General features: G+C 28.1%; 3 protein-coding genes across 3 annotated transcripts in view; 1 reads left to right on the top strand and 2 right to left on the bottom strand.

The window, feature by feature from the left end:
* The window catches only part of LOC136071812 (G-protein coupled receptor 157-like), a 31,309-nt gene extending 12,691 nt beyond the window's left edge, over positions 1-18,618 (bottom strand). Inside the window, exons 1-3 of the mRNA XM_065797213.1 lie at positions 18,095-18,618; positions 17,785-17,897; positions 2,826-3,041 (exon numbers count right to left, since the gene is read on the bottom strand). Coding sequence (XP_065653285.1) covers positions 2,826-3,041; positions 17,785-17,897; positions 18,095-18,587 — 822 coding nt within the window. The 5' untranslated portion in view covers positions 18,588-18,618. The remainder of the gene's footprint in view (positions 1-2,825; positions 3,042-17,784; positions 17,898-18,094) is intronic.
* Positions 18,619-29,619: 11,001 nt separating this feature from the next.
* On the bottom strand, positions 29,620-29,991 carry LOC136071784 (ubiquitin-like protein ATG12). Its single transcript, XM_065796748.1, has one exon. The coding sequence runs from the start codon at positions 29,989-29,991 to the stop codon at positions 29,620-29,622; it is 372 nt and encodes a 123-aa protein (XP_065652820.1).
* A 21,162-nt stretch (positions 29,992-51,153) lies between these two features.
* Positions 51,154-64,437, top strand: LOC136071811 (golgin subfamily A member 6-like protein 22). The gene is made up of 8 exons (XM_065797212.1): positions 51,154-51,260; positions 51,805-51,963; positions 61,021-61,350; positions 61,535-62,761; positions 62,885-63,100; positions 63,291-63,506; positions 63,592-63,709; positions 63,824-64,437. Exons 2-8 carry the CDS (start codon positions 51,826-51,828, stop codon positions 64,003-64,005), a joined length of 2,427 nt encoding a protein of 808 aa, XP_065653284.1. The 5' UTR covers positions 51,154-51,260; positions 51,805-51,825; the 3' UTR covers positions 64,006-64,437.
* Positions 64,438-72,089: the final 7,652 nt, after the last annotated feature.

Here is a 72,089-nt window from a genome sequence, read left to right as displayed (position 1 = left end):
TTGATTCAATTAGTCGCGTTCTACCTGATATAGCAAACAGGTTATTCTGTTGCCTGACCTTCATATCACTCCAGGTTCTCTATCTAAAGTGATTTCCTTCTTAGACTCTTCTTCGACCTGTGATCCGGTAAAAATACCTGTTATAGTCTTGCAGAAGTGTTCTCCGGAGTTGTTGTCTATACTTTCAAAACTACTTAACAAATGATATTCAGAGTCTTGTTTTCCAGCCTGCTGGAAAGCGGCATCTGTTATCCCTATTTTTATAAATTCTTGAGAGCAATCTGACTCATCTAACTACCGTCCCATTAGTCTTCTTACTATCATAAGCAAGGTTTTTGAGTCTTTAATTAATAAACACTTAATCTTGAATCTTGAATCTAAGAACTTACTTTCTGATCATCAAAATGGATTTTGATCAGGTTGTTATACAGCTGATTTGTTAACAGTAATAGCTGATAAGTTTTATTGTGCATTAGATAGATGTGGAGAGGCTAAGGCTATTGCTTTCAACATTTCAAAAACCTTTGATTAATTTTGGCACGCTCGTCTTCTTCATAAGCTCTCTTCTTATGGTATATCAGGTTACATCTTCAAGATTAGTGTAAAAGTTGTCCTTGATGGACACCACTCTTCTTAATATCATGTAACTTTAGAGGTTCTTCAAGGTTCTATCTTTGGCCTTATACTTTTTTAAATTTGCATTAACGATCTCTTAGAAATTCTCACATCTAAGATGGCATTGCTTGCTGATCACGCTACTATTTATTCTTGTCTTGATAAGAAGCCAACACTCTCTGATTGCTTGGAAGGGGCATTTGAACTTTTGAAAAAATCTCACTTCTGCTACAGCACAAGGCTCTCAGTGGCTGGTGGACTTTAACTCAGATAAAACTCTTCTTTTTTTTTGGCTAATTATTATCACAATATTCTAGATCTTTCTATATTTATAAACAGTAATGTACTCAATGAGTCATCTACCTTTTATCTTTTAGGATTACCTGATACTTCTGATCTTTTTTGGAAACCATATATCAAATTGATTGCAAAACTAGAATCTGCTAAGGTTGCATCTTTTTATCGTGCTTGTCACTTTCTTACTCAGGATTCTAATCTTAATCTTTATTAATCTCAAATCCCTCCTTGTATGGAATACTGTTGCCATATCTGGGGCAGATCTTCCGATGATGCCCTTACTTTTTAGACAAGGTGCAAAAATGCATTGTAAACATTATTGGGCCTGCTCTTGCAGCAAACCTTTAACTATTATCACATCGTTGTAATGTTGCTTCTCTTTCTTTTTTCTATAAAAACTATAATTGGAACTGCTCTAAAGAGCTAGCGTTTCTTGTGCCATTTACTAAAGTTCATTCAATAAAGTGTCATCTATTTACTGTGACTGTTCCTAAGTACTTCAAAAACTTTTATTCATCTAGTTTTTTTCTTCGAACATCAGCTTCCTTTATCTTGTTTTCCTGATACATATAATTTGCAATCTTTCAAGTCATCTGTTAATCGTTATCTTGCTCTATAAATTTCATCTTTCTCTTCCAGTAACCTCCAACTCCAACAAATAGTGGTTGCTTGCAGCCATTTTTTGGAAGTAAAAAAAATATATATTATTTCTTGCTAACTTTTTATTATTTAAGTCTCAAACTGTGTGGTTTTGTGTTCCGAGTAATACAAAAAAAAAAATTGAGAATTCTGAGAAATGCAACAAAGATATAAATTTATATGGTATAAGTACAAGGGGCAAGAATATATGGTATAAGTACAATTAACAAGAAGCCAAATTTGGGACAAATATAAAAAAATACGATTACAAAAAAATTTCCAGAAATAGTGACATTTAACTTGTGCTCAAGCAGCACAATACCCCGAAAAATGCCCCAAATTGTTCCTTAACTATATGGCTTTGAGTGAAAGGTAAATCACAATATTTTGAGCGCAAGGTAAATCTCAATAAAAAAAAATTTTTCTAATGTGATTATAATGGTTATAAGTTTTATTTTAAATTGTTGTGTATCCTAGTCTTTTCATAATTATTGTACAGTACAGTGGACATACTAATTATATAATCAATTAATGTACATCACACAGTGTATTAAAAATCTAAGTACAAACCATAAAATTGCCTTGCTAAAGAGGTAGGTAAGCACCGGCGCTGCTAAAAAAATTTTATTTCCATTTTCATTTTAATTATTCTGTTGATCAAAAAGATTTTTACTAATGGTGTTTTTGTCTATTCAACTTAGATTGTCATGGTAATTTTGTTTATTTAACTTAGATTGTTTTTGTATTTTTATTTATTCAACTTAAATTGTTCATAGTATTTTTGTTTATTCAACTTAAGTTGTCATGGTATTTTTTTAATTCAACTTAGTATAACTTTTTTTAACTTTCTATTTTTTAAATGTATTTATATCTATTACAATAAAAGTTTGATTTTATTGCACTGACAACAAGAATTGATTTTGGTTGATCAAAATACCACTTTTTTAAAAGTAACCAATTATTGATGGACTATATTCTGAGCACATATTTGAGCTTTGACAACAATTTAATTTCTTACTTTACCCATCTAATCATTTTTATCAAGTTATAATCAGTTTTTATTATTTCAGAGTTATATAAAAATATATCAAACAAAACAAAAAGAAAATATATCAAACAATAAAATATAGAAATATATCAAACAAAGCAAAAAAGGTTTTCATTACAATACATTATTTTATGTTTATTATCAAACTTTTAAAATTATTTATTATTTATCTTTAATACTAACTACTTACAATGTTACATCAATTACTGAGAATTTTTTAACCAACCTGCATCAATATGAGAAACTTTTGAAAATCTGGTAGGGTTAATTCCTCCATTTTGTTATGTTTGATGTTATAAACAAAAATTATAAATCTTAAAGTCCCCCAGACTCTGACAAAAACAAACAACAAAGGAATAACCATCAGCTTCCTCTCTAATGAGTGAGCAACTACCACTGTTTGAGATTGCAAAATAGGTGTTATTTCTCTCTCTTGTTCTACCTAAAAAAATTTATAAAAATTTGCGTAATTGTTGATAAAAAAGTCTCTTTTAACAACAATTACGCAACCTTAACAAATAAGCTACATCTTTATTTTCTCACCAAAATATTTCAAGTGTATTTTTTAAATTGCAGCAAATCTTTTTTCTAAATAAAATTCTAATTAAAGAGGTACAAAAAACAAATATTTTTTAAAATTGCGCACGCTAGACAAATAATTACTGTCCGGCCAGCCCTTTTTTGTGCGCTGGCAGTAAATTTCAAATAAAGAAGACTAATATATACATATATATATATATATATATATATATATATGTATATATATATATATATATATATATATATATATATATATATATATATATATATATATATATATATATATATATATATATATATATATATATATATATATATATATATATATATATATATATATATATATATATATATATATATATATATATAGATCTATAGTTTGTTGTCTTTGGGAAGAGCGGAAGGTAAAAAGTGATTCTTAAGCCAACACATATGTCACTTTTAATTACTTTTGACTTTCGTCCAACATTTTCGTGTTGGACGAAAGTCAAAACCATTAATTTAATTACAAATTAATTGTTATATAAAAAAACCACAAAAACGCAAATTTAATTGACCAGAATGTTTTTAAAAACATTCTGAATGTTCTTAAAATATTCTAAATGTTTTAAACAATATATACAAAGTTTTTATTTTTATTTTTTTTAATAAAATGTTTTTATTTTTGTTTTTTTTAATAAAATGTTTTTTATTTTATTTTTTCTACTGTAAATCATGCGCGGAGTGTTGCTACATCGACTATCTCATAGCCTGACTCGCAAGGGAGTGCTGCTACATCGACTGACAAATAGCCTGACTCGCAAGGGAGTGCTGCTACATCGACTGACAAATAGCCTGACCCGCAAGGGAGTGCTGCTACATCGACTGAGGGTTTGGTTGGGGCAGGCAGTCTATCATTATTAAAAAAAAAAAATTCCGGTCTTGCATTTTAATTTTTACTTTTTGTCAACAAAATATGGAAAAAACTTTCGGACAACATCTAAGGGTTCTATATATATATATATATATATATATATATATATATATATATATATATATATATATATATATATATATATATATATATATATATAATATATATATATATATATATATATATATATATATAACTCTTATATGTTGTCAGAAAGTTTTTTCCGTATTTTGTTGACAAAAAGTAAAAATTATATATACAAAAAACAGAGTGACCGGAAACTTTTGCTGGGCAGTGTGTGTGTGTATATATATATATATATAAATATATATATATATATATAAATATATATATATATATATATAAATATATATATATATATATATATATATATATATATATATATATATATATATATATATATATATATATATATATATATGGGTAGAGTTCAATAAATACGGCTGCGTATAAACTTTTTTTTAAATATATATATATATTTTATAATAATATGTAATTATTTCGATATTTTGCTGATCTATCGTGATCAGCGTCATCAGGTATAATAAATAAAATAGTTACAAAGAAATCGTTATAGTAAAAACAAACCGTTAAAAAGATAACACTAAAAAGCCAAAATATAATACAAAAAATTTTCTCAAATAACTGACGTCAGCAGATTTTATTAAAAAATGGCATCCAGGTTTTAGTTGTCACGTTATCACCGTCATCCCAATTGAGAACCACATCACCATTTCTTAACTCCTGTCGAACCCTAGCTTTGCTTATTTCGAGTGACTCTCTGATTTTCCGAGTTCGATATTCTGGGGCTCCAGATAATGTTTTGGGGTGCAACCAATCAAACTTACCATGGCATGTTTTGGAATGTTCAGTTGCACCCGAACTGGACCATTTTTCTTTTAAGCTGTTTTTTCTGGTGTTCAATACATCTCAATATCACCTTCTTTTTAGTTTTACAAATGTATATCGAACCGCATGAACATTTTAGCTGGTATACGCCAGGGTTTGTGTTTAGTGGTAGTTAAGTTTTATTGTTGCAAAAAATATTTTTTAAATTGGGAGTTGATGTGAAAATAACCTTTATGTTTTGTTTTCGAAATTCTTTACGAAGTTTTGGACCAACAATTGGTATCCAAGGTAGTTTTATAAAGGGTTGGGTATCTAATGGTTGACATGTAGTGTTTTTTGAACTGTCTTTTAAATAGTCTATAGTAATATTATTTAGAATGTTCTTGTCGTGGCCATTTTTAACAAATATGTCTATTAGAAAATCAATTTCTTTTTGAAGGTGTTTTTGAGAGCAAATTCTTTTTGCACAACATAAAAATCCTTTGAAAACACCAAAAATAATGTTAGGATTAATGTTCGAGTTAGGTTTAAGTTGAACATTTGTATTAGCCTCCTTTCGATGTATTTGAAATTCATAAGCTCCAGAGCCTGTGTTTGTAATATTATTATCTAGGAAATTGAGTTGTTTGAGGTTGTTTTCAAGTTCCACTGTGTATTTTATGGCAGGATGTTGTTCATTAAGGATGTTCAGGAACATTTGTTGTTGTTTTATTGAAGCGAAGCGAGCGTGACAATCATCTACATATCTCTTGTAAGTTTTTGGTTCGGATGCATAAACAATTGCTATGTTAAGGGCCTTTCTTTCTATATTTTGTAAAAACGGTTCCGCCATAACAACCATTAAAGATAAACCTATAGGACCTGAATTAGGTATTACTCGGATATTGTTATATTAAGAAAAAAACGGAAATGAAAGAAAAATATTATAAATTACAAATTACACCGATTATAAAAAAAAATTTTGATCCTCTCAATGAAGTTATTAAACCTGCTATACTCAATTTAACTAATGTTACTCTGAATAAATTAACAACTGAGCTACTCAATTTAGGTCCACATTTTGTACCACTGCAGAAAAAAATTCCTTATATGGATATTATAACTAATATCGAAACTTGCGCTTTACAACTTGAAAAACTTAAAAAACCAACACAGGCAGAAACTCTATGACAAAACTGCTCAAAAATTTTAACAAATTCACTAAAATTAAAATTAAAAGATAATATAACTAAGCAACAACGTCTTTCCATAAACAAATTAAAAAAATATTCTAATATTAAGATATACCCTTTCGATATAGGCACAGGTTTCGCATTATTAAACCAAAATGATGCATCTCTCAAATTAGAAGAACAAATAAAAAATAGCAAAATTATTGATTATGATCCAACATCCACATTGACTACTAAATTTCAAAGACAATTGTGCAAATTAAGAAAAGAAGGTAAGCTAGACACAAATACATACTTTAAAATGTATCCATCAGATTGTAACCCACCAAGGATTTACGGAATGATTAAAGCTCACAAACCAGAAAAAGATTACCCAATGCACCCCGTTGTATCAACAATTAACACACCACCTTATGGAACATCTGATTATCTTGTTAAAATTATTCAACCGTCTCTGAACAAAAAAAAAGTAGACTTATGAATTCGAATAGTTTTGTAAATGAAGCTAAGCAATAGATAATAGATCCTAACAAAGTTAGGATCTATTATCCATTGCAATTAATTGAACTTTCATTAAGTATATGCTATTTTTTATATGAAAACAATATCCGAGTAATACCTAATTCAGGTCCTATAGGTTTATTTTTTGCAGCAATAAAACTAAACTACCACTAAACACAAACCCTGGCCTATACCACCTGAAATGTTCATGCGGTTCGATATACATTGGTGAAACTCTAAAGAAGGTGATATCGAGATGTATTGAACACCAGAAAAAACAGCTTAAAAGAAAAATGGTCCAGTTCGGGTGCAACTGAACAGTCCAAAACATGCCATGGTAAGTTTGATTAATTGCACCCCAAAACATTATCTGTAGCCCCAGAATATCAAACTCGGAAAATCAGAGAGTCACTCGAAATAAGCAAAGCTAGGGTTCGACAGGAGTTAAGAAATGGTGATGTGGTTTTCAATCGGGATGACGGTGATAACGTGACAACTAAAACCTAGGGGCCATTTTTTAATAAAATCTGCTGACGTCAGTTATTTGAGAAAATTTTTTGTATTATATTTTGGCTTTTTAGTGTTATCTTTTTAACGGTTTGTTTTTACTATAACGATTTCTTTGTAACTATTTTATTTATTATACCTGATGATGCTGATCACGATAGATCAGCGAAATATCGAAATAATTATATATTATTAAAAAATATATATATATTTAAAAAAATAGTTTATACGCAGCCGTATTTATTGAATTCTACCCATATTTTAACGTATAACAAGGAAATGACTTTCAAAGATTATATATATATATATATATATATATATATATATATATATATATATATATATATATATATATATATATATATATATATATAGAACCCTTAGATGTTGTCCTAAAGTTTTTTCCATATTTTGTTGACAAAAAGTAAAAATTAAAATGCAAGACCGGAATTATTTTTTTTTATTAATGATAGACTGCCTGCCCCAACCAAACCCTCAGTCGATGTAGCAGCACTCCCTTGCGGGTCAGGCTATTTGTCAGTCGATGTAGCAGCACTCCCTTGCGAGTCAGGCTATTTGTCAGTCGATGTAGCAGCACTCCCTTGCGAGTCAGGCTATTTGTCAGTCGATGTAGCAGCACTTCCTTGCGAGTCAGGCTATAAGATAGTCGATGTAGCAACACTCCGCGCATGATTTACAGTAAAAAAAATAAAAATAAAAACATTTTATTAAAAAAAATAAAAATAAAAACATTTTATTAAAAAAAATAAAAATAAAAACATTGTTTATGTTGTTAAAAACATTCAGAATGTTTTTAAAAACATTCTGGTCAATTAAATTTGCGTTTTTGTGGTTTTTTTATATAACGATTAATTTGTAATTAAATTAATGGTTTTGACTTTCGTCCAACACGAAAATGTTGGACAAAAGTCAAAAGTAATTAAAAGTGACGTATGTGTTGGCGTAAGAATCACTTTTTTCCTTCCACTCTTCCCAAAGACAACAAACTATAGATCTATATATATATATATATATATATATATATATATATATATATATTGCATGTATTTATGTGTGTATATGTGTTAAAGCATTACGCATGGAGCAATTTTTGTAATAAGTAATTATGGTTAAGCAATTTAGCAATAAGCAATTATGGTTAAGCGACTTTTTATCACTATTAACTTTTTATCACTATTTATCACTTTTTTTTATCACTTTTTTTTATCACTTTTTATCACTATTAACTTTTAAATTATTCAATAAGCAGTAAGATAATAGAAGTAATTTTAAAAATTTTTACATCAACTTTTGAATGACATTTATGTAAAAATATTTGTTACAAAAGTTTGAACAACGATTATGTTTGATATAAGCTCTATTTGCTAATGCAAAAACTCAATTAAAATTAAAAGTTTTATTTTATTTGGTTTTTATTTTATTGTAATGATAGATTTTTTAAGCTTGAAGCAAAGATCATAATAATATAATTCAATTCTAATATAAAATATACGACTTAATTTAAACTGATTTAATAAAAATATATAATTTTATTCTGATAAAAAAAATATATTTTTTAATTTAGATTTTAAAAGTATATAATTTAATTTTTATTTAAAAAGTATATTTAAGTTTATTAAAATTAAAGTAATGCTTGGGTTTAACTTAACTGTCAAATTTAAAATCTAAAAATATTACTAAATATTATTCAATATTCAAATTTTATTTGCTCTTAAAATAAAATTAGCTCATATTTATCACAATTGCTTTTTTGGTTTTCCTTCCAAAACATTTTTTTTTACTCAAAATTATAATTTAAATAAACAGCTGCATCAAAAATATGCACAAAATGTAAGTTTAACTTTCTTCTTTTTTTAGATTACAAGTTAAATCGCAGCAATTATTTTTGAATAAACAATATATACAGCTATATAACTTTAATAATAAAATAATAAACTTTTAATAAAAAAAGTAAATAAATTAACGTAATATTTTTACGTTACTCTCTAATTTTTTTAAAATAAAAAGTCATTTGTAGTTGCAAAGCTGCAATTAAAACTTTAAAAAACAATCATTTTAAAAACTCAAAAACTTCACATTTAATTCATTTATGCAAATGTCGAGAAAAGAAAGAAATTTGTTAATATCGAACATTTTTAAAAATCCAATAATAAATTTAATTATTTAATATTAAAAATAAAATAAAAATTCCCAAATAGTAATAATAAAAAAGCCATTAAATAAATTTAACTCGTTTTGGGGTAATTAATATTATTGCAATAATTTAAAAAAGTCTTGAATTTAAGTTCGTGTCTTTAAAAAATAAAAAAATAAAGAGAACTTTATGACATCAAATATTGCATTATGCTAATACATTAAGCCTTTTTTATTTAAAATATGGTCTGATATATATAATTATTTACGTATAATGATAGAGAAGACTGTTGCCCCACACCAAACCCTAAGTCAATGTAGCAGCAATCCTTTGCAGCAGTAGGCTATAAGATAGTTGAAGAATATAATGAAGCCCCAAACATAGACTTTAAATAACATTTGATGTAACATTTCTATGTTACATCAAATGTGATTTAAACTTGCATTCATACATTTTCACAATTTCAAGATCCGAGAAAAAAGTTTTTTTTAAAAAAAAAAAAACAATAGGCCAGTACTTTTCCTTATATGCAATAGTAATTTTTAACTCACTATGAATTAATCCAAGACTACTACATGTTTTAAAAGATTTTAAAATATGTTCTCATATCAATAATGATTACTGTGTTATTGAACAAATTGTAAAAATAAATTGTTTGGTAAACGTTTTAATTCTTAGGTGCTTACATTTATCAAGAATATATATTTATGGAAGTTCATGAAATTCTTCAATGAAAATTCAATCTGCAAACCCTTTATTTCTTTTATAAAATCTGACAAAAATAATATTTCATGCCATACTTCGAGAATGTCTACTCATGCATTAAACCACAAAAGAAACAAAAATAAAGTGCGCATTCTGCACTTTGAGAAAAAAAAAAAATTTTATTTATACCTTTTTTATACTTTTACCTTATTTATATCCTAGCTTTCCGGACCCATAAAATATGGGTCTTTACCAAACCTGTCATTTCTATACTTTGGTAAAATAATTCATTCTTAAAAATTGATTTAAGAGCAAAAAAATTACCATGCTGACCTTTTTCGAATACATAGAGCCTATAAGATATTTATAATTAGGTTTGTTTTTCTCCTAAATGCATATCATTGATAGCTCAGTTGTTTAGTGTGCTGGTATCAGTGTCGTTTCTGGGGGCTTAAGATTTTAGTGTAACAAACTTTAAAATTTTTTTTAATCATATATATATATATATATATATATATATATATATATATATATATATATATATATATATATATATATATATATACATATATATATATATATATATATCAAATTTTCTACTTGGATGAGACTATATGTTTTGTGTTCTTTTAGTCTTGTCAATTTTTTTAAATGCAATAACATAAATACAGAAATTTAAAACATAACTGCTTGAGCATAAAAGACTTGTAATTATTAGAAAAGTTTTTTTATATTACACACGATCTTGTATAAAACGTTATAAAAGTGGATTTTCTACATTTGCATATAACATTTGTTTATTGTTATATTAGGTGCTATGCAATAAAGTTGCGCTTATCTGGAAAACCCACTTGAAAAGTGTTGATTAATTCCAATCGGTATTAGGATTTATAAAATGGTTTTTCAATTACATACATAAATTCGATAGAATAGTGGTTTAATGTGCTGTTATCAAAGCCATTTTGTAAGGGTTTAAATCTGCCCCTTAACGCAATACATTTTTAATTTTTTCCAATCTAGCCATATAAATTTATAACAAAAAAATTAAGGATATGTTGCCGCATGCAAGTTTCAAGTGAAAGTATAACTGTAAAACTTGATATATGTTTTAGTATGTTTTAACATTACATAATTTAAAGTTTACATAAGTTAAATATTTTCATACACTTTTGTACCTATAAAATAAAATGCTAGTTATATCGATTTCTTTTCATAATTTTTAACTAATAAATTAAGTGTTGTTAGGTTAGAGGAACAATCATTTTTTGAGCCCAAAGTCCTTAAATATAATGGGGCAAGGACTCCGGGCATAAAAACAACAAGTTTCAAGTCATTAAATCTCATGAATTTTTTTCTTATAGCAGATCATAAGTCAACAAACATTTGCAGATCATAAGTCAACAAACATTTGAGCTTATGGACACTACAGACTTGGAGAAAGTAGAGATATAAAGCCGGAGTCGTTTTGGGACTTCGCATCCCTAGTATATATAACAAATATGTTACTGTTACCCACAGTAACAGAAATTAACTAAATGCTAATGTTTGTAATATAATTTAATATTGCAACTCTGAGTTTCATGTGTTACCATAATTATCAGGCAAGTAGTAAAAATTTAATTTTACTAATTATAAACATTAGCATTTAGCTAATTCCTGGTACTGCAAGTAGCAGTAACATATATACTATATGGCTCTAGTTTATCTATTGAGCACTCTTTTAAGTATACAATATTGTAAATTATAATATATAGATATTTTCTTTATTCATATATATACACTTACGTATGTGTGTGTATATATATATATATATATATATATATATATATATATATATATATATATATATATATATATATATATATATATACACACATACGTAATATATATATATATATATATATATATATATATATATATATATATATATATATATATATATATATATATATATAAATGTATATATGTATATATGTATATATGTATATATATATATATGTATATATATATATATGTATATATATATGTATATATATATATATATATATATATATATATATATATATGTATATATGTATATATATATATATGTATATATGTATATATATATATATATGTATATATATATATGTATATATATGTATATATATATATGTTTATATATATGTATATATGTCGTTCTATAAATTGTTATATTTGAGAGTACGTTAAGGTAAAAAATTATTCTTTTGTTAACAAAAACATCACTTTTAATTACTTTTGACTTTCATCCAACATTTCCGTGTTGTCAGAATGTTTAAACCATTAATTTAATTAGAAATTATTCGTTTTTTAAAAAAACCGTAAAAATGCAAATTTAATTGACCAGAATGTTTTTTAAAACATCCTGAATGTTTTAAAAAATGCTTTTATTTTTATTTTTTTTACTGTAAATCATGCGCGGAGTGTTGCTACATCGACTATCTTATAGCCTCCTGCAACAAGGGAGTGTTGCTACCTCAACTATCTTATAGCCTGACTCGCAAGGGAGTGCTGCTACATCGACTGAGGGTTTGGTTGGGGCAGGCAGTCTATCAAGTAATAAAACATATATATATATTTATATATATATATATATATTCATATATATATTTATATATATATTTATATATATATATATATATATATATATATATATATATATATATATATATATATATATATATATTATATATATGCATATATATATATTTTATATATATATATACAAAAACAATGGGCGTTGGCAGATGGTTACCAAGACCAATGCATCAGCAAAATGGTTGATGCATTGGCAGGTCAATGCTGATGCACCACTAATATATATATATATATATATATATATATATATATATATATATATATATATATATATATATATAAATATATATATGTACAGTAGAGTGTCCCAAAAAAAAAAAAGACTATACCCTCAAGTGTTTGGGATTAGGTCTGAAGAAAATACTCATATGTTATGGTTCATTTAGCTGACAATTGCAAGATGTATTTTTTGAAAACATGTATATAACAATTTTTTCCGTATTTTTGTTACTTTCGCTTTTGTAATAAATGTCATGAAAAAAGAATTGCTGTTTAAATCATACAGAAAGATTTATTAGATAAGCTTAAGAATATTTTTAAATTTTTCTAATAGATTTACTTTTTAAATAATTTTAACTAGTGCAGAAGTGTTCAGAAAATCAACTTTTATTTTTTTAAACATAAAATGTTCAAAAATGAAAATAAAGCAAGGTGCAAAGAGAAAATACAACTGCTCTATTAGTCCTAGAAAAAACTGTTTACCTTCTTAATTATCCTATAAAAAAATTGTCAACAAACCAATGAATTGGACAAAATACTTATAAAGAAAAAAAAAAGGCAATTGTGAACTACTACGTTATTAAAAATAATTTTTATTTATAATCAAGTATTGATTTTATGTCCAGAACAACTTTATAATTAATAGAGGCATATTAACTAAACAACAAATTTAAATAAAAAATTTATTTATTAAACACTTTTAGATAAAAGAAAATGACTAAAATAATCATTGAGCTTACACCTGAAGAGCTAATTGAAGCAATATCAATTGTGGCAACAAGATATAGTATTGGAACCTCAGATATGGAACAAGATATAGTATTGGACCTCAGACCGCAATTATGTCTGCCATTCTTTCGAAATCTAATGTTAATTTTAAAGAAATAAACATCTCTAGGTCTTCAAAAAACGGTTTCAGATAATTCAGTCAACAGAGAACCTTCTAAGAAAGCAAATAGTTGATTTACTTAAAGGTAAAAGACGATATATTGCTTGGGATTGTCCAATTAAAAAATGGTACTGGAGCATGTCAGGCAATTAGACTAATAAAATTATTAGAATACTGCAAGTGTGTCAATCAACTGTTTACTTGCTGTTGCGATACAACCAGAAGTAACACAGGGAAATATGCTGGTGCAATTCAATTGATGAGCGTAAAACTTAAAAATCCCTTCAAGATGGTTGTTATGTAGGCTTCACATATATGAGCTGCATATGTCTCACTTCATGGAAGTACTCACAGGAAAGACAAAAGGTCCCCACAGAGCATTATATTTAAAGTTAAAAAAAAAGTGAAACGAAGTTTGTACAGAAGTGAACACTCTAAATAATATTGTAAAAGTGTGTTGGGATAACCTAGAAGTTGATTCGGTGTTGCACAGTCTTGCAAAAGATGCCCTTACTTTATGTTCAAAAGCTTTGCTCGAAAATACTTTTGCAAGAGGTGATTATAGAAACCTTTGTTAGCTTGTTGTTTTTTATCTTGGTGGAAATGTAACTAATTCTAAATTCCATCAACATAGCGCTTGTCATTAGGCACATTTTATGGCATATGGACTTTACCTCCTTACATTGGAAATGACAAAAAATGTTGTTAAAATAATGACAGAAAAGGAAAAAAATGAGGTACAGAAGGGAAGTTTTTTTACCACCATTCTTTATGCACCATGGACTTTTTAAAGCACCCAAGAATGACCTTGATTCTTTTATGGCAAGTCTTAAAATACAAGAGCAATATGATGACCAGTTAAGACAGTCTTTAACAAAGAGTATAAAACGACATTCTTGGTACTTAACTCCTCAGCTTGCTGTGTTAGCGATTGGAGTTAATGTAAATGTTACATTGAAGACTATGAAAAAATAAAAATGAATAATAACCTACTTAAATTTCCTATGCCTACATTCCATAATGGGTATCCTCAAATTGTTCCAATTCTTGATTCCAAAACAACTTTAAAAAGCGAAGTTGAACAATGGGTTTACGGTGGAGTAAAATCTTGGGATAATATCTCTCTACTACTTATATTTGCTTAGAAAGAAACATCAAACTTATACAAGACATAAAGGCATCTACAAATGATGATCAAAGGCAAAATATAAGGCTTGTTGCAAAAGATCATAGAAAAAATTACAAGCAAAAATGCCAAAAGATCAACTCACAAAAGTATATACTTTATAACTGTTTTTCAATGCATTCAATTTAATAAAAAAAGGTTTTTAATATTGTGATTCATTTTTTCTTGCTGTAACGGTTGTTTATTTCATTATTTAATTCTGCTTACAAATTTATAAAATAAATTTGTAAGTTGGGGTTTTTCATATTTATTGAAGGAAAATTATCTCAGTAATATGCACATAAAACCGTAAAAAAATATGAACCTCTCTAAATATATAATTACACATCTAACTTTGGATCAACACTTTTTTTATATTCTATCTTTATAGACCAAATTACATAGCTTGGAGGGTATAGTTTCTTGATTTTCAAATTTTCATCATTTTTTGGGACACCCTAATGTACAGGCTTGTTAAGAAGGAAGGCGTGCAATTGCACGCCGTATTATTATATTATAAATTTTAAATAATGACAATTATTTCTAAAATCTTTGTAAGACTCCAATATCTATTAATTTATTATTAAAAATAAATAATAAAAAAAATAATTATTAAAAATAAAACACTGACCATGCTTAAGATTTTTTTTCTTTACAATTTGACCACGGCTGTTTTAATGTTTTAACAATTTAAATGCAATTAAAAAAATCGTTATGCTATGAATTACTTTTAATCGTTGATCTTTTTTAAAGTTTTTATTTTACGTGAAGGGTTTAAATAAATGAAAAATAATTATAATAATCATAATTAGATATAATAAATTATAATACATTTAAAATAAACGCATTTTGTTTGAACTTTTTAAGGTCTTTCTAAAAATCTTGCAAAAGATTATTTTTTTAAGTTACTTTAAATTATGACTAAGTTAAATTAAAATCTTCCTGTTGCAATGCAATGATTTAATTGGTTTGTTTTATTTGTTTTTTTACTTTTACAAAGAATTGTTTAAAAGCTTTTTTTAAAGTTGACTTACTAATGAAATGATTAAAAATTACTATTTTAAAAAGACTAACTTATTATTTTCTTTAAAAATTAGCACAAAAAAATTTTTTTGTGCTAATTTTTAAATAAAATGTTTTTCAATAATTTAATTTCACTTTACAGTAATTTAAATAAAATTTGTTCATTTATTAAACAATCATTAGAGGTAATTTATTAAAGTGTTTTGTGTAACTTTAATAAAACATGTTGAAAGATAAATTTTAAAGAAATTTATTTCAAGCGCAATTGAAAAGATATATATATATATATATATATATATTATATATATATATATATATATATATATATATATATATATATATATATATATATATATATATATATATGTATGTATATATATATATATATTTAAACAACTTTAAAAAGTATTCTACACAATAGGGTGCTCAATGTTCTTAAAAGAACAGAGCAATTATATTAGTAGTAGAAAATCACTTAACAAAAATTTTTTTCATTTAACACTGTGTTTCATCAACAAAGAACCATCAGAAATGGATGATCAAATTAATAAAACTTCAATTTATACCAAAAATTAAATTACAGGAAGTTGCAAATGTCTTAACTACTGTAAATTTTCACACACTTGTGGAATTTGCTGACACTATTATAAAAAGAATTCTTTAGAAATAATTACTTATGCTATTATAATATTATAATATTATTTGAACTCATTTATTTTTATAGTTTTTTAGGAGAAACTTATTTTCGTGCCTACATTTAGAAATTAATTCTGATCTTTTGTTTAATAAGCATTCTTGATTTGCATGAGTAATTATTTCAAATTTTTCTTGTAGGCATAGTATGCATTTTTTGGAAATATTGTTATATGCAGGCGCTGTTTTAAGGATAGACCAATTCAGTATAAAATCATCAATATTTTTTTCTTTTAATTCCCATATATATTTTGACAGCATGGTGTCTTTTGAATACTTTTTATTCTTGAAAGATTGTTTATGATTGGCAAAACATTTTTTCTTTGTTGATGAAACACAGTATTAAATGGAAAAAATTTTTGTTAAGTGATTTTCTACTACTAATATATATATATCTATATTTCTCTTTCTCTCTCTCTCTCTCTCTCTCTCTCTCTCTCTCTCTCTCTCTCTCTCTCTCTCTCTCTCTCTCTCTCTCTCTCTCTCTCTCTCTCTCTCTCTCTCTCTCTCTCTCTATATATATATATATATATATATATATATATATATATATATATATATATATATATATATATATATATATATATATATACATATATATACATATATATATATATATATATATATATATATATATATATATATATATATATATATATATATATATATACATATATATACATATATATATATATATATATATATATATATATATATATATATATATATATATATATATATATACATATACAAATATAATGAAAAAAATGTCTTATGTAACCATAAGACTTCAAGTCTCATGGTTACATAAGCCATGTAATTTTTTTTAAATCTTTTTTTTAACAACCTTAAAGTCTTATGTAACCATAAAACTTTAAGGATATTAGTTAGATAAAATAAAATTATTAGATACCTAAAAATAAATTTGGTAAACATTTATATCTTATTATTAAATTTGATAAACTTATATACCTTAATATCTCATTGATTAATCAGCTAAAAACATTTTGAGATTTATAATTTATATATACAAATAACTAAGCTCAAAACCAAAGAATTTACAGCAAGTAATATTAAAGTTGCCTTAAAGCATACAAAAATGTCAAGAAATCACTCAGGTAGCTCACATATCACCACCTTCTATTATAGCTGTGTTATAAATGTATCTGATTTATTTTCTATAAAAATACTAACACTAAAAAAATATATTATACCATTTTATTTAAATGCAGTTTGATCCAAACATATAACACAGTGAGAAATATATAGGAGAAGATTTCAATTCCTTTGCTATCCAAAATCATCCACAAAATAACATCATTTGTATCTAAATAATACTATAATAATATCAATAATTTAATAATAATATCAATAATAATATTATTATTGTAGGAATTATAGGAATTTCAAATAAATGTTTAAAACAACAAACTTCTGTATGATTTAGACATTTACTAGTTTGAAAATTTTGGCAGAGATAAAAAAAAATTGTTTAAAAATTAACAAATAATTTAAAACGTGTACCTGTTGTAGAGATCCAACACCAGCCAGCTGATACTGCATCTTTACTGTTACCCAGTTTATTAAACGCATATGCAATACAGTTAATTATAACAGGAACCCCCCAGCACACAACATGAAACAAAGGAAAGAGTTTATTTGCAAGTAAATGTTTTTCTTTTACAAAAGTTATAAACAAAAACACAGCTAAAATCATTGTCCACAACAAAGAGCACAATAGAGATGCTGAGCTAATAAAACTTTGGACAAGGCAGAAAACATCTTTACTTTTGGGCTTAAAATATAATGCTGTAAAATTGACTACAGCTGTAAACAAATCTGCAAAACTTTTGTAAACAATAATTTTCCTAATACTAGTACGAATGTCTTTGTAAGAAATATACGTTATGATAATGCATAAAGATCCAATTATTGATAATGTTGATGCAAACCCCACCATTGTTTTATTTAAAATACTCATCGCAAACTGTTGATATAATGTCTGGTTTATTTCCATTGTTGCTAAAATGTATATATAAACATAAATGTACAATTATTGCTTTAAAAAATTATCAATTGAACTATGCATAAGATAAAATAAAAAAGTGTTAAGATAATTAAAAAAATTTTATGCAGCTGATGTATAATTCATAAAAAAATCATCACATTGTTTTAATTTCCTATCATTTTATGATTAATTATGATAAAGAATTTTATTTGATTCTATTTTATTTATGATTTTGGAATAGTGGGAGAAGTGTGGAGACTTAAGAAACAAGTGAATATAATAGAAAAGAAAACACAAAATATAAAAATTCGATAAATAGTTATAGTAGTATGGTAGAAATATTTTAATAGTTTTTGAAATCTGGATAGAAAAGTTTAGTTTCTCTTTGTTCTTCAAAGTTTTTTCATTACCTTTGGAAACAAGTAACTTTTGTTGAACACTGGGAAATAATGTTTATTCTGTTATTAAAGATAAAACTAAAGTAAGCTTCTTTTCGAAAAAGAAACTAAACATGCAGAGTTAAGTGATCATAGTATGATCACTTAATTTTGCATATTTAGTTCTTTTTCGAAAAAAAAACTTCTTATTCATACTAATGATTTTATTGATTTTAATTATGATTCATACTACCGATTAAATTAAAAACATTTTTTTAATTGCAATGCTTGACATTGTTTAGCATGAAAAAGCTACACAATATGAGTTGGAAATGCAAGTTTTTGCCATGAATAGAGCTGCTAAACTCGTAGCCGAAAAAAAACAACCTTTTGCAATTTATATTCTGTTTCATTAAATATCACATTTTCTGAACATGAGTTATTTAGTTGTTATTATTAACTTTGGCGAATATATTAATTAATAATTATAAAATAATATATATATATATATATATATATATATATATATATATATATATATATATATATATATATATATATATATATATATATATATATATATATTATATATATATATATATATCCACGGCGATATATATATATATATATATAATAAATATATATATATATATATATATATATATATATATAATAATAATAAAATAAAATCCCCTGTTTCCGGCATGAAAAATTGATAGACATCGGAGTTTTATAAAGATTTCAGAAATAATTATCATTATTTAAAATTTATAATATAATAACTATTCAAAAAATTTTATTTAAGACCCTTATAACGGTTTTGAAAAAAACTCAACTAAATACAAAAAAAGCAAACGGCATATTTGCAGTGGCGTCGCTAGGAGGGGGGGAGGGGTGCAGTGGGCCGCACCGGGTTACACCATAACGACTTGACACAAAGGGGTGACACCAAATGAATAAAAAGGAAATATGCCAGAATGTCAACAAATTATTAACTAGTGTCATAATTTTTATCTAGAAAAAAACAAATATTCTTGCTATCCAAAAATTTTTTTGTGTTGCGACGATACAATCAGTGATCAAAATAAAAATTGAAATATCTTTTTCAATATTTATTAACAGTGATGCTGAATTAAACCATCAACAATAAAATCTGTTTAAGGATGATTAAATTTTATTTAACTAAAAAATCACTGTCACAAGTAATAATATTGCTGGATTTAAACATACTATAGTCTATTTGATTATTAAAAAATATATAAATGTTTTGCAGATGGAACGGCAGTATAAAAGGTGGTTCTAGAAACAAAAAGTTAACTGACAAAACCAAGATAGTAATGAAAATTGGATTAATGATGATTATGGAATAACTCTTGATGAAATAAAACTTTTTGAACAAAAATCCGTTTTAGTGAATCGTTTTACTATAGTAAGATGCATTGAAAGTTTTTGTTATACTTTAAAATGTGTTCACAACATCAAAAAAAAAAATTCTAAAAACTTTATCGATGAAAGAGCTACTTATGCAAAAAGATTCATTACAGTTTTATGAATGATAATGTAAAATTCTTTGTTAATGAAAAAGGCTTTGTGCATTCGATGGGAACTAGAAGAGGATGTTCTTTATCTGGAAAGAAGGTCACGCAAACAGTGACCAATATACAGTCAAAAAATATTTCTGTCTGTTATACAATGAACTAAGATGGAATTTTAAAGTATAAAGCACATACAAGAGCATTTAATACAGAAATTCATTTATATTTTATGTGTCTAAAGTTAGTACAATTAGGTGTTAATAAGTTGTTGGCGCTATTTAATTATAGATAACGCCCTTTTCCAGAAAGCTGCTCTTGTTCAAGATAAAGATTGTTCAAATCTCTTATTCGCTACTGTATGGAATATTATTTTAATATTCGGGTTAATTCTTCTAATGATGCTCTTTCTCTTCTAAATAGGGTCCAAAAACGCATTGTAAATGTAGTTGGATCTGTTCAATCTGCCAAACTTGAGCCTCTCATCCATCGTCTTAAGAACGCGTCTTTTTTTCTTTTCTACAAATACTATCATGGTCACTGGTCAAATGAGGTATCATCTCTAGTTCTGGCAACCAAAGCATATTCTCCTTTGACTCGTCATTAAGCAAAGTCTCATTATTTTACTGTACTTGCCACTGCATGTTCTAAAAACTTTTATTTGTCTAATTTTTTCCCAACATTTCAGTATTTTGAAACTCTCTACCATCTTCATGTTTTCCTGACTCATACAACCTAAAAGTTTTCTGTCAAACGTTTCCTTGTTTGTTTCCTTAATAGTGGTTGCTTGCAGCCTTGTAGGGAGCATTGACGGATCCAGCAATTTTTGGTGGGGTTATGTTGAAATATTTTTGTATTTTGTCCCACATTTGCGTCTCCTAAAAAAAAAAAGTCTTCAATTTCTAATATATTTTATGACTTTCGGATTCTTGTGGTGGGGTAGGGGGGATACATGTCCCAATCCCCCCTCCCCGGATCCGATACTGGTTCGGAGTGAAACAGAATTTAAAACTACATTTTACCTACATATTTACCTACATTTTTTCCCTTTTTAAATCCTATTGAAAATATGCTTTCTGAATGGAAACTGTTTATCAAAAAAATTTGTCGAAAACTGAAGAGGAACTACTTTAAATTATTCAAAATTGTGCTTTAATTATTACTTGCATAAAATGCAATAATTATTTTGGGCACATGCTTAAGTTTACGACTTTCGTGTTCAAAAAAAGAGAATTAGTTATTGATGAATAATTTTACATTTGTTTTGTTGTTTTTTAGTCAACAAAAACTTGCAATTATAATACTTTTACTTACAACATTTGGAAAAGTTTCTACTAAACCATCATTGGTTTAGTAGAAACTAGTAGAAACAAGCAAAATGCGTTACATCAACAACTCCTTGTTTGTTTTTTGTATCATCTTAATTCATTTGTGTGACTTCATAAGACCGAAATTGAACCATTTCCTTTCCTAAGCTAACTTAGATATCATTGGAGTAATCTGATGCTAAAGTCTCACATTGTTTTATCATTTCTATAAGAGTTAATGTTTGCAAATTGTTCATGAACCCAAATCTGACTGAACCCAAATCATGGATCTGCATCTGAATATGCGGCAGATCTGTAAGCCAATGCTGCTTTTAATTGATTGACAATAGCAATCAGTACATTAACTAAAAATTCATCTTTTTCTAGCAGGAGAACTTCTCCAGAAGTACCTTTATCAACCTGTTACCTTTTCTGAATCTTTTGACTTTTTTTTTATATACTTCACTCTTTTCCATAATTCTCAAATTTATCCATACTCAAACAATGAATTCAACAAACCAAAAGCTATATTTAAATCTAAAGTGGCACCTTGTAAAGCTAGTTTTGTTTTATTAAGTCTTTGCAGTATTGAATCCCAAAAGACAGTCAAAGTATCAGTTTTCAATTCACCAAGACGTTTTGCTAGCCCAAGCAAAATGATATCTAGAGCAAATTGAATATTTTGTAACCCTTCCACAAAGCACTTGTTGCCTCCGTAAGTACTGACCAACGTGTGTCTGGTAGTTTTTTAGCCACTGGTGTCTTGTCTTTGGCTAGCGCTTTTTTCAGGATTGTTTATCGATGAATGGAGGCACTAAGGAATGTTTTTATTTTAACTATAATATGAAAATTGGTGAGATTTACACACTTATAGGAAAAAACAAGCTAGTTCCTAAATAGATATTAAATTAAAGAGTTGTGAGTGTAAAAACTTTATAAAAGTATATTGTAAAAAGTTCTGCAAACAATCATATTAATATTTTTAAAAAAAGTAATGAAAATTGGCTAGTTCAAGATTTTCAGTTTACGGTCATAGCACTTAATTCTAATGTTAATGTCCGTGTTACTCTTTTGAAAACTCATGCAACAGTACAAAAAAAAAGAAAGCATAGCAATGTTATTAACAGTTTATCTGGCGCTGAATTACTTCATGCAACAAAATTGAAACTTAGGAATGAGTTTAAATACGAGACTGCTGAAACAATTGCCAAAATTTTAAATGAAAAATCCTTTGAAACTTCTAAAAAGTACCATATGAAGGTCTAGCATTGATTGTTGATGGAGTTATATCAAAATCAGCATACCAGCTTTTACAAAATGGCGCTGAAGAAAAAGATTGCTACATCTATTCTTTATATAATGGTATACAATTTTCAAAACCTAAATGCTATCCCAAAAACATTTAGGTAGATGAGTATACAGCAAATATACCGCTAAAGGACCTTCTAATGCACCCTCTAGAAAGAATGTGTGACGTACAGGCTCCTTTGCTAATCACAATGTTAAAGAAACTAGCAAAACTGACATTTAGATGCAAGTCTGGGTTTGATGGTGCTACAGGGCAAATTGTTTACAAGCAAGTCAGCCATAAAAAACATTGGAATCTAAATAATAAAGAGTGTTTATTTATTACTTGCATAGTACCATTAGAACTCAATGGATTTTATAATAATAAAAACATAGTAGTGTGGAGAAACGAAAAGCCATCACCGACTGTACGTTGTCAACCAGTTAGATTTTCGTTTCAAAAGGAAACCAAGAATGTTGTGGAAGAACAAAATAAAACTATCGACTCTGAAATTGAAAAATGTGATTATCATTAATTAACACTATTTTTGCCAGGAAAGAAATAACTGTCAAATATTTTATTGAGCTGACAATAGATATATGGCAAAATTTAATTAATTTTATCAACAATGACCAGTTTGTGGTTTATCTCCCAAAAACATGAATAACTTTTAGAAGGTGTTGAATTTAGATACTGATAATTTAAAGTTTAAATATGGTTTATTCAGTTTACACGCTTAGATAAACTTTTTTGAGCTAATACTGCATATTGGATATAAAAAAGGGACTGGAAAATAGCAAACTAGAACCTTAGCTGATAAAATAGCGGTACAGCAAGTAAAGTGCTGAATCAGACCAATTTTATGAACTAATTGGGATTGGTTGTGGATTCGGAAATACTGCCCGCAGAGCTTTTGCTGACTATAAATCAATTGCCGAGACATTAAAAATTGATGAAACTCTTATATAATATATTTATATTATTTTAGTCACTTTTGTGACTAAAATTGTCATCGGGATATAAAATAGATACAATAAAGTTTAAAGTTTTTTGCATAACCACTCTAAAACTTTATATATCAAGTTATTCATGGTACTATATGTCACAACCTGTCCACAAAATTTTGGTTCATGGTCATGATATAACTGTAAGACAATTTTTACCAAACGGAATAATGTCAGAAGATGCCCAAGAGACGCGAAATAAAGATTTCAGAAGCATTTTAGCAGAAAGACCTCAAGAAAAGATACACACCAAAATTTGATTAATCGCCTTTTTGTACCTAGTGATCCCGTTATAACATCTCTTAGAAAATTAAATTTAAATAACAATCAAAGCATAAATTTCCCAGTGAAGTTCTAGAATCGGTGAGAGAATTAAAGAGACAATCAGCTCCGTAATTAGATGATTTGTAATGTGTAAATTAGTACAAGCTTTGTTTTCTATTTTCTTCGCGTTTTTTAAATCATAATCTTTTTGGTATAAAAAAACTAAAAATGATGTCATTCAGAATGTGGGAGCAATAGGTTTTGAATATAAAAAGTATAATAATTTAGACTGTAAGATGTAATTGTAATTAAGATGTAATTGAGAACTTAAAAGTTGTAATAAGGAAAAGTAAGATGTTATTGAGAAACACAACATATAAATAAGATATCACAATATGTAATTAGAAAAACAAAAGTTGTAATTAAGAATACGATTTCTTCATACGTAAATGAGAATACATTATTTGTAATTGCGAACTCACAATGTAAACTCAAAGGTCATTATAAAAGATCTTCTTGGATATGCATTTTAATAAGTTAATAATATCAAATTTAGCATTTGTATGCACCAGCAATACAGCAATACAGTAATGGAACTGAAAGATCGTTGTGTTATTTGTCAATACACTATGAACAGAAAGTCTGTTATTAAATTAAATCCGTGCAAACATTTATTTCACCAATTTTGTTTACATCCAATTCTGGAACAACCAGAACCACCTTGTCCAATTTGTAGACATAAAATACATACAACTCAACAAGTTGAAAGAAAAAATTATGTTTTCTTTCAACTTGTTCAGTTGTATGTATTCATGTTTTCTTTAAACTTACCTTAATTACAACTATCATGTTCTCGATTACATTTTACGATTTCTTATTTTCAACTTTCATTTTTTCAATTACATCTGACGTTTCTTAATTACAACTTTTATCTTCTCAATTACATGTAACATTTCTTAATTGCAACTTTCACCTTCTCAATTACATCTTACTTTTCTTAATTACAACTTTCAAGTTCTCAATAACATCTAAAAAAGGTGTAGATCATAATTAATCTAGAGATTTTACATTTCATCATAAAATATCTTTATATTTAAAACGTCATGAGCGTTTTATGAGCACTTGAACTCAAATGTAAAAAGTTATAAATTAGCGTTTTAAATTTTTTTTTTTAGTTATTTTTTGTATATGCATTAACTTAACTAAAATTTATACTAAATATATTTTAACACGGTGTTCTGCAATAAGACCGTAAGGACTTACTGCAGAGCACCACGTCTTCTTCCTTACCCATTATGCACTAGTAAGAAAGAAGTCGTGAATTTCTTATTTAAATGCTCGCGGTGCTCGGTAATAAGACCGTTAGGTCTTTTAGGGGCACTTTAGACAAATATAAAAATTAAAAAAGTATATATTATAACGGAAAGGGTTCTTGGTTTATTATTCTTACTTTCCAATGGCATTTACATACTTCAATTTTTACATACTTCAAGTAAAATAAAGTGCTTTTTAAAAAAGTGTGTTAACAAAATTTGGAGGCCAGAGAATTTGGGAGCCAGAGATACGTGCCTCAATAGCCTCAGCTATAATTCGCCCCTGAAACTACCTAAAATATTAAAATCTGATGCCAGGTTTGAATTCAGTGTATCAAAATTAAGTAAATGTTAAAATTAATGTAATAAATTTTTTGTTGACCATTTTTACAAAGGATTGGAAACCGCAGAAGTTAATAAAAGAATCGCGGGATAAAACAAGATAGTTCTTTTGAAGTTAGTCATATAATTTAAGCAGTGAATATTTTCTTAACGACATAATCATATTATAATATGAATACAGTCGAACATTGGTTAAGCTTGAACTTTTGTTATCTCGAACTGGTTTATTTGGTCCATTAAAATCGTCATTCTATTATTGTTAGTGAAATTTAATTGTATTAAAACATAATTGTATTTAAATAGTATTGAATTTTAGTGGCATTAAAATTCGCTGGTTAAATTGTACCACGAGTAACTTGAAATTTGTTAAGTCAAACTGTTTTTTCGTTCCCTTTTAGCAGACATCTTGAACTTTTTTTGTACGGAAATTAAAAAAAATTAAAACAACATGATTAATACATATTTTCTTAAAGTTATTCCTTTAACTAAATTAAGCCTAAATTTTTCTTAATTTGTTTGTTGTATTTTTTTTTAGATTGATTATTATAGTTTCTTTTATCAAACACATTAATTTTTATTTGATCGCTGTCAGACGTTAAGTCCGTGCTTCAAAGCTGGTTCTGGCCATTTTTGCATGATTGGTAAGGAAGAAGTTCCTGGTTATATGCTATTCTACGGTGCTCTATGATAAGACCGTTAGCACTTCCTGGAGCACCTAAGTATATAACTAAAAAAATAATAATTCTATAATAAAACTGTTACAAAATAAATCATAATAAAATAGCGCTATAAAAGCAATTAAGGCGAATGTGGGTATTAAGGCCCAGCGGGTAATAAGGCCCACTAGTCCAAACTACGGGAAAATATAAAATGCAAAACTTTTTTTTGGCATTAAAGTATTAGAGTTAACTGGCTTTATCTCGGGCAGCAAAAAAAGATCAGCTCTTCTTTACCGTGTGTTTGACAAAGCAAGATTACTTCGTTGGTTTTGTCAATAATTGCTCAAATCTAATTTTTAAGGTACCTATTTTCACATTTTAAAATATTTTATAATGCTTCTATTTTTTTTTAAGGGCATTTATTTGCGTTACTTATTTATTAGTTATCATTACTCAATATTTAATATTTATGCACGTGTTGAAACAAAAGGGGTCCAAAGCGGGTAATAAGGCCCACTAAAAATCGGGTAATAAGGCCCAAACACGAGGTCAGCGGTAATAATAAAAGAAATACGCTGAACTTTAGTGTTAATAAAAGAAATTAAGAAAAGTAATTAAAACAAACAAAACCTTTAGTTTAGCGTAGATAAAGAAATCGTTAAGGAAAGTAATTAAAGTAAACAATAAACAACAAACTTTAGTTTAGTGTAAATAAATAAAATCGCTGTTAAATAATAATAACAAAAACGTTGTTAACTTGAATTTTATACTTTAAAAAAGTAAGTGACGGTTTATTACTTTACTTATAAATAGTAACTAAAAATAATAATTAAAGTTTTTAAAGTATATACGTAGAAATATAAAGAAGAAAGCTAAATATAAATAAAAATACAAATCTTTTTTTTTTAAAAAATAAAACTTTTAATGAATGGACTAAAAAGTACAAAATAAACTTCGTCTTGGGACCCAAGGATTTTGTGTACGTACACAACCTCAAATATCCATTAAAGTCAAAGACTAAAAATGTTGGGCGCCAGGAACGAGTTGTACTTAGTTACCCAACATTTTCAGTCTTTTACTTTAATGGATATTTCAGGTTGTGTACGTACGCAAAGCCCTTGGTTCCCGAGAATAAGTTTTTTTTTTACTTTTTAGTCCATTCATAAAAAAAAGTTTAAAAAAAAAAATTGTATATATATTTATTTTTATAGATTTAAGTACTATTTATTAAAAAATTTTTTTTGTTCTTCTACTTTCAGTTTTCAAATATTGTCTTTGGAAATGGCAACTGCTAATGGAAAAAGTAGAGCTAATTGGACAGAAAGTCAATTGCAGGAGGCTCTCAAAGCTGTGCAAAATCGATCATCGCAAAGAGTCTCTCAACAGTTTCAGTTGCCTATCCCTGTCTCTCAATGGTTTCAGTCAATCAACCCAGTCCCTCAACAACTATATTCAATCAACGCGAAATGAATCTTAATGCAAGTTTCACTAATTTAATGCCGAGTCCTGGCTAAAAAAAAAATATGGCTATGGTCGACCGCAAAAAAACTTTTAACTATGTTGCTAAAGCCCTGACGAGAGAAGATTTCCAATTTTCCAAAGCTGGTAATAAAAAGAATAAGGGCAAGTAATAGCAAATGTAAAGAAAAGTCTGTAAGTGTGGATGCGAATGATTGGTTTTGTTCGTTGTGCCAGCAAAAGTCTGAGGAAAATATGCGACAATGTTGTAAATGTAAAGTATGGTACTATGAGTTTTGCATAGGGTATGATTCTGAAGATGAGTAAGTTTTAGTATGTCCATTCTGTGAAGATTAATGATTTTCTTTGTAACATTTTTTCATCGAATTTTTTAATTTTCTGTTGTTATTCACTGTTGTATAAAAAATTGGTTCTTTTGAAGTATATAAGTATGCAAGATTACTTATTATTTTATAAATGTGAGATAAACTATGCATTAAAAGAATGTTTCCTAACTTTTTTCTTTCTTTATTTTTTACATTGGCTTTATTACCCCCCTAGGGGTAATGAAGCTCATGTAAAAAATGCCTAAAGTAAGCTTTATTACCCCTTATGGGGGTAATAAGGCCCACTTAAGGCATGTTAAAAAAACATGACGGACTTTTGTTATAATTAATTTCTAAATATGCAGATATCATTTTTACATCAAGGAATAATTAATATTAAGCAGCAATCAAAAATATTTTCAAACTTAATTTTTAAGGCCTAGATGACCATAAGTCTGTTAGGTGGGCCTTAATACCCACACCTACCTTATTTCATACTTATCAGGAATTTCAAAAGAAATTCATACCTTTAATTAGCGTTTAAAAAAGCTATTTTATAGTATTAATAAAGAAAGTCTATTTTAAAGTAATAATAAAGAAAGTCTTTTCTTTAACTTTTTTCAACTATATCTTTTGAGTGTTCAATGTGAATTCGAAATTTAACTTTGTTAATTGAAACATTTTTTACGCTTTTATTAGTATAACGCTTTTTTTATTATTAATATAACGTTTTTTTATTAGTATTACGCTTTTATTAGTATATATTTAATGTTAATATTGATATTGAATAAAGTAAAATCACTTTAACTCGAACTAATATCTTGTTTTAGCCAAAGTTCGGCTTAACGAAATTCGCTTTAGTCGAACATTCATAAGGTCAACCCATTTTCCTTGGTCCCTTGGAGGTTCGAGTTATCGGGAATTAACTGCATTTTCTTAATGGCATCTATACTAAATGTAGAAAAGCTTTAGAAAACTACAAAAAAAGTTGGAAACAAAGGAAAAAAGTTGTAAAGTAAAGAACAGGGAATAAAAGTTAAAAAATTTACAATCAGCAACAGCAACAACAAAAAAGTATTAAAAAAGATTTAATTACAATAATTTTTTACAATTTATTTTTACTTATATATATTCACTAATAAAATAAAAAGAAAAAAACGTTTAATTCTATTTAACCCCAAGCCTCAGATTTGCAATAATGCAGAACAAGTTTTCCATCTGTACCAAAACATTCATAAAGATTGTTTAATGTTTGATCGGGAGATGGTACAAAAGTCTGGTTTACATACACGAACAGCGACTCAGATGGTTCACATTTAATGTACTTCTTTATAAATTCTATAATATAACTTATTGGTTTAACTCCATCAACATTCCATCTCCTTTTTTTCATGATGGGAGCATCCCCAGCCGCTTTTAATAAACAGTCCACTTTTTTATCCTTTGAATCAAATTGAGAATTCGTTACTGTTTGTTGATCCAGATTCTTGGGTAATGTATTTTTAGAAGAGACATTTTCATCGCCTGATTCAATATCTTCCATTTTAAATATATATTCAATCTTTATTAATAATACAATCACAACAATAAATAAAAAAATCAGTAAATAATAAAGGTTTTTGTAGTATTTTACCTAGAAACTAACTTATTAAAAAACGAACTTACCAAGACCCTAACTTACCAAGAATTTACTTGTAACAAGGCTGAAAACTAATAAAGTTAATAAATAAAGTTGGAAGTTGAAAGTAAAATAATGAGAAGTTTAATGACATAAACTATTAAAAAGAAATGACAACAGTTAAAGACAAAGAAAACAATTGACAAAAGACTTAATGAACTGTAAACTGTAAGTCCTTGATTGAAATAATTGCTACGCAACAATTTTCTTTTAACAATCAATTAAGTTCTAGTAAAGTTCAATTTGCACAATCATTAATGATTGCAACACTATTATTCCTTTGGCAATTAATTGCACAAAAAAGAATTCTGTGAGCTGTTGTGCTACACCAAAAATTGTAGATGCAAAAGCAAACAAAAAACAGTTTCACAATATCTAAACTATACATTGGTTTTTCATTCCGAATAATTTTGCTAAATATTTTTGAGGGGCCCAAAAATTAATTTAGCCTAGAGTTCTTGAGGGCGTAAATTATCAGAGGGTGTAAGTGATTAGGGTTATCTAGAAAAAAAGTCAACTATCTGAAAGATAAAAAAAAACATAAAATTTGAGCTATAGTACTAGCAGGTCAGTGCTAAACTTTCCACAGATAGGAGCCAAACTAATCAGTGTGAGCAAACAATATTGGAAAATAGATATGGTGCACGAGTGGTGCTTTAGCTATAAATGATTTTTATTAACTGCAATTTGTAACAAAAAAAAAACAACAACAGAAAAACAACAAAAACTTTCATGCCAAATTAGTTATTCAGAAAGAAACAATATAAATGTTGCAATAAAACAAAATTATTTTAATTGTTACATTTTTAAATTAAATTAGAGATTGATCAATCAATCAAAATACTGTTATGCTGCTTTGTTTATATACCATATCAACGATTACCCAGAACTAAAAAACCATTTTTGTTGTGCAACCTTTATATTAAAAACATAATGTGTTATAAATATAAATGAGAAATTCAAATTTTATAGCTTTTGTATCCTGAACTTACTGACTTTTTTTTGCCAAAGAAGTCTCAACATTTTTGGAACTACTGAACACCAATAACTAGTAATATGTAGTTACTTTGTGACTAATAAATATTGCTAATATATATTTTTTTAAAACACTATTTGAGTTATTGAGAGAAGTTATTGGAAGAGAAAGTTGAACTTAATAAAGCAATATATCAATTAACAGACGACTTAATTTTAGGAGCACTAAGGAAAAGTCACAGTAAAATGATGAGACTTAATTGAATGACTAGTAACACAAGAATGAACTTTAGTAAATAGCACAAGAGACCCTAGCTTTTTAGAGCAGCGCCCATTATCATATTTATAGAAAAGAGAAGGAGAAGCAACATTATGATGATGTGACAACAGTTGAAGGCTGGCTGCAAGAGCAGATCTAATTATGCTTACAATGCATTTTTGCACCAAACCATGGAAAAGAGAAAGGCTTGACTTGGAATGGTCAAGAGGGAATAAAAGATTCCATGCCAGCCAGAATACAAGAAGTTACACAAGAAGCACATTTGTCAGCAGGTAGACAAAAGATTTCTACACATAGACCACCACAAAGAAAATCACAGAAAGAGTCCCAGTTTAAGGCAGTTTTTTTAAGACAGTTGTAATAGGTACAATCATAGGGGGATTCTGATGATGAAGAAGAATGAGATAATAGTTTTAGAGAGATCAAACTGCGATCAGAAGCACCTGAATAGGATCAGAAATACTGTGCACTGAATAGGATCAGAAACAAGACATAAGAAGAGTAGAGAATACTCTTCTTATGTCTTGAACGCTAAGATCACAAGATGAGACAGCTGAACTCAAATTAGTCTCACAAAGAGCAAGTAGGTCTGGTGAACTTTGCATAAGATAAGACTCAACATAAGAAAAGTTACTTCAAAGACTACAAATATTAGTGAATGATAGATTTAGAGAACTTGGTGATGACAATGCTTTTTTGTGTTTTATAGCTTTTGATAATTTAGTAATTTTTTAAATTAATTAGATTGAAGAACTTGACTCAAAGCACAGATAGTAATCAGTAAACTATCTTATAGTCCAATTGCCTCATTACTATAAATAAATCCTAAGCTGTAACAAAGGTCCAAATGTAGCCTCCACATTGCACACCAAAAGTACTAACAGGGACATGCACAACACAGCACTGTTAGTATTCTGATACTTTACAGCTGTTGATGGAATCAACCTCTCTGAGAGCTACTACAGTGTTTAGGAAACCTGACTACCAGCCAGCCTCAGAATCATAAAACTGAACTTTAGAGCTCTCCCTCCTTAGGAGATAATAGATTGAGTTGTCTAGTCATAAAAACAGAGACACAAGCAAAAACCATGCATTGAGTCAAGAAGATTAAGCATTCAACATCCTAAATTGGAAGCAAAGTATATATATATATTTTATTCAAACATATTAATAAAAGTTTACAAATGCTCATTGAAAACTAATAGAATTTGGTTAGGTGTCACTCAAATAGTTACAAACTAGTCAATGGAGTGACAGCTAAAAACTATAAAATTCTCGAAAAAATAATTAAATTAATAAAAAAAGAAAAAAAAAGAAAAGAAAAGCAGAAAATATATTCATATACAAATGAGAGAGAATAAAAAGATTGTTAAACAAATAATAATGATATATGTAATAACTATAGTAATAATACAAAATGATAACAATAATAATTAAGTACCAATAATATTAAGAATAATTATAATACAATATAAATTGTATGTACATATTATAGATAATAATTAAATATAATAATAACACGAGAGAGATTACTGACAGATCAGGTTATCCTGCTACTGGGAACATGTAACCCAGTACAATCGGCTTCATGTCCTGCTGCCTTGTAGGATACGCCTTTTTAGGCAAAGGCTAGGAGATGCCAACTCCGACTTAAAACACTCCCTGCCTTGGGGCTCTTGGTTGAGTAAAGGCTAGAGATGGTGTCTCGATAAAAATACTCATCTTGGGCAGATGTTAAATGCACCCGGCTACTGTCTTGTAGAAGGCCTCCTAGGCAAAGACTTAAGGGGTAAACAGATTCTATCTATTGACCAGCCCCGCCTTCCTTCTTCTTCTATTAGGCTGGCACAGATGTATTTTTAATACATTGTTTCCAGTTTAGGATGTTGAATGCTGGATCTTCTTGACTCAATGCATGGGTTTTGCTTGTGTCTCTGTTTTTATGACTAGGCAACTCATTCTATTATCTCCTAATGAGGGTACAGCTCTAAAACTCAGTTTTATGGTTCTGAGGCCGGCTGGTAGTCAGGTTTCCCGAACTCTGTGGTAGCTCTCAGAGAGGCTGATTCCATCAACAGCTGAAAAATATCAAAGTATTAACAGTGCCATGTTGCGCATGGATGGTGTCCCTGTTTGTACTTTTGGTGTGCATTGCAGAGGCCACATTTGGAGCTCTTTGTTACGGCTTAGGGTTTATTAGTAGTAATAAGGCAATTGCTTGGGCTATTAAACAGTGTTCTGAGTACTATTTATGCTTTGAGTCAAGCTCTTCAATCTAATTTAAAAATGAATAAAGTACCAAAAACTATGAAACACAAAAAACCATATTCATCACCAAGTTCTCTCAACCTATCATTCACTAATATTTGTGGTCTTCGAAGTAACTTTTCTTCTGTTGAGTCTTATCTCTTGCAAAGTTCACCAGACCTACTTGCTCTTTGTGAGACTAATTTGAGTTCAGCTGTCTCATCTTGTGATCTTAGTGTTGATGGTTATCTTCGTATAATTCGTAAAGACTCCAATAGTCACATGCTTGGCCTGGGCATTTACATTCGTAAGAATTCACCCATTTGTCGTGAAACTAGGTTTGAATCCACAAACTATTCTTTTATGTGCTTTTGTTTAGCACCACTTCACTCTATTGCATTTCTCTTTGTTCTATATCGCTCTCCTTCATCTCAAGACTGCACTCTTTTTGATGTTACTTCTGATCATATTGACTAAGCCCTCTCTCTTTATCAATCAGCTAATATGCTGATTGATAAAGAAAGAGGGTAAATGCGGTAGTGGTGTAGAGGTAGAGCGCTCGCTTCATAAGCAAGAGGTTCCGAGTTCCATCCCCACCACGTCCATGGTAAAACCGCGCTCAACTTGTTTCTCCAAGCAGTGGCCTGAAAAACGAACCTCTGAAATCTTCCAGTGGTCTGAAACACGAACCTTGATGAACCTTGTTCATAAGGTTCAGAGTTATAGAGTTGAGAGAGGGTTATAACAACAATTAAGTAGTCTCCTCATCTGTAGTGGCCTTCTGGGCCTTGGGGAGGTGAAATAAAAAAATATATATAAAGTCATTGTTGGTGACTTTAATGCTCACCACTCTGAATGGCTTGGCTCTAGTGTCAGTGACTCTGCAGGGATTAAAGCCCACAACTTTTGCCTTTTTCTATCCCTAACTCAAATAGTCAACTTTCTAACTCGCTTTCCTGACAACCCGAATCATTTACCTTCTCTACTCGACTTATGTCTTGTTTCTGATCCAAGTCAGTGCTCAGTTTCTCCACATTCACCCTTAGGTGCTTCTGATTTTGTTCCCTCTCGACAATTCCAGGTCAATCCTCACTCTCCTCCATGGTTTTCCTCACACTGTGCTGCTGCAATTGCCAATCGTAACGGCTACTTCCACATTTATCAGCAAAACAGTTCTGTTTATTACTGCTAGAAACAATTGTAAAAAGGTTTTGTCTTATGCCAAAACCCGCTATTCTCAGGTCATGAAATCTCATACCTCATCTCAAAAATTAGGCTCTCATGACTTCTGGAGAATCTTTAATAGTATTAATAATAAGAGCAAATCTTTAATTCCACCTCTCTTGTATGGTTCAGACTTTGTCACCTCACCTAAAGACAAAGCTGAATTGTTTGCTAAAAACTTTTCATCAATATCATCTCTTGATTCCACTGCGTTCTTCCTGATATTGCCAACAAACAGGTTGATCCATTGCTTGGCATTCATATCACTCCAGCTTCTGTATCTAAAGTGATTTCCTGTCTAGATACTTCTACAGGTTGTGGCCCGGACAACATACCTGTTATTATCTTGCAGAAGTGTTCTCCGGAGCTGTCATCTATACTCTCAAAACTATTCAACAAGTGCTTATCAAATTTCTTCATCGGATAATTAGAGGGATCAGGCTGGAAAAGTCTTGTTTTCCAGCCTGATCCCTCTAATTACCGTCCCATAAGTCTTCTTCCTATCATAAGCAAGGTTTTTGAATCTTTAATTAACAAACACTTAATTTCTCATCTTGAATCTAATAACTTACTTTCTGACCATCAATATGGATTTCGATCTTCTCGTTCTACAGCTGATTTGCTAACAGTAATAACTGATAGGTTTTATCGTGCATTAGATAAAGGTGGAGAGGTTAAGGTCATCGCTCTTGACATTTCAAAAGCTTTTGATAAAGCTTGGCAAGCTGGTCTTCTCCATAAGCTTTCTTCTTATGGTGAATCCGGCAACATCTTTAAGATTATTGAGTCCTTCCTTTCCAATCGTAGTATAAAAGTTGTCCTCGATAGACAGCACTCTTCTTCTCATTCTGTAACTTCAGGGGTTCCTCAAGGTTCTATTCTTGGCCCAATACTCTTTTTAATTTACATTAACGATTTTCCAGATATTCTCACCTCTAAGGTGGCATTGTTTGCTGATGATACTACTATTTATTCTTGTCGTGATAAGAAACCAACACCCCTCCAAATGCCCCTCCATTAGGATCTCCTCCTGAGATCCTTTTCAAGCTCAAATGCCCCCTCCAAGCAATCAGATTGCTTGGAGGGGGCATTTGAGCTTGAAAAGGATCTCACTTCTGCAGCAGCATGGGGCTCACAGTGGCTGGTGAACTTCAATACAGATAAAACCCAATTTTTTTCAGCCAATCGTTATCACAATAATTTAGATCTTCCTATATTTATGAACGGTGATGTACTCGATGAGTCATCTACCCTTCATCTTCTAGGATTAACTCTTACTTCTGATCTTTCTTGGAAACCATATATCAAATCAGTTGCAAAATTAGCATCTGCTAAGGTTGCATCTCTTTATCGAGTTCGTCACTTTCTTACTTCGGATTCTATTCTCTATCTCTATAAATCTCAAATCCGGCCTTGTATGGAATACTGTTGCCATATCTGGGACGGTTCTTCTAATGATGCCATTTCTCTTTTAGACAAGGTGCAAAAACGCATTGTAAACATAGTTGGACCTGCTCTTGCAGCCAACCTCCAACCATTATCACATCGCCATGTTGCTTCTCTTTCTCTTTTCTACAAATACTATAATGGGCACTGCTCTAAAGAGCTAGCGCCTCTTGTGCCATCTACTAAAATTCATTCTCGTGTTACTCGTCATTCAATTAAGTCTCATCCTTTTTCTGTGACTGTTCCTAAGTGCTCCAAAAACGCTTATTCGTCTAGTTTTTTTCCTCGAACATCAGCTCTTTGAAATTCGCTTCCTTCATCTTGCTTTCCTGATTCATATAATTTGCAATCCTTTAAGTCGTCCGTCAATTGCTATCTTGCTCTACAATCTTCATCTTTTCTCTTTCAGTAACTTCCAACTTTAATTAGTGGCTGCTTGCAGCCTTGTTGCAAGCGAAGATGTTTAAAAAATAAAAAATAAAAAATATAAAATGTAGCAATAATAACACAAAAATAAATAAATATAATACAGATAAATAATAAATAAAGCAAAAGTCAAACCACTCGTTTGTTGTCTTGTTGTTCTTTATTATTTTTAAATTTCGACAAAAAATGCAGCTTATACAAGGATTAACTTTGGTTCTAAAAAATGGACGTACTAAAAATTGGGGTAAATGATCTGATACTGTAGGAGTAAAAATACATCTAGGCCAGCCTAATAGATGAAGATGGGATCTGAAGTTGGCCAATACATAGAATCTGTTTACCCCTAAAGTTAAATATTTAAAAACTTCTAGATTTTATTTTAGTTTTAATAAGTAATTTGACTAAAAAAGTAATACTTTAATATTTTAATCCGTAACACAGTAATATTTCTCCAACTTGCAACCTAGTTTAAAAACTAATCAGATACCCAACTAGCTCACAAAATAATTAATCCAATTCAAATTATTCTGTAAAGAGCTTATGCTGAAAAAAAAATTATACATATGCATGCATTGTATGCACCATTTTGTATATAAAAAGTGTATATGACATATACACTAGTTATATACACAATTTTAGCCTTCACTTGTTTTTAATAACCGATGTTGTTTACTACTTAAATGTTTAGCTGGCCAGGAAAACATTTAAGTTTTACAAATATATAGTAAGTGACGGAGGTTGATACTTGGCTGGGGCTGGGTTTGATAAAATATAGCTGGGGCCAGGTTTGTGACCAGGTTGCTTAAACATTTATACAACCTAAAGTATACTTTTTTTATTCAAAAATCATGTCATATTTTGTACATATATGCACATATAAACATCATTATGATCAACATGGTCATCATAATCATTATTATCATGATGATGATGATTATGATGATGATCATCATCATTACCATCATGATCATGATAATCATCATTAGCAGCATAAAAGAGGAAGGTTAAAGCCTGATGATGACTATCATCATCATCACCATCATCAGGCTTTAGTCTTCCTCTTTTATGCTGTTTCTCTAATATAAACAATCTAGAACTTGTTTTTTTCTCAATTAAAGCTCATTCATACAATATGTAAGGCACTCTCCTCAAGTTTTCTTACTTCTACCACTACTATTTTCTACTGAAGCTGCTACCTCTACATGCTGGTATCTAAATCATTCTAATCTTTTCTAACAAACATTGCTTAATGCAACGTTTTTTTAAATCTGTCTAAGATTATGGCTCCTTTTCTTGTCTTACTAGTCACACCACACATCCATCTGATTATCTTCTCTTAAGGCAAATACTACATCATATAAATACTAAAGTTTATATAACAATGAAAGGATATTGTAAGCCAGCAACTAAATAAATAGCAAACATATATGTTTATATCCATAATATGTATGCATCTTGGAAGCTTTTATTTTTTCTGGAATAAAAGTTTGGAAACTTTTATTCCTTCTCTTCAATTTTAAGTCAACCCTCATTCTACTCCACATTTTTTACCATCTTGAGCAGTTGGTTTATTAAATATTAATCATTTTTTTAATTTTTTTTCAAGAACATCTATCTTAAGGAAAAATGTACTTTTATCATTACAAGAAGCCAATGTAAAAAAGTCCTGTCTGATATTAAGCTCTATTATTTTCAGTTTACTAAATCTTATATCTTATCTCAGATGTTAGGTTCTAAAGACTTTCTGAAGTCTAACAACTTTAATCTCTAATCCACGGGTCTGATCTTTTTACTTCTCCCCTAAATAAAGCAGAGTTAGTTGCAAAGAAATCTTACTCTAATTAGACTCTTGAATATAATGGCCACACTCTTCCTGACAGTTAAACAGATTAACCCATTGTTAAACAATGAAATCACTCTGGCTTCCAAGGCTAAAGTTAATTCTCAATTAAACGCTTCTACAATTTGCGCTTCAGACAAGACTTCCATCAAAGCCTTGAAAAAGTGTTCTTTAGAACTCTCTTCAATTTTTCCTAAACTTTTAAGTGTTTAATAAGTGGTTTCAATTTTTCAAAACTCTAGAAAACACTTTGACCTCTCCAACTATCCTACAATTAATCTTCACTCTGCTATTAGTTTCTTTATATAAAGGTTTTGAGGTTATTAAATTATTTCTTTTTAACTGCAGTAGTAAAGTTATTCTTGAAGGCCAACACCCTCAAGTAACTTTAAGGGTACCACAAGGTTCTATTTTTTTGCTCCTGCATTGTTTCTTATCTACAATAAAAATCTTTATGAAATCTAAATTGGCTCTATTTGCTGACGACTCAACTTTATACTCTCACAACAGCAGCTGATTTTAAACCTGATCTCTCTACTGTAACAGTCTAAGGCTTGCAGTGGCTTATATATTTAAATTCTGGACCTAAAATCCACAACTTTTGTTAGGCAATAAAACTCATTTATTTACTGCAAAAAAATATTGCAACATTGTTGGCATTGCTATTTTAACAAATAAAAAGCCTCTTACACTTAGACAAAGTCTAAAAGCACATTGTAAATGTAACTAGATCTACTTTATCTGCCAAGCTTGAGCCACTCTCTCATTGTTGTAAGGTTGCATTTCTTTCTTTTTTTTACAAATACAATATGGTCGATGCTCAAATGAGCTATCATCTCTATATCGATAAACCATAACTCATTCTTTGCTTGCTCAACAAATTGCATCATTTTACTGTATCTGTCTCTTCATGCTATAAAAGCTTTGAGTTTTTTTTTCCTTGAACCTTAAAAAAATCTTACAATTCTTATCCATTTTCATATTTTCCTTTTTTATACAACTTTTTAAGTCTTCAGTTATACATTTCCTAGTATTTTAACATATTCTTTACTTTAAAGCAACTCATAACTTAATAGTGGTTGCTTGCAATCTTGTTGAAAGTAAATTAGAGTTTAAAAATACATAAATGTATGCCAGTATTTAATAAATAGTTAATGTAAGCATAAAATGATAATATATAAAGTGTTATAAAATTTTTTCTAGCCCCAGCTATCAATCCCTGCTAAATCTTATCATTTTGCCGAGGCCCCGGTCACTTACTACATATATATATATATATATATATATATATATATATATATATATATATATATATATATATATATATACATATATATATATATATATATATATATATATATATATATATATATATACATATATATATATATATATACATATATATATATATATATATATATATATACATATATATATATATATACATATGTATATATATATATATATATATATATATATATATATACATATATATATATATACATATATATATATATATATATATATATATATATATATTATATATATACATATATATATATACATATATATATATATATATATATATATATATATATATATATATATATATATATATATATATATATATATATATATACATATATATACATAAAGTTACTACATATATATATATATATATATATATACATATATATATATATATATACATATATATATATATATATATATATATATATATATATATATATATATATATATATATATACATATATCTTTTTAAAAGAACAGAGCAATAAAAAATTAGTAAAAAAATCCCTTAACAAAATCACTTGTTAAGTGATTTTCTACTAATTTATACATACATACATATATATATATATATATATATATATATATATATATATATATATATATATATATATATATATATATATATATATATATATATATATATATATATATATATATATATAACAACTATGTTTTCTTGGAAAAATTTTTTAATATATTAAATGTTTTCCAGGAAAACATTTTACATATTAAACATATTAAAAAAACATATTAATGTCCTTAATAGCTATATGTTAAGTACATTTATAACAGTAAAAAAGTTATTTGTTTCTTCATTAACCTTCATTATCTGAAAAAGGTGTCTTAAGTTGACTAGCAACAACATATAATTCATAGTCATTTTTTATTAAAGTATTACTGTTATCAAAGTATACTTATAGTTTTATATGAATTCTAAATGCCAGTGATTCTAAAAATTCTAAAAATTTGAAAACTGCAAATTAGAGCAACTTTAATATTCATTTTTATGAATATTAAAGTTGTTATTACTTAGTTTTTATGATATATCATATATTAATCTATATTAATAATATGATTATTTATCGTGTAACCAATTAAAGTATTCAGTGGTAGCCACACCTACTTGAAGTAAGTGGCTAGCATCGTATACTTTTTTTTAACTACACAATAAATATAAATTATTAATTCATAAGTAAATTAATAAATACATATTAAAAAAACAGTAAAATAAAGTAAAAAAATTATGTGATAGAAAGTTTGAAAAATTCTCGAATATAATATAAATATTGAAATCAAAGATATGTAAAGTAGTTTATTGATTGTACAAACTAATTAAGTAATTACACATATAACTAAAATTATATACAAGTTGACATTTTAAAAATGTTAAACGGATTTTAATTACTTGAAAAACAAAATAAAAAATGACGTTTTTACTAATAAGACGTCATATAGAAAAAAATAATTTTTACCCAACTAAATCGAAACTAGTTCATAATTAAATATAATGCCAAGCAAACTAGACTACTTTTAGATTTTACTAAAAAGTAAATACTGAAAGTTTTTAAATAATATTTAAAATGATTTATTGATAATATCATTACAACAGATATCCTTAATAATGATATACAAAAAGGTATTTTAAAAACCAGGGCCGCCGAGAGGAGGAGGTAGGGGGGGGGGGGAACAGTTTGTTCCGAGCGGCCGAAGTGAGGAACAGTTTGTTCCTCCGAGTGAGGAACAGTTTGTTCCGGGCGGCCGATATCGAAGGGGCGCCAAATGAAAAGAAGGAGAATGTACCTAAAAAAAAAAGGTCCTTTATCTGTAATATAGGAAATTTTGAAGATAAGAGCGACAATCATGGTTGCTGTCTCAGGTGGCGTGACGGCTCTCGGCGGCCATGTTGAAAACTGGTAAACTCTATTTACAACAAATTTTCAGCACATTGTATTCGATCTGCTAAGCAAATTTTCCATTCGTTGAAAAATAAAACAATCCAAATAACTCATATAAATCTAGGATTACCAAAGAGTTTAAATAGTCATCAAACCTTAAGCAGAAATTATATATAACATATTTATGCGGTAGTGGTGTTGTGGTAGAGCGCTTGCCTAACAAGCCTAAGAAGCAATTTATGCATATGTCTAGATACATTTTATACATACATATATATATATATATATATATATATATATATATATATATATATATATATATATATATATATATATATATATATATATATATATATATATATATATATATATATATATATATAGTATATATATATATATATATATATATATATTTATATATGTATATATATATATATATATATATATATATATATATATATATATATATATATATATATATATATATATATATATATATATATATATATATATATATACATCTGCTCAGCCTAAATCTAGTTAGTCACACGTCATATTTTTTGCGGAAACTTGGTTCACGGATTTATGAGATGTTACCATACCCGGCTGCCAACCACATGGCTAAGACAGAGACAATAGGGGCAGTGGAGCTGCAATTTACACAAAAGACGATAACTCAACATCTATTAAGCAAATCTAGCAAAAAATAAAATTTGGTGAAGAATTGTTTCTCCTCGGCTGTTTATATTGTCCTCAAGACCTTAATGATCATGTTCTTACTTAGTGTATTACATCGATCACGGCCGCTCGGCAGATACTACCAAATATAAACTGCTCACCAATACTGACATATAGCGGTTTCAATTTTATTAATATATCTTATGAGTCTATCTAAGTTAACGGTAACATTGCAACATTTGCTTACGTGAGAGGTGAGGGTCAAGACGGTATCAGGCTCCAAAATTGCCTTGATGAATGTCACCTAACTCAGCTTGTCACATTCCTAAAGTACTGTAGTAGTCAACACGTCATGCCCACTAACACTCTTGATCTGATAATAAAAAATGAGCCAGACTTTGATATTTTCATCGAACAAGGTGACTTTCTCGGTAACACTCTAATGGGCCAGGCACACTGCTTTATTGAAGGTCAACTTGCTGTTGAAGGCCTTGACAAATTGTCTAATTTGCCGCTATGACCTCGAATTATTTGGAGTCAAGCAATCTATGCAGCAATATCTGCGCACATCGTAGCTATCATTTGGGAAACAGAATTTACTGGTCTAAATGAAAACGATAACTACCAGCTCTTAGTAAACGTGTATAATGAAGCAATCAAACTATACATCCTATCAACAGCTTTTTCATTCGCTAAAAAACAGGAGCAATTGGTAGCACCAGATCTAATTAAGACGGTCAAGATCGAACGCGCCTCTAGGCCAAGTACATTAATGCAGGTCACGGTACGCACAAAATACTCAAAGAATCACATCGCACAGCATCCAAAATGTTACTAAAATGATAAAATCTGCGAGGTACAACTATTAAGAGAAACTCGCCAGGGAGCCTAAACGCTTACATGCACTTGTACAAAGCAAACATAGCGTCAGGAACACTATTACATTGCTAGAAACAGTTAATAGCAACATGACTACCGATACCGACAGTATACGCTCATTGTAGAATAACTATTTTTAATTGGTTTTTGTTAAGAAGTCCAAAGGTCAGCTTTTGAAAGTTGTACTGAAGCAGTTTGTATTGTCAACCCAGCAAGTTTTTCTATTAATATAGTACAAAAGTGCCATAACCAACTAGTTGAAAGAAAGTCAATCGGCTAAACGGTTTACATCCACGGGTCCTTATTAAATGCGCAGCTACCTTTGCCAAATTTTTACTTATCTACAAGTGTTCGTTCGCGACTGATGTAGTTTCCGACTTGTGGAAAAAATTTAATGTAACATTTAATTTTCTCCCCTTATTTTAAAGAAGGGGAGTAAATTAAATTCATCAAACTACCGGCCTATCTTGCATACATTATATTCAATGCAAAATAATGGCAAGTATTTTTCAAACAAGCTTAATGGAACACATTAATTAAGAGCTTACTGTATTCAAGGCGCGCTCGTAGACTGGATCTCAGCTTGGTTACGCGATCGAAGTCAACATATCTTCATTATTGACCTGCAGGACAGCATCATTCATCATATAAACTGTATGCTGACGAGAGTAAAACTATTGGGATTATTAAAAATGAGTCGAACAGCATCACTCTCTAAACTGACATTGACAGAGCAGTGGAATGGTTCCATATTTGGCTCATGCATTTCAACATTGAGAAATGCATTTAATACATTTTGGCCCCGGATATAACAAGTCGACGCACAACTACTCAATGGCTAACGTCAACGGCACGCGTTGTCCACTCGAAAAGACTGTAGTTGAACGAGACCTTGGTGTGATGGTCTTCAATGACATTAAAAGTAAGAATACAAGTAAAATCAGCCGCATCAATAGCGAATAAAATGCTAGAGTGACTCAAAAAAATTTTTTGCAGACATTGCAGGCAACCAATGTTACGCTAACACAATTTGCAACATTTTATATTAATAAACTGTTGATGTAAAAACAGTGTTTAAAAATAAAGTTTAATGTGTAAATATTTTATGCATTCGATTGTATTCTCGACTGCATAAAACGAGCTCAAGTTAGATTATTATTCCTCTATCAATCAAACTTTACGGATACACTTAGAGTTAGCCAGTAGTATGAATTGTCGCCATACGATAAACAACTTTAAACAGGGTTTTTGTAAATAGAAAATGCTTTTGCTAAGAGCGATAATAAAAATTGTTCTTTTTACAAAGTTGCAATTTTTAGTTTACTTTATCTGAGGTTTTATCAAAAACTGTTGAAAAAAATGGAATCAAAAGTGGTTTTATAAAGAAAAAATAATAAAAAAATGTTTATTTTGGTATTATATAACTGCTCAAGGGTACTAAGGCAACAAACCAGGTTTTTCTTTTTAACAAAAGTTGTACTTACCTATAGTTGATATATTGTTTTAAAAGTAAACCAAATGCAACATATTTGGTATCATATTTGATTTGAAACAATAAATTTACTAAAAGCTATATTCAAGAAAATAGCAAAAATAGAAAACAACTGAGTTTCTTTTTCATATTTTTAGGCATTTGTTGTCGGCTTAACCAAAATATAATTATTTATACAATTTTATTATTTATTGGCAGTGCCGCCGAGAGAATCTTCGGGCCCTGGGGAAGTTTTCTCAACGGGCGCTTATTATGATCAACCATATACACAGGACCACTAGATGCGTGTTCTGGCCTCTATAAATTAAAAACGAAAATTATTTGAATATTTTAAAAGTTAGGAATAAGTTCAAAAAATGTTTAGCACTATTTCATTATAGAGCTTTGCGAGCCTTCCAATTTGCAAAAAGTTTATCAACTTCAAAATTAATTTTCATAACCCTTTCGGCTTCAATAGATAAAAGTCATTTAAGAGATTTCGTGTTGATCATAATACGTTTTATATTCTTTTCAACACACTAAATGAATTTTCTGCAATTTTAATGTTTCCAAACAGCACACGTAGTTTGCTTTTTTTAAAATTCATTTAATAATTCAACGGGCTGTAGAGAAATATTTTGTATACTGGCATCATAAATTGATTTTAAATGTAGTATTTCATCTGTAAGATGATCATCAATATTATTTTCATACAATTTTTGAAAATATTTAGACTTATTTTGTACTTCTTAATTTTTTTTTTTTTTTTTTTTTTTTGTTCTTTTATCTTTACTATGTTGTGATTCTATCTATATAAATGATACAAATTTACAATTTTTATAAAATATATGATGGTAAGAGAAAAAATAAAATCTCACAACTTTATAGAATATAAAAAGTATAACTGCAGGGTATCATTATTATTAAAAAAAAGCGGGAAACTTGCAGAAGACCAGATGGTCTTGTCATCAAGAAACCGCTTGTACTAGTAATAGTTTTTGTATTTTTGTTTTTACATGTTTCTAGTTTTACAAAATATAATGGTAGTTCATTTTATATTGGATTCACATATAATAAAATGTAAGATAATAAATAATTGATAAATGCTAGATTTTGTACACATAATATACGATTAGGCATAAATAAAATTATTTTTGATTTATATATTTTTTATAGTAATATTTGTTAATGAAGTTTTTTGGGATTTTCGTTTCAACGTTAATTTTGGCTCTAGTTTCAGTATTAGTTTAGTGTAAGTTCATATAATTGTTTATATTTAAAACGAATTTTTTTAGTAAGATTTTCAAACAATTTAGGTTATCTAATTTTGTAATTATGGCATTTCTGGATATCAGTTTATTATAGAGATAGGGACCGTGATATGAAATTGTGAAACGCGATAGTTTTGTTTTTCTAAACGGTATGTTAAAGTTTCCTACTTCTCGAGTGTCATATCTATTTCTATTGCTTTTAAAGAAATCATTTGAGAAATGTGATGGGACAAGCCCGAGTTTATATTTCAGCATAAACAATAAGTTTTGATAAATGTTTATTCTATAGACGTTTAGTGCATTAAGGAGTTTTAACAAAGGTTCAGCATGAGTGAATTTGTCTTTTTTATAGACAATTCTAACGGCATGTTTTTGACGTCGATAAAGTGATTTCAAATTGGATTTATTGGTACTTGCCCATGCTATATTACCATATGTATAATAGGTCTGTATAAATGAGAAATAATGATGTTTTAGATTTTCTTGGGATAACATTGGTCTAGCTTTGTATAGCACGCCAATGTTTTTGGTTATTTTAGTATTTAAATAGTCAATGTGTGCTTTCCATGAAATATTTTCGTCAATTAGTAAACCTAGAAATTTTGTTATTGAGGTTCTTTCAATATTTTTGTTTTCTATTTTTAGCAATGGTAATATATTAGGTATTTTTTTTCTTTTTTGGTTGGGATGGAATAAAATGTAATTGTTTTTTTCTGTGTTTAAAGATAATTTATTAGATTTTAGCCAGATATTAAGTTTTTCAAGTTCGATATTCGTTGTTTCAAACAGTTCTTTAATAGACTGAGATGAATAAAATAAATTAGTATCATCTGCAAACATTATTACATCAAGTTTGTTTAAGACTTTTGGAAGATCGTTAATGTATATTAAAAACAATAAGGGAGCTAGAATGGAACCTTGGGGAACGCCACATTTAATCTTAAGCAATTTTGAACAGATATTTTCATCAGTATTAACACATTGCTGTCTGTTTAGCAAAAAAATTTTAAACCAGAGTAATGCAACATTTTTTACGCCATAATTTTCCAATTTTTTGAGCAGGATAGCATGATCAACAGTATCGAATGCTTTCGATAAATCTATAAAGATTTATAAAACAAATTCTTTATTAACAAATGAGTAGTTGATGCTATTTACAAGATCTACGATTGCATGTTCGGTTGCATGTTGCTTTTGAAAGCCGAATTGTTTTGTATTTAAGATGTTGTTGTTTGTTATATATTGGTATAATTTATTATAAATTATTCGTTCGAGGAGTTTTGAGGATACAGGAAGAATTGAGATTGGTCTATAATTGTTTAGTAAGTATGGTTCTCCAGTTTTATATATTGGTACAATTTTTGCAATTTTCAATTTCTCTGGAACGGTTCCTGTTGTAATTAAAGATTTAAATATTTCGAAGAGGGGTTTCTTTATTATCGGAAAGATACTCATTACAATATTGCTACAAATTTCATCAATTCCTGGTGCTTTGTTGATTTTTTAAGAGTTTTTTGCATTTTCGAGTTCTTCATAGCTTAATCCGTTGAAAGTTAGTTCGCTATTTAGATCAGTAAAATAGTTTTCAAAGGAGTTATTTGCGGTTTGAATTTTAGACGCCATGTTAGGGCCAACATTTGCGAAGAAATTGTTGAATTGTTCGGCAAAGAGTTCTTATCGTTGTGTTCTATTTCATTTATAATAATTTGATTCCGAAACAGTATATATTGGATTTTTAGTTTCATTAATTTTTTTAGCAAATGGTTTCACACTTTCAATTCTTGCAGACCAGCGTGTATTTGACATAATGCGCAAAGAACATCCAGTAATATTTTTTAATATTCACATCTTTATGGGCTACTACTAAATATGATTTTTAACTTTTGTATTATGAAAAATCTCACAACTTGAATACAAGATTCTGCTGCATGAATACTACATAAATTTAAACTATGACACACGTAAGAAAAAATTATTGCCAATAGTTTAATTTGTAAAATGTGAACTGTTCACCTTTATATGATATTTATGGATCCCTTATCATATCTTTGAGCGCGACAGTCACTTATAGAAATATTATACTTTTTTTAGCGTTTCAAGAATTAAATTAGCAATATTTTCTCCAGTCTTCTTATTGCAGTCAACAAATGCATAACACCTTTCCACGAATTTGTTAAAATTAATAGTAACCGTAAACTAAATGTAATTTGTTCCATATGCGCGGAATCGGTTGAGTCTACAATAAGGAAATAATATTTCACTGTTTCTCTTTCCTTTAAAATACAAGTTCTTGAGTGATCAGCACAGCATGATATGAATTCATTTTGAATATCTGCCGATAAGTAATGCACTTAAAACCTCTGCTTTTCGTTTTTGCATTTCGTTAAAAGTAAGTATGGTTCTCCGGTTTTATTTACTTACTTTTCCTTTAAAATGTTCTTCTAAAAGGTAATTAAAAGTTCTAATAATCCTAGAAAATTTCGACCGTTCGAATCTCCAATTAAATGAGTAACACTCCTAAAGGTCAATCCAAGCTCAGCAAGAAACAAAATTAATTATCTAATAATCGTTGTAATAAAACTTTTCATTTATGTGTCTCATTTTGCATTTAGATAACTATTAGGTAATCAATTGTGGTATGTTTATTCATATTATTTTCTAAATTTCGCTACTGGATATTACAAGATTTATGATTGCTAGATTTTTAATGGTCATGTATTCTATCATATCATTTTTTTAATACCCTCTATTACCCTGCAAGCCATATTCTGTAGCAAAAATTGACATTTTTTCACAAAATTTATAAAAAAAACTGAAAAGGAAAACAAAGCAGAGCGTTTATAGATTTGCTTTAAACTTATCAGTCACGAGAAACTATATGTTTATTTTTTAAACGAAAGCTTGATAAATACGTAGGAAAATGACAATCGTTTTGATCTACAGGAAATATTGTTGGGTGTGGTTTTTGACCTCATAGTGTAAAACGTAGAATGGCATCTTCTACGTCTTTTGGTGTTACATTTAATTTTAACATTACAATATTAATGTCGGTACAGTCGGTATCGAAAGAAAGTGTCAAAATATCAGATTGCACTTCGAGCGCAGAAATTCCAACAAATTCCGTTTCATTTCTTGGTATTAAAGGGTCCGCATCAATGTTTCCATTGTTGTTTTTGTCATTATTCTGTGTTTTTGAAAAATTTTTAACCCCCAAATTTTCTATTGTTCTCATACCTCTAGAACTTTCTTTATCTCTATTTTTTGTCACTCTTTTTGTTTATAGTATCCAAATTTATGGCGAGAACTCAATTCTGTATCATAGAAATTAAAACGTAGCTCTTTTATTATTTGTTCATACAAAATTTATAAAGAATACAAATTAAAGTTTAGGAGTAATAATATTTTTTAATTAAAGATCAATATTTAAATAATAATTTTTTGTATTTAACGTATATTTTTGCATATTTATTAAAAGTTTTAATTTAACACGTATTTGTAGTTTTCAAACTTTAAACTAAAACTTAATAATAGAAATTTACGCAAACAACAAGCAAAACAAAACAGCAATCGTGTTTTTGAAATTCGATTAACTGTTACAAAAAACAACACCAAATATGTTTTTAAGATTCAAATTTTTGTTTTACAAAAGAAATATAGAATGAATAAAATTATATTCTTTCTATTTTTCTTTTGTAAAATGAAAATTCAAATTTTTAAAGAAGCTTCTTTTAAGAGAAGCATATTACGTTAAAAAACTCACATATTGTTTTATCATAAAGATTTTTTTGGAAGCGATAAATAAGACTATTAAGTGATAAATTAGTAAGACTTCGTGAAAAAAAGTTATTTGTATATACGCGGGGCCCCGTGAATTTTCGCCATTAACCTCCGTCAACCGTCTTCCTCCCTCTCGGCAGCCATGCTTATTGGTGAACACCACTGCAAATTGCACACATAAATAACGTGACAATATTTATCACTTGTATTTTTCTACCGAAAAATAACACGATGTTCTGTTATGGTAAAATAAAACAAAAAAGTTTTTTTATTTTATTTTTATTTTATCGTTTGATCTAATTTTTAAACAAAATATCAACAATATAAAAAGAACAATTTTTCTTGAAAAAAAATCCTGATTTCGCTTTAGTACCCTTCACTGCTCTTTTATAGAGGTTTTAAGTTGAAGTTATTTTTACTTCAGATTTTTTTTAACCACTCTTTCGAGCAGGTTGACATGAAATAGAAACCGTTGAAAACGAATTAAAAACCACATCTTTTTTCATTTTTTGGCCATTTTTCTAAACATTAAAAACCTTCAAAAAATGAGGGGGTCCTCAACATTATATGGCTATATCTTTTGAGCGTCAAAATTTATTTTGATAAAATTTAAAGCCTTGTTACAATTTATGATGGGATTTAAGATAATATTTTGTTTCTTTTAAAAAATTGTTTTCCTTAGATTGAAAAAATACCTATTTCTTTTTCATTTTTGGAACATATTATAATTTTTAAAATACTGTTTGTGGCATTTCATTTGTCTGATTTTTTTTATCGGAGATTTATTCATGTTTTGTGTTTGTCAGTAGAGATTGAAAATTTGTTGCATTCCTAATAGATTTTTGACACACAGGGGCAGGAATATCTTTGAAAAATGACCCCTGCATCCCCCTGGTTGAGGGAAATTAATTTTTGAAAAACAAAAATTCTTTATCTTGAATGTAAACATAAATTGCAAGTAGGTTTTAAATTTTATCAAAATATATTTAGACGCTCAAAAGATACAGCCACATAAAGTTTAGGACCCCTTCATTTTTTGAAGGTTTTAAATATTTAGAAAAATGGTCAAAAAATAAAAAAAGATGCGATTTTTAATTCGTTTCCAACGGTTTCTATTTTATGCCAACTTGCTCGAAAGAGTGGTTAAAAAAAATCTGAAGGAAAAGTAACTTTAACTTAAAACCTCTAAAAATGAGCAGTGCCTAAAGTATGTAATCTCATAAAATAACGTAAATATTTTAATATTTACGTTATCAGTTATCCGTTAATCAGTTGAAACATTTTCTAACATCCGTCGTAACTCTTTGGTTTACATTTGGTTTATATTTAATAATAATCGAGACGATATTTACTAAATAAAAATTATAAACACCTTTATACGCCTCTTTAATGTTTCCAATTAATTGATAAGGTGATGATCGACTTTCATAAAAATTTGATTTTCGATTCAATAAACTTTGTTTCTACTTCTCAAAAGCGATGATGACCCAGAATCTTTTAAGTGTTTTTTGTGGCTTCTTAAAAATAATTAAAAGTCACGAAATTATAAAAAATTAACTTAATTATTTATTTATTTCTTATTAAGTAAAATATATTTTTTTAAATATTATTCATAAATTATTTATGTTATTTAATTATTATTATTTGTTAAATTATTATTTAAAAATTATTTAAATATAAAGTGTTTATTAAATAGTACTCAACTTAAAATATATATTGAATGTACAATAAGTGCCACCACCAAAATACGATTTTGGTAAAAAGCCTAATCTTTATAGTATAAATAAAGTATAAATTATACTTTATTTTACAAAATATCAACTTAGTTTGATGTAGAACCTTTTTTTTTTATTGTCACTCTTGTTATTATACTATAATAAATGATATGTTATAATAGTTTATGTATTTCACATAGCTATAGTTTTTAAATTTGAATTTAGTTTTATTTGTGTTAGTCTCAATGATGCAGTTTCAAAATGAATCCGACTCTACTTAGTTTGACAAAAAAAGACAAATTAAAAGAAACCACTGAAGTTGATTCATCTTCTAGTAGTAACAAATCAGAATCAAAAAACTTTTCTGAGAACAAATTTAAAGAGGGTTCATTTAAAAAGGTTAGTTTTTTAATTTGAAGTTTTTGAATAATGTTTGTTATTTTTAAAACTTAAATAGTTTTTATTGCTAATAAAAAATTAAACTAAGTATTGTCTAAAATTCCAAAACTTATTAACCCCTGTTTTGTCTTCGACCCTAACTTTGGCTCCTTATATGTCAATTAATATATGTATATTTTTTTAGACCTATGCATGTGTAAGTCGTTGATCTTAATTGATCACAATTTTCTAATATCAATTTTGCGCTCTTAATGTAAAAATGTGTGCTTTGATTTTTCAAAAAAAGAAGAAAAAAACAAATAATAAAAAAACAAATAATAAGGGAAGATTGCTGCCCCATGCCAAATCCTCAGTCAATAAAGCTGCACTCCTTTGTTGCAGCAGGCTATAAGAAAGTTTGTGTATATACTAAAGCCCTCACAACTTCCTGTTTTTGTATGATGTCATCCGTGTGCGTTCAATGCTGCATTCATATATGTATGTATATTAGGGATGTGACTTTTTAATACATTTTTGGTATCTCTAGTTTCCAATATAAAAGACAGGTGAACTTCAGTTTGAAAGTAACTGAAAAGTCATTGGTTTTATTTAATTTTTGAAAAAGGTCACCCTCCATGATCCTTGATTACACACTGGCTCCCATATATCAATGAATTTTTTTTATCTTCAAAAATATATCAACCTGGGTCTCAAAAGAACCAGAATTTTATAGTGATTTCAAAATTCATAATCTTTTCTACTGAAACATTTAAAAAATGACCTTTTCAATATTTAGTAAAAAATTGTTGTTTTTTTAGTATATAAAATATAATTCATTTTTATTTTAAATTATTATTTCTGAAATCTCTATGAAATTCTGGTTCTTTTGAGACTCAGGTTGATATACTTTTGAAGAAAAAATTCACTGATATATGGGAGCCAGTGTGTAATCAAGGGTCATGGAGGGTAACCTTTTTCAAAAATTAAATAAAATCAATGACTTAAATATTTATATATATATATATATATATATACACACACACACACACACACACACACACACACACACACACACACACACACACACACATACACACACACACAGGGTGAGGCATAAAGGACGGACGTTTTTAAAACAATCATAAAATCGTTAAATATTTATTAATTATAAATTTATTCACAGATTTGGGTACGTATACAAATAGCATTTGACAATTTCAGGTGTGGAAAACAACATCTGCCATGTGGTGTACGTTATCAGTGATGCATTTCCGAAGGCGTTGAGGTGACCCCATAAGTAATAATCGCACATGGATAGGTCTGGGGACCTAGGAGGCCAATCAATATCGCCAAACCTGGAAATGATGCGACCAGGGAAGAGGGGGCAAAGAACGTTCATTGATGCTCTGGCTGTGTGGGCCGTTGCCCCATCCTGTTAAAACCACACACGTGGGATGGGGATATGTTGTCGTCGTAACTCAGGTAACAAGAAATTGTTTATCATGGCAATATAACGTTGCGAGTTCTCACGGTAACAGCATTCCCATTATCGTCTTTGTAAAAGTACGGACCAATGACACTATATTTGCCCATAGCGCACCAAACTGTTACCTTAAGGCTGTTACCAACGGTCGTTCGTGTAATCCTTTCGGATTTTCAGAGGCCCAATAACGGCGGCTCCGCTGATTCACCATGCCATTGACATGGAAATGAGCTTCATCACTCATGAATAAAATAAGGTTGTCGTTTGCTCAATAATTGCTTCCATCTCATGTGTGCGAAATTCAGTCGCACTGCGTAATCCCCGCGCTCCAACTGTTGCATAACAGCCAATTTATAGGGGTGAAAATGCAGGTCTAAGTGCAAAATACGCCTTACCGAACAATTAGTGAGGGCAAGTTCGGAGGAATGTTTCCGAGCAGATCAACTTGGACTACGCAGCATGGCTTGCCTGACGCGTTCCACATTTTTAGGGGTTTGTGCTGTTGGTGGAGCCCCTGGTGGTCTTTTGTTCATTAGTGTACCTCGTGTACGGAGTGCTTCAACCCAACGTAGGATAGTGTTACAAGTGGGAACAGCTGGATTTCTGTGACTATTAAAATGACGACGAAACTCATGTTGAACGGCTGTGATAGACTCGTTATTCTTGACAAAACTATCATACGCAAAAACGCGATGTTTCTTTCGTCCATGGCTCCATAGCTTCAACTGAATCAAAAATAAACAAATGCTGAGATCTCAGGAACATAACCCCGTCCACCTCACATCTCTCACTCCACCTAGTGGTGAGTTATAGCCACTTCAAAAACGTCCATCCTTTATGCCTCACCCTGTATATATACGTAAGTATATATATATGAATAAAGAAAATATTTTTATACTATCATGTATAATATTATATATTTAAAAGAGTGTTCAATAGATGAACTAGATAGATAAACAAAGCTCGCTACAAACCTGACTAATAACTAAAAATAACTACATTAATCTACTCCATATATCTCTAGGCTAACTAATAAATTACTCACATTCACAGCTTTTGTAATATATTTCATAATATTATATATATTTTTATATCAATTTTGATTTTAATTTTTTTAATATATAAATAATGCACATAAAGAAATATTTTAAACAACATTAAACATAATTATTTAACGACTATTTGCAAACTAAAAACAAATTAATAATATTATTAACCTAACTATTAATCAATTTCCATCCCGTAAAGATCCAAAATACAAATATAAACCGTAACGTCCACTAAACCGTAACGTCCACAGTCACATACATACTATATATATATATATATATATATATATATATATATATATATATATATATATATATATATATAAATATATATATATATATATATATGTGTGTGTGTATATATATATATATATATATATATATATATATATATATATATATATATATATATATATATATATATATATATATATATATATATATATATATATATATATATATATATATATATTAGTAGTAGAAAATCACTTAACAAAAATTTTTTCCATTTAACACTGTGTTTTATCAACAAAGATTCATCAGAAATTTCTGATGAATCTTTGTTGATGAAACACAGTGTTAAATGGAAAAAATTTTTGTTAATTGATTTTCTACTACTAATATAATTGCTCTGTTCTTTTAAGAACATTGAGCACTCTATTGTGTAGAATACTTTTTAAAGTTGTTTAAATATATATATATATATATATATATATATATATAATATATATATATATATATATATATATATATATATATATATATATATATATATATATATATATATATATATATATATATATATATAATATATATAGGCTTGGTCGGGAAAGGCGTGCGATTGCACTCTGATCTTGACCATGCATACAATATTTAGTTGCGACAACTTGCCCATGGCTTCATAGATGTTTTGAGAACATTATAAAAAATAATCAAGCGCAAAAAAGTTTAACTGGACCGATGAGAGACAATTACAAAAATTAAAAGCTGCCTGATTAAATTGTTATAAAATAAGTTTAGAATAATTAATAAACTTCGTCTTTTATAATTAAGTGACACTCTATGTGACTATAAAGTGACACTCTATGTGACTATAAAGTGACACTCTATGTGACTATAAAGTTAAAACTTACTATTAATAATTGTTTAATAAAGAAACAATTGTTATTCAATTTATCAAAGAGTTTAGTATAATTTCTTTTATTTGAGTACTTCTGATTTATTTCAACAAGATTCTAATAAACAAACGTTTGTTGATTTATTTAAAAAATAAAAAAGTCAATCTTTTTTTAACCATTTCACGCTTTGCGTAGTTGGCCTGAGTTTTGTTTTTACAAATTACATACAATTCTTTGTAGTACGACGAACAAAAGAAACAATTAAATCATTCAGTTACTATGACAATATTAGAACATTGTTTTTAGCAGTATCTTTAAAAATGTTAAAAACAATTTCGCAATGTGCTAGACCCCTGAATTAGCGGTCTATAATGATCAGAATCCAAACAAATTACATTCCAAATGAATTATATTTTTATTTTTTATTTTATTAACCAAAATCAAATTTTAAATACGTCAAACTATAGAAAGCATTTTTTTATGATTAAACTCAAAAGGTAAAAATAAATTGCGAGGAGGAAGCAGAACTGCTTTACCACTGATTATGAATAGTGAGTGGGCTTTTTCTTTTTGTTTTATTTTAATAAGTATTTAAAACAGAAATAAGTAAATTTAAGTTTAAGTATAACAAATTTGTAAGAATGACATCTGAAGCAAAAAAAATTAAAGATAGTAAACCAATATCTATGAACTTAAAAACTTTTCTTTCATGGGGGAAAGAATCAGTTATTGGATACACGGAAGAAAATGGCTTAGTTGTCAAAATATGGTGTAAGATTTGTGCTAGGAACAAAACTGAAATTTTAACAGATGCTTTAGTTAAAGGAGTATCGAAAAATTCTTTGACAGTGTTTATGGAGGGAACTTGTGTGGTGACAAAGTATCAGGTAAAATTAAAATAATTAGCTTGTTCTTAATTTGTGACTCCAGGAATTAATTTAAACATAACTTTTCTACCATTATATAACTTATAACTGTAGTTATCTTATAATTTACTAAATTACTAAGTGAATAAATTTTTTAGAGAATTGGTTAATTTGAACGGTGATTTTTTCTTTGATAATGATAAAGGTTGATCGCCATCTTTAAAGGCAAAGCCATAGATTAGCGGTGCTGATTGATAATGGTAACTTAGAAAATCCTGGAAGTAGTTGTGTTGCTAACCTCGATATGGAAAACTTGTTACTCAAGACAACCGCGAAGCGTTATTAAAGATGATTAGAACAGCCTATGAAATGGCTCTAAAACCGAGCATGCCACATAGCCATTTCAAGACACTGATCAAATGCCAAAGACTTAATGGTGTACTCCTTTTAGAAGGAAAAGACAACAATAAAGCAGGTTATTGATTTTTAGGTTCAGTTTCTTTTTCGTAATTTGAAACAAACAATTCAAATGAAAAAATCAAATTAAAGTTATGTTACTATTATAATGAAAGTTTTAAAGTATTAAAATGAAAGTTACTATTATAATGAAATTTTTTTTTTTTTTCAAGATTTTACATCCGAATGGTCTTATCCTTTTGATTTATCCATTTGATTTTTTAATTTGAAAAATATTAGTTATATTATTTTTTTTTTATTGCTTTCTAATTTCATTTTTAGCACGTGAATATATCTCATGCATTGCCAGTGCCATTAAAGAAAAAGTTGCTAAAATTGTCAATGAAACAAACTTTTTCTCCATTCTTTCCGATGGTTCTCAGGCTAGAAAAACAAAGGATGAAAAAGAGTTGATTCTTGTGCGCGTTGAACGCGAGGGGACCCCTGCCTGTTTTGTAGTTTCTTTACTTGATATGAACAGTTTGGGTGGTATGAGTGCCAATACCATTAAAAAGGCTATTGATAGCATTTTTATTGAAACCGGTCGTGTTCCTTTAACTGTGTCAGCTTACAAATACAAACTTGTAAGCACTACGGCCAACGGAGCTTGCTATTTCCATATTTAATTTATTTCGCAATTCTGGAAAACTAAAATGCGCAGTTAAAAAAGCTGCTGAGGCTTTGAACATTACATATTACACCTTGCCTAAAATATTTGGAACACGCTTCATAAGTCACAGGAGACGCGGCTTTACAAAACTTTTACATAATTGGCCTTCGCTTATTGTTGGTTTCGATAATGCTCTTGCTGATCGCGACCCTAAAGCAGATATGCGTGCTAAACTTTCTGGATTGTCCAAACGGTTGCATGACTACAGACTATTATGTATGGTTTGTAGTTATTTGGACATCTTAGTAAAGTTATCACCATTAACATTGGTTTTTGAAAAACAAATGTTAATGGTGAATGAGTTAAAACCAGCGGTGGATATAACAAAGGCTAGCTTAGCGGAATTAAGCAATGAAGATATTGACAATATTATTGATTCATATTTACTCAAGTTTATAATCAATGAAAAAGATGGTTCAACCAATCTTGTTTCTTCATATTTCAAAGAAGGTAACGAATTAAAAAAATCAAACCCAGAGTTTGTTGAGATTGAACTCAACAATATGGTTAATCTTAACTTTGAATATATTCATTCTGTCATTAAAGTAGGAAAATTAGCAATTGAAATCATTCTGCCATTGATAAACGATAGATTTAGTTCGTTGTTAAATCCCATATTCAAATAATGGATTGGTTAGATCCGCAAGTATGGACAGCAGACAGCATGTATGGTGATGCCAGCATATCTTTATTACTAAACGAATTTTTTTACCCTCTAGAAAAATTAGGAATGGATTTTAAAATGGTTCTTTCGGAATGGAGAGCTGCAAAACTAATAATAAATGCGCAGTACACCATTGCACTCACACTATTGCAAATATGGCAGAATATTTTTCTTTATCATAAAATTAAGTTTCCAAACTTGATTCTTTTAGTTGAACTTCTGATGTGTATTGCTGGTACTAATTCAGCTGTCGAACCCGTTTTCAGTATTTTGACTGTGATTTTGACTGATAGGCGTTTAAAGATGAACCACTCAACAATGGAAAACTCAATAATCATAGCAGGGAATGACACGAATTTCACTCAACAACAATGCGATGATATTTTAAGTCGCGGTGTGGATATTTTCTTAGATAAGCGAAGAGTTTTTTGCCTTGATTCAGCTAATGCTAGCATTGCCACTGATTATAGTAGCGAAGAAAGCTACCCCAGTGAAGATATAAGTTCTATATCTGAATCAGACGGATAAAAAATTTATTATATAATTTTTATCCATCATAATTTTATATTTATGTACATTACTAAAGAGTCCTAAAGGACGAAACAGTATTGTCTACTGTTAAATATATATATATATATATATATATATATATATATATATATATATATATATATATATATATATATATATATATATATAAAATCACACTATACTAAAAAAACAACAATCAATAAGAAACAATTGTTTATTCATTACTACTAATTTTAATTATAAAATGAATAAAGAACAACAACAATTCTCCTTAGTTAGCTTCCTTGATTATTTATTTTGAAAGTTTATGTGAATCTAATTAAAATTGACATAATCTCACAGAAAACATTGAACATTAAGTGGAGTGTTAATATATATTTAAATTTGAAACCATTAGTTTAAGCATTATTAATAAACGAAGTTACAGTGCAGAGAAACATGTTGACTATGGTACTAACAAAGAATCAATGGACCCTGATAATGGTGAATCAATGGTGTCCAATAGCATTAGATTCATGTCATTTTGTGAGGAGGTTGTATTGCATTTTTTTGTGTATACCTACCTGACTTCGGTTCAAAATAAATCAGTATGATGTATGTAATTAATGTTAAGTCTTTTAAATTCTTGAAAAGTGACTAAAATGAGTATTATGATATAGATTTCAATTAATTTTATAACAGTTTTATTAGAACTACAGTTTTTACAGTTTTTAAATCTAGTGCCAATCTTAAATCTTTGCTAACCTCACGCAACAAAATAAAACTATCATCAAATAGCTATCCTGGAGTATACCTAATAGAATGCGAGTGTAAACAAAAATACATTGGCTAAACAAAAATGAAAATAGCAACAAGAATAAAGCAACACAAAAAATATATATATTTGAAGAAAAATGGGAAGTTAAGCAAATTGTCTTTGTGGAAATCTGTTTAAATCTAGTTATTTTCTAATATGTCTACCATAAAGAATTTTTTTAAGTAAGTTTCAAGACTTGTGGCTCATTGAAGAGTTCAAATGTTGGTTATAAAGAGATAAAAAAGAGGATTAAATGCATTTTGTTTGTATGAATCTTCCAGCGTTGTGATTAGTGAAATATTGAATACAAAGCTGCATGCTAAAGAAAAGAAACATGCAAAAAGATATATATCTGATAGCAGTAATAACATTTTTTTAAAATAACTATCTGAAGTAACTAATCCATCAGAACAGAATGCAACTCAAACAAATTTGATTGACTAATCAGACAAAAGATCACACATTAAATGCCAAGATAATTTGGTCACTAATAGTTTTTAAATGTAAATATTTGTACCAATTTGTTATTTTCAGAATGCAAAAAGTAAGCAGTTCTGTTCCATGCTGTCAGTCAGTTGCCATGCTGACAGTCAAGTTGCTTTAAATTTCACTTGTGGAAAAACACAATATAGTAACATTTTATGTCATTGTGTTGGCCTTTTTGTCAAAGAAACAATGCTAAGCAAACTTTTTATTTTAAAAACTTTGTTATAAGATGAATCTTATGACAAAGTTTTTAAAAAGTCAACTTCTAAAATATTGATTAATACAAAACTTAATTATAATACTATAATATACTAATAATATTATAAAAAAATTAATAAAGTGAAAGTATTATGCTTGCTTGATCTTCAATCTGGTTGAAACTAGTTGAAATGTTTTTAATTTAAAATGCCATAACTTTATTTTTTAGAAAATAATTTCTATGTGCATCATCAATAATGTTTAGCTATTTGTTTGACAAAGTTTAAATAAAAACTTATTCTAACTATAACTAACAAACAGTTAATTAATGATTCACAGACATGTTCATGTCATTCAAAATGTGACTAGATTGTTTAAAAATTGATACAATCACATTTTGAAATTGTAATTTTAAAACACATTTTGAATAAAAAAGAGAAAACCTTCAAAAAAATTTTAAAAAAGAAATCCTCTATTTTAATTCAAAATTTTACATTTTTGCAACAAAAATTCTCTGAACTAGATGCAAAATCTCCTCTAAAATCCTCAAATATCCTTTTTTTCTTATGAAATTTGACTACCCTATAATATTATAATTGTTACCCCTACAAAATATCCTACCCTATAAATTATAAATTTTGAATAATTTTCTCTAAAGTATTTTGAGCTGTTAAAAAAAGCTTTTTACCTTTAAAAGTATTTTGAAAGTAAACTGTGCTATCTATTTTGTTATATTTATAAAACTTACGTTGTATGTTTAGTCAACACTGCCTGAGGTAAACGATCTTCATAAAATGGTTCGTGGTAAAGTGAAAGTAAAAGTTCTAAATGGTAGAGACTTACAAAATAAAGAAACATTTCAAACTAGTGATCCCTATTGCATGGTGGAATTGTCTGGGAAACAGCATAAAACCAAACACATCAGCAGCAGTCTTAATCCCGATTGGAATGAAGAATTTGTTTTTGATGTGTCCGGTGATGATACACTTGCAATATCTGTTTGGGATAAAAATACCCTAAAAAAAGATGTCTTTATGGGGTATGCATTTGTGGCAATTGATGACTGTAAACAAAATCAAAATACAGCTAAGGTTTCTTTTAAAAATAATTTTTGCCTCTCTTTTGTAAAGTTACATATAATTTCGAATAATTTTCATTTATTTGCATTTCTAAACAAGTGAGTTTGCATACATACATTTTTTTTAAAAATACAATTGAAATAGTTTTTAAATCTAAAAACAATTTTTTATATTTCATTTTTCAAAAACATTTCAGACTGCAAATATGCTTGGTGGATGTAGTGGGACTATTAATTTGATTATTACACCTGATTTTGAAACAAGAGCATCTAAAATTGACAGAATGGGAACAGAGATACAAAAAGCATCTGTGGATTCAAACAACAATAAAGACGAGATTGCTCGATTAAATGATGAATTAGGAAGAATGTCATCTGAGAATGATAGATTTTCTGCAAATAATAAAAAATTAGAAGAGGAAAATAAAAAGTTTGAAGAGAACAATTTAAGGCTAGAGGCATCAGTGAACAAGTTAGAAGGTGAAAACAAAAAATTTGAAGAAAACAACAAAAGGTTAGAGGAGTCTGTAAACAAATTAGAAGGTGAAAATAAGAAATTTGAAGAAAATAACAAAAGATTAGAGGAGTCTGTAAACAAATTAGAAGGTGAAAATAAAAAGTTTGAAGAAAACAACAAGAGATTAGAAGAATCTGTGAGCAAATTAGAAGGGGAAAACAAAAAATTTGAAGAGAACAACAAGAGATTAGAAGAATCTGTGAACAAATTAGAAGGGGAAAACAGAAAATTTGAAGAGAACAACAAAAAATTAGAGGAATCCGTACACAAGTTAGAAGGTGAAAACAAGAAATTTGAAGAAAACAACAAAAAGTTGGAAGAATCGGTACACAAGTTAGAAGGTGAGAACAAAAAATTTGAAGAAAACAACAAGAAATTAGAGGAATCGGTACACAAGTTAGAAGGTGAAAATAAGAAATTTGAAGAAAACAACAATAGATTACAAGAGTCTGTAAATAAACTTGAAGAGAACAATAACAGATTAGAAGCTTCTGTAAATCAGCTTGAAGAAAACAACAAGCGGTTGGAAGACTCAATTGACAAGCTTGAAGGTGAAAACAAAAAGTTTGAAGAAAACAACAAAAAGTTAGAAGAAGAAAACAACCGCTTCCAAGAAAATAATGCAAAGTTAGAGTCAGAGGTTAACAGACTTGGTGGCGAAATTAATCGTTTGGAGGAAGAAAACAATAAATTTGCAGAAAATAATGAAAACCTTAAAAACAATGTTTCAAAACTGGAAGGCGAAGTCACTAAAATGTCACATTTAAATAAAGAATATGAAGTCAATAATAAAAAGCTTGAAGATAATGTGAACAAGTTAGAGGGGGAACTACACAAAATGGGAGAAGAAAATAAAAAGTTTGAAGCTAATAATAAGAAGCTTGAGGAGCAAGTTGGTCAATTGACAGTAAGTATGTTTTTATCATAATATGGTAAAATTTTCAAATAAGTATCAAAGTACCCATACTAAGTATCAAAGTTTTTCTGTATAAATATTTAAGTTAAAAAAAAAACTTTTTTATTACTTTAGAGCGAAGTAGCAAAGATGACAGAAGAAAATAATAAATTTTCTGAAAATAACAACAAGTTGTCACAAGAAGTTACAAAAATATCTAAAGAAAACGAAAAGATGGCTGAAAATAACAAAAATTTAGCTGATGAAATTGCCCGACTGAAAGCAGAGATTGATAGAATGGTCGAAGAGAACAGAAAATTTGCTGAAAATAATGCAAATCTTAAACAACAGGTTTGCATTTAATTAATTGCTGCGTTTTAATTTTATTAATTGCTGCGTTTTAATTTTTTTATAAAAATATCATCAATTTATGAGAGTCTTTGCATAAAAACTTTAAAAACAATGAAATGTTTATATACTTTTGGAAAATTATTAATAAAACATTTAACATATTATCCTGCCTATAATTGATTTTTTTTAGGTAGAAAAAATTACAGCAGAGAATGAAAAGTTTTCAGAAAATAACAAAATGCTTGAAGAGCAGAACAACATTTTCCAGGAAAATAACAAAGAGCTGACATCTACAGTTAGCGATCTTAAGGAGCAAGTTGACAAGTTTAAAGATATTTATCAAAGATTGCTAGCGGAAAACGAAAAATTAGCAAAAATTAGAGATGGCTTGCAAGAACAACTTTCGGTTCATTCTTTTGTCTCTCTCTTCTTTTTTTTCTTTTTTTTTATGAATCAATGTCCATTTTAAACATTTAAACTACTTTCTTCAGGAATTTCAAAAACTTCAAGAAATGATATTTTCACAGTTAAACGAAAAAATGAAAGCAATGGATCGATCTTTACTTGAGAAGATTGCTGTTGATATTGAAATGTTGGATGGTGACCAAGGTCGTTAAATATATTAGTTAAAGTTTCGACAATTTCCTAATTAATAATTACTTTATATATGTTTTATACGCCATAATAAGTCATGAAATAGTTTGTTTTGTTTTTCTAATTTAGGTTTATCAAAAGACGAATTCGATCGTTTTATGAAGCGTGTTCCTACCCATTTAAAGCAAAAATTTCAAAAAATTGCAGACGATTTTAGTAAGTTTGACAAAAACAAAGACAATGTTATCGATTCTGATGAGTTTGGAGCAATGCTTGATCAAGTCATGGAAAGCGAAGGAATGCATAAATAGAAAAGTTTGAAGCAATAAATTTGTGTTTTAAGATGTTAGTGGTTTTGTGTTATGTCTTTTTAAAGTTTTGTTATTTTTACATTTTGCCATATTTTGTTATATTTTTATATAGAAGTTGGGTTCATATATATATTTGTTCAGATTCAGGTTGTATTTTTGTAGAGATTTTTTGATTTTGTAATAATTTTTTGAATTTTATACAATGTTTTATCTATCAGTAAAGACATTCAGGTTGGTCTAACAGGGAAAACATTTAAATTGGTTTAGGAGCCAACATTTAGGTTTCGGTTGGTTTTGATATTGTATTTTGACACGTGATTTTTATATTATTGTATTTTTATATCGTATATTTTTGTGAAGATTTTTTATTTATTAGTTTGTGTTACTCGTTTCATCATTAAAAAAAGTAAAACTCGAAAGTTTTTACTCAGATTTCTGTTTTATTATTTTTATTGCGTCATTTTCCTTTTGTTTATCAACATTATATATCTGATTCTAAGTCGACCTATAAATAAGCGACACCATTTGTTAAATAAGTTTGGTAGAATTTATATTTGTTTGTGTAAATTCCTCTAATTCTTTACAAAAAATACCCATAAACTTTCGCAGGAAATCTAAAAGATCACTGAAAATTCATGGAGTTCGCTGGCAAAGTTTACTGGAAACAATAGATTTAGCTGGAAGTTCACTGGAATTCTAACGAAAACTTCACTGGGTTTCCAATGATATAAAACTTTGCTGGAAGTTTACTTGGTTTCTTGCGAAATACTTTGCCGTAATTCCAGTTATCAAAAACGCTGCTGGAAGTTTACATGAAAAAATTTTAACATTTGCGTAATCTTAAATTAACCTTGTTTTTTGTATCTGTAGTGTCCGTTATTAATTTTTAATTATTTCAATTATAATAAATAATTATTTATAAATAAATAATTATTATTAATTTTACTTAAACTCCAAAAACTTCGATATGCTGTTTCATCATCTTTCTTCGCTTCAAATGTATGTTTATTTAGAATATAAAAAATGATATTTTATAATAAAATCATAAATATCTTTACTATAAAATATTGTATGTTAAATATAGTATTATATTGTGTTGTACGTATAGTATAATTATAATTGTACTATATTTTGTGCGGCCGTGGCGCAGTGGTAAGAGCGCTTGCTTTATAAGCAAGAGATCGAGGTTCGAAACGAGCTTTGGACATATTTTCGCGTCACTGTAAGGAAGGAGGCGTGGACTTTCTGGTTAAGTGCACTTTCACGGTGCCCTGTGACAAGACCGTTAGATCTTCTTGGGGCACCTGAAAATTAAAAAAAAAAAAAAAAAGTATAGTATAACACAGTACTTATATATTCAGTACTTTATATTTTATAGTATCATTTAATGATACTATATAATATATAGTATTGTATATATAAATTAAATATACAATACTTAATATTATACAGTATCATTAAATAATACTATCACCATGATCGGTAGAAATTTCTCAATTGAGTTTTCTTAAAGACTGCTTAATCAGTTGTAATGATTTTTTTTATTATGATGCTTACATAATTAAATTTTATTTTAACAAAAATAGATTAAGCCTAATCTTTACAACGTGTAAATAACCCAGCAGGCACAATGACATTGAAATAGCGTTAAAACTACGTCGCAAACCGACCATAAGTCATGTTGAAACAACGTTGAAGTTTGGCGGAATTCGAAACAAAATCCGACGTTAAAACAACGCCGATGATTACATTGTTTCAACGTTGTTCTTACGTCTTATCAACTACATATCAACCATATTTCAACTTTGAATAACTGATATTTGATTGATACGTAGTCAATAAGACGTTAAAACAACGTAAATTCAACGTTGAGTTTTGTTTATTTTATTTTGATTAAATCCAATTGGCTAAAAAATTACCTCAACTTTAATTGCTTTGAAATAGCAATAAAAAGTAATAATTTGCGAAAAGAATATTTCATATAAGTTAAATAGCTACAACTAAACTACTTCAAGGGAATATAAATAAATATACAATGCAAATAATAGAGTAAAATGTTTGAAAAAAAAAGTAAGAAAATGCGGGTGCTTATTTTAATAAATTCATTATTTCTTTTCTAATTTTGGCAGCTGTAGCCTGTCGCTTTAATTGACATGACCCTCTCTATAAAAAAAGGTATTGCCTGTGTAATTTGCATCAAATACAGCAAGAACTTAAAAAGAAATTAGCATCAAAGTAACGAACCGGGATTTTTAAAAACATAATTTTAATCATGACTTACCAGTAACAACCTTACAAATGTTTGTTCCTTCAAACTTCTCTTTACCATTACCTCCCGCCATATTAAATTTTAAATATAAACCATTAAATTTTAAATATAAACCTGCATTATACATTATTATTACTATAGTTATAATAAATATTAATACATTATGTATATTTATATATATATATATATATATATATATATATATATATATATATATATATATATATATATATATATATATATATATATATATATATATATATATATATATATATATATATATATATATACATATATATTAGGGCAGGCCAAAAAAAAATTTTTCGAAAATTTCACGTGTCTCCAAAGAAATACGATTCTTTTCACATAAGAATTTAAATTTTATCAAAAAAATTACATAAAAAAATTATTAAGTGCTGCCGAATTTGATTTGATTATTTTCATTTTAAACCTAAAATACGTCAATACTGAATTTTTATAGGAAAGATATTCCACTTAGTGGAACAATATTTTCCACTTAAGGGAACAATAATAGTTTTTATTTCTATAAAAAATAGTTGTTAAAAACAATATTTTTTTCATTAAAATACGTAACTATCTTCTAATGCAGGATATTTTATCCTTAAAAAAAGTGTTATAAAAGCAGTTATTTCTACTGCACCAAATCAGTTAATAACCGCTTCTTATTTGTATTGCCAACAATTTTTCTGTGATTTTCGACAATGTTAAAAACATCGTTTTGTACAGCTTCATCCTAAAGAATAGAAATATTTCAATATTTAAAAACATTATATCAATCTTTTTTCAAACGTTTTGTTTTGTTTTTGTTGATTTTTTTTCTAAATTATTATTTAATTTTCTGGTATACCTTTGTAAGTATTTGAAGGTTATCGGAACACAACTTGATTCCTCTCTCAGGCGCGTCGTTAGTTACCTTTAAAGTTTTGACAAATAGCTTCATCTTCAAATAGTTATTATTCTTGTCCCATTCCGATAAAGGAGTTTTGAGACATTTTTTATCATTTTTTAAGTTGTGAAAAATCAACCAAGACTTTTTCCCAATATAAGAAAATATTTCAGCATTTTTTTAATTAATGGAAGAGTTGGATTACCGCAATTAATACCAAGTGGTTTTCCATAACCTAACATTAATTTTGCAATTCTTTCTTTATCATTTAGAGAAAGTTTATATGAAAATAAACTTAATACAGACATCTATTTGGTTAGATACCAATTGTGTCTATATAAAACTTGTTGGGCTTTTTCAGCGGCCATACAGAAGTCTGGTACAGCAGTTTGGTATACTTTTAGGAGTTTCTAAGTCGTTAAATAACTCTATATCATTAATTGGTGCATCACTAGCTTTTGATGCTTCTAACCAAGCTTTAATAAAAATGGCTGAGCAGAAAGTCAAAAGTATTTTTAAGTTGCTTGAATCAGATTCCATTAATTCATCTTTAAAGATTAAAATCTTTGGTGCGTACAGTAAAGGCGCCACCCATCTGGCATGATGACTAGCATCACATGTTTTTATTCTTGGGTTCCTCTCCACCTAATAGAAAAATGCTAATTCTCCAGCTTCTTTATAATCGTCTCGTGCGTGATGTTTTAATTGTAATACTTTCTCTAAAAATTTTTTCGCGAGTTTTGTTTGCTTTTTTTCTAAAAAAGGATTTTCAAGATTGAGGGTCCTATTAGAAATTTTGAAAGGAATTTTTTCATAGTTAAGGCATTCCTTTTTAAAAATTTTAAACTCTATATTACTATCAGATGTTGTCTCCTTTTGAAATAAAGCATTCCAAAATGACCCAAGAATCAGTTCTAAAAAATGATTGCGACATGTAAGCCAGAGATGCGTTTTCATAGATTTGGTTTCTTCAAGAAGAGTTGCCGCTCCTTTTCTCACTCCAGTATTACAAGCCGTTGTATCAAAAACTTGGGCAACAATATTTTCTTAAGATCCCATTCTTCTAAATCTTCTATAATTCCTCTACAGAAAGAAATTCCTGTACCAGACTGAATAGGTTCAGTAGATAAAATTTTACCTTCCGGGCAATTTGGTAAACCACTTACTAAAACAGTTAAATAGTCAAACTTTTTACCGGATATTTGCTTCATGAGTTTCCAATCCCAGTAAAGAGTTAAATAGTCTGATTTAACATTTGCTTTAAACTCTGAAATTATACTTCTTGACATAATTTACCTATTTTGCTTACGTGCTCTTCTAATTGTATTTATTGAAATGTCCACTTCTTTAGCTTTATCACTATTATCATTGTTAAAATTAATTTCATTGTTGAATTTTTGTTTCTTCTTTATCGATTCTCGGTTTTTCTCTTTCTTCTTTTTCTTTTTTTCTTTTTAAGCTCAATTTTAATAAATTATCTCTTCCACCTATTCCTCCAGTTTTAACTCCACATTTGAGAGCTGCAAATCAGGCAATATTTTTTTCTGCATCTTTACATGGTCTGGTTTTTTTAACATAATCTCTCCATTTTCGAGAACTGATATCAAAAATATCATCCATTATTTTTTTGAAATCTTGAACAAATAAATCATTCATTGAAAATATTTTACGTTTAGACTTTGCAAGCTTTCCATTTATCATGAAGTTTTAGAATACTTTCAACAATGTATTTTTTCTGCTTGCGAGGAATATCAACTTTATTCTAAAATACTTTAACAGTTTTTATTGTTAATTAAGCAGCTAACTTTAATTTTGAAACATCACTTTTAATATTTAATTCTTTTTTTATATTTGGAAAAAACTTGATATGAATTGTTCATCATTTTTAAGTGATACCTTAACAAACACAAGCAGAATTCAATTAAAGAACATTATTTTCATATATAAAAAAAGTGTATAATACAATAATTGAAATTTGAAAAAATTTTAAAAATATATAAACCTAAAAAATTTGTAGAAAATTGCGAGTAGTAGGCAGAAAACTGGTATTAATGTCTTCAAGCGGGTATCCAACAAACCAAATTTCACCTGATGATATCAATGCTTTTGTGTATTTCTTTTCTATTGACTCCGCCAGATTGTTTTTTTGTCGATTTATATTTCTTTTGTATAAGAGATGCCATTTTAAAAATGAATTAAGACTTTTATGACTAAGAGAAAAATATTAACAATTAAAACATCATGATTTTTTACTTTAAAACGAATGCAAAAGTTAATATAGCTGTAGAATAATTTCATTTTTTATAACAATACTTCAATTAGTATTATAATATAAATTTCGAAATTGTGAACTTTTTACAAAAAAAAATTAATATGATTATACATTATTGTTATTTTAAATAGCAGTTATATCTAGTTTTAACAATTTGGTTAAATACAAGCTATGAAAGGCATATTGTTTGGTACAAAGTCTTATTCCGTATTTTAATCATGTTTTTTTGAGAATAAAAAGACGTCGGGTTGCGAAAATTAAGTGAGGTAAAATTAAAAAAGCGTGCGCGAATTTTGTTTGTTTATATAAAAAACAATTGAAATACACCATTATTCGTAAATATTTAGCCGGACAAATTAAAAAACGGAACAGATATAATGGAAGTTTTGTGTTTTTGTCGTTATTAAAATAAATAAGGCTTAAAATGAAATTCGGCAGAACTTAGAGACATGTTGCGTAAATACTTTCAAAGCAAAAAATGTTTCTTACAGTAGAAAGAACAATATTTGATGCTGACATAAGTAAAATTGACTCTTTGAAATATTTATGTGATACTGTGGCCGATCCTAATATATATATATATATATATATATATCATATATATATATATATATATATATATATATATATATATATATATATATATATATATATATATATATATATATACATATATATATATATATATATATATATATATATATATATATATATATATATATATATATATATATATATATATATATATATATATCTGTATATACATATATATATATATATATATATATATATATATATATATATATATATATATATATATATATATATATATATATATATATATATATATATATATATACATATATATATATATATATATATATATATATATATATATATATATTTAGGCATACATATAAATGTATGTATACATACATACATATATATATATGTTTATTTATGTACATATATATGTATGTATAAATAGAGTAAAAAAAAGATTAAGTATCCGTTACAAAACAATCTTTGTGCTTTAAGGTTGTTTTTTTGGTCGAGGAAATACAAAAGTAAGAGAAAACATAATTTATTTTATGTATTATTAGAATTCGTCGAAATTTTAAAAGTATAAGCTTAACATATTTTTGACACAAAAAAGTTTAAAACTAACTATAATAAAAAGATTTAAAAGATTTTTTATTTAAAACTATTTTAAACCTTTGCATCATAATTTTTGTATTTTTCTTAATGGTTTTACCTCCGATTTTAAAAAGTTTGTTAACCTAAAGGGTTAAGAAAATAATTTACACCACATTAATTTATAAAGTACACTTATAAAAAGTTACAAGTAGATTAACTTAAGCAAGTACATAATGGAAAAAACACAATAAAAAAGCTGCTTTTACTAACATCTCTTTCATTTCTACCAGTGCATATATAACTTTCTTCTGAAATTCTAATAATAAAAATGTAACACAAAGAAAAAAGAACCAAACATTTATTCATTTCTGAAAGCATTGAAACGCAAGAACAAGACACACTATTTCAAAATATCTGTTTATTAAATAAATAAAATTATTGGAAAAGCACACCATCTTGGGTTTGTACAATGTTAAAATCCTCTCTTTCTTCAGGAAAACCATTGTTGATCGAAATGTTTTTTAGATCAAAAAGTTTTTTGCTATTGTTGATCGAAATGTTTTTTAGATCAAAAAGTAAATCAATCAATGCAAAAAAAGAAATACTAGAAATAAAATAGCTTCTACTAAATGCTATTATAAAAGTAAATTTCATAACAGTGAAATAAAATGTCATAACAATGAAATAAAAGTCAACAATAATAAATAACTTTAAAACATACATAAAATAAATAAAATATATTAATTTAACAAGCAATAAAATGTGAAAATCATTGAAGCATAGAAAAAAATGTTCAGATTCTTTTCTTTCTAAAACAACTTGCAGACAGACAACCAATACCTTGAGCTACAGTATGCGGAATATGCATATGAGTTGTTTTCTTATCCTTTTTTGTTTGCGTTAAGGAGTAGGTACTTGCTTAGGGTAGAGCGGGGCTAGTTGAGCATAGGGGCAAGATGGGCAACTAAAATATCTAAAAAAGTACTCATCACATGGCAAAACATCTAATGGATAAAAGATAGGTAGTTAGAATAGTAATAAAATGCGCATCAAATGGTTGTTGGACCCCGGTTAGGTAACATGCACAGACACCTATTCGATTTTGGACCAAAAAAGTAAAAAAAAATTTTTTGCTATTTTTCTCTTAGATACTTAAAAAAACATTTATCTGGAATCACTTAAGTGTTTATATTTTACCCATTTATTTGGCTATTGATTATACTTATCCTTTATACTTTTCCCAAGTCATACAGTTCTTTTTATAACCTAACTCATGCCTGTGTTGCCTTGTCTAGTAGGGGTAAGTTGAGCAGATTTGACGATTTATAAGACGGCTCTATCAGACGGCGAAGATAAAATTTCGTTGGGTAAACATTTTAAAGTCCATTCACACTTTTAAATTAATCATTAAAAACACTCATAACAATTATAAGGTAATATCTTAAACCTTTTTTTTTAAATTATGTTATTATGGTTTAAAATTATTTGATTTTTTAATA

This window comes from Hydra vulgaris, chromosome 05 (genome assembly GCF_038396675.1).
Source record: "Hydra vulgaris chromosome 05, alternate assembly HydraT2T_AEP".
NCBI classification, from domain to species: Eukaryota; Metazoa; Cnidaria; class Hydrozoa; order Anthoathecata; family Hydridae; genus Hydra; species Hydra vulgaris.
Note: the sequence above shows the minus strand (reverse complement) of the source record. Positions and strands in the feature narration are given on the sequence as shown.

Excerpts from the sequence above, each read along its gene's own strand:
- LOC136071784 (XM_065796748.1), bottom strand. The coding sequence starts at position 29,991 with ATGGAAGATATTGAATCAGGCGATGAAAATGTCTCTTCTAAAAATACA.
- LOC136071811 (XM_065797212.1), top strand. The coding sequence starts at position 51,826 with ATGAATCCGACTCTACTTAGTTTGACAAAAAAAGACAAATTAAAAGAA. Across the intron at positions 63,101-63,290 it reads ATGCAAATCTTAAACAACAG|GTAGAAAAAATTACAGCAGA; the intron begins GTTTGCATTTAA and ends GATTTTTTTTAG. Across the intron at positions 63,710-63,823 it reads AATGTTGGATGGTGACCAAG|GTTTATCAAAAGACGAATTC; the intron begins GTCGTTAAATAT and ends TTTCTAATTTAG.